Here is a 72,089-nt window from a genome sequence, read left to right on the forward strand (position 1 = left end):
AAAGCAAACTTACAGCTTTCCCAAAAGCTAGGCACTCTCATGTTCTGTATGCATTTAGAGAACAAGCCAATGCATCAATCATGTGAATTCATCTACGTGAACAAGATGGCCCTGTAACATTTTGTACAGTTTTATTTCTGCTTAGTGTTTAAATACGATGCACACACACAGTTCTGTGTGTTTATACTGCATTTACATATTGTTGTGTGTGGTACCCTGTCTTGCCTCCTTCCCTAGGAGTCCTGTGTGCAGGGCACAGCAGGGGACAAGGATCAAGTGGAGTCATCTGGCATCCACTCAGTTCTCATGAGTGAGCAGCCTGCTTAGTTTAAGGGAGGGAGATATGCTATTGATACAAATCTGTTATTTTGAAAAAGAGAATTATTCCCATAATACCGCTAGTGCTGATACTTGCCCTCAAGGTTTTCTCAATGTTATATTTAAAAACCAGTTTATTCTGACAACCACTATTCACATATTCATTATTTAGAGTTGTAGTTGACAACTAGAATTATTTGTTTGGACCAGGGGATTAATTGATACTAAGTATTGGTAAGAATAATTATGCTTTAATTTCACAAGTTTGTGTGAATTGCAAAGAATTTCATTGGACTTACCCCCATGGTATTCCTTTTTCTCCCAAATGGCAAGCCTCAAGGAGACAGTTCACTTGCTTCAGCTTCCCTTGGGTCAGTATTATACTCCACACAGGAGAAATAGGCTTCTGATCCTAGTTTTATTTCTTTCTTTAGCAGTCATACTGCATTAACCATATCCTTTATTCTGATACTTTGACATCTGGGACCTCGCTGACCCTGAAAAGGCTGCTCCTATCAGCACTAACCAGTTCCTAGAGATAGTAAACAACTTGCCTGTGAATATGATTTTTAAATACAAGCAAACTCACCCAGAGTCCCCACACCAACCACCTCCTTTATTTGGCTCCCACACTCCTGGTCACTATCCACCTGCCCTAATCATCCCAGGGCCAGGTACCAGACAACAAGGGACATCACCTCTGTCCTAGTGCTCAGTGAAATTATTCAAACAGCCAATCCTCAGCCGGCTTACCCTGCCTTGCCCATTTATTCCGGTAGAAACCACAATAAGGTTCTCATCCACAGTTTGCCCCTCTCCCTCTGCCTCCTGACTGACCCTGTGGTTCCCCAAGGACTGGGATGTCTCCTGTCCTTGGGAACTCTGACAAACTATCATTTCAATAGCAATTGTTTCCTGATCTGTTGAGCTTACCAAACCTCAAACTTTCAGTTAATACAATGTACTATAGAACACATACCCATTGCCATAGTCGGCTTTTCCTGGCTTTCCAGCTACTTCAATTATTTTGCTGACATATGCATAATACTAACAACTCTAACCTCTTTGGCATTCACAGTCATACATAAGTGTACAGTTGTCCTAAAGTGACCATTATGTCCCACTGGGCTTCATTCATCAACAAGTTACAGATAGGCCAGGGGTTTGAATCTAAAACTCCAAGGGAAAAAAAAATCATCTTTAATTTTGGTCAGATTTTTTTTTTTTCAGGACCAGAACTTCTGATGGATCCTGTCGGGGCGGAAACCAATTCTAAGTTGGTTATTGTAGGTAACTGAGAGCATCTAGCCTGGGTGGAAAGTGTGAGTAGTAAGGCAGGAGGTATACACACAGCTCTGGCAGGTGGAATCCAAGCTGATGGCCATGCAGTCCAGGTGGTGGAGGACAGGATGCTGGGAGGGGAGGGGAGGGGAGAAGGAAGGAGAAGAAGGAAGCATTCAATCCCACATGACCAGCAAGTAGAAAGGCCAATATTTGAATAGAGATCCTTGGAACACACATCTCATGTTCTTTCCACTCTATCACATGGCCCAAGAAAGTAAGTCAAACGGAAGATATACTTCAAGGGAAGAAACAAGGGGAGATAGTGGTTACTCTCGGGAGATAAGGGAAGAAGAAGAATCAAATCAAACTTTCAGGAGTGGATGAGTTGCTGGAACAAGATGAGAAGGGTGGAGGATAAAGCACCAGGTGGGCCAAGTGCAACTTTGGCAGAACCTGAGATCAGGCACAAGAGTCTTTGTTCAGGGAGTTTCTCAATTCTAGTTCTAGAGGAAGAAGTCAATTGATGTAGGCTAGCGATGCCAGGAAAAAGAAGAGAGCAGTAGCTGTAGTGCTGCCAGGCCCCTGCTAGGAGGTAAAGCTGTTAGGTAAAGGGGGCAGATTGGCTCTCTTTCAGAGGGTTTGTAATCCCACCCCCCCACTGCCCCAGGAGACCTGGCTTCAGCAGCCTCCTCCCTCCCAGTCAGAGACCCCTCTACTCTCCTTTGTCCCTATCTTCCTTAATCTCTGTGTGTCCATTCCCTGTGCACCAGAGCCCCCTCCCTGCCCCTGTCCCCAGTATCTTGTATTTTGGGAAGCCAAGCTGGTCTACATGGGGTTGACTGAGGATACAGACCTCCCCTTACCTCCTCCACAAGGTTGCCACACTGTTTCTGGCCCATCCTTGTCACAATTTGAACAATGAAATTCACAGATGGGAGAGAAAAACAGTGTACTTTCCCTTAGAATGAAGGATGGAGCTGTTTCTCAGGCTAGAGATTCAGTTAGGGCATGTCATCTATGCATTTAAGAAGGGATTCTGGACCTCTGAATAACTGTTTAGTGGCTGAATCATTAAGTCATGATTTCTACAATCAAAAGACCTGGCTTCTTCCTCAATTGACCATCCCCTATAGCTCCTTCCAAGTCAATAAAACATCTTTGTGCCAAGCTCTTCTGCCTTCCTAACAACAGTGAACCCTGGACATGGATAGGGAAGACTCATCCTTGCCTAGATTCACAAATAAACTAAAACATATGGTATTGGGCACCTCTTGCATCTTGCCACATAGCCTCTGACCTATATTACCAGCCATGGCTTTGGCAACTGGCTTCCTGCAGTTGTAAATGAATAGTCCTTCATTCAGCTACACTGTGATTCAGGTTTCTGCTCTAAAATTCTCCAACTCCAATGGCTAATATAGGACTTTCAATCCAGATTCCTAAGTTCAATGACCATGATTATGACAGACACTTCTTGTCTGTGTACCCATCCCCGCTTCTGAGTGCTTTGTTGTAAATGGCTTTCAACTGCATCCTTTTTAAGAAGACTATCCTTGTGCTACTAGAGCCCTTCATGAAAGAGCTGGAGTTGGAAAGTCCTAGAAGTTTACCACCCTCTGCTAAACTCTCATCCCACAGTGGCTTTTTTTTTAAAGTTTTTTTTTTAAGATTTTATTTATTTATTCCTGAGAGAGAGAGAGAGAGAAGCAGAGACATAGGCAGAGGGAGAAACAGGCTCCATGCAGGGAGCCTGATGTGGAACTCGATCCCTGCTCTCCAGGATCATGCCTTGGGCCAAAGGTAGGCTCTAAACCACTGAGCCACCCAGGGATCCCCCCACAGTGGCTTATAGCTTCCATTCTTCCAGGGAGAACAAATTCTGAGTTATAGTTCTGCAGGATCAGACTGAAGCTGGGGTTTCACCTGAAATCATATTTGCTTGGCTTTTTCTCCTTTTCTATCCTGCTTTCTCTATTTCCTTCTCAAGTATCTCTTGGGAGCACTTTTTTTAAAACACGTGCACACAAATCCTCTGCTTAGGGTCTACTTCTGTGGTACCTCACCTAAAAGGGCAGTCATTTTGCTGAGAGCTAAGGATATGGATTCTCATTGTCTGGCAGGGCATAAGTAATTATAACAAAGTCTAGTACACAATAGGATGGAAGTACACCCAGACTGTAAGAGCCCCCAGAGCATTCAGCCTGTCTCAGTGTAGCCCCAAATACCAGATCAGAATGATGTGGAATAAAAAAGGCCTGTGTTTGAATTCTGACTTGGCCTCTTACAAGTGGGATACTCTTAGGCAAAATTGGCATTTCTGATCTTCAGTTTCTTCATCTGTAAAATGGATATAATTCCAAAGTCACTGAATTGTTATGAAGATGATCTCTTTTATGGGATAATAAATATAAAGTTTTGGGGCTAGAACCAAGCATATAATGAGTATTCAATAACAGAAACTGGTTTTAGTGGCTATTGTAGACTTTCAACATGATTTGAATGTATCAATATATAGTATTGTCCTATGACCTGTAGCTTTGCTTTCCTGGGTTTCAGTTACCCACAGTCAACCACAACCTGAAGGCAGATGATCTTTCTTCTGAGTATCATCAGAAGGTCAGTAATAACCTAACATTAAATCACAGTGCTTGTGTCATTCACCTCACTTCATCTCATCATGTAGGCATTTTATCATCTCACATCATCACAAGAAGAAGGATGAGTATACTACAGTAAGATATTTGGAAGAGAGAGAGACCACATTCACATAACTTTTATTATAATATATTATGATGAATGTTCTATCTTAGTATTAGTTATTGTTGTGAATCTCTTACTATACCTAATTTATAATTAAACTTTATCATAAGTATACATGTATAGAAAAAAACAGTATACACACACACACAGACTGCATATACATATATATGCAGGCTGTTATATAAACTATATATATATAGGGGGGGTTGATACTATCTGCAGTTTTAGGCATCCACTGGGGGGTCTTGGAACATATCCTCCATAGGCAAAGGGGACTGCTAATGTCACATAGGTCACTGATATGTTCCTACAGACCCCCCCCCACACACACACACACGTAGGCTTTCAGGCACAGTATTATTCCATCATTTTTCACAACTATGAAACTATCGGGAATGGCCACAATAAAGGGGTCTTTCCCCCACATCCATTTACCCTAGGTTAACCTCTAGGCTCTGCTCTTTCATTTTCTTGACCTAATAGAGTTTTCTTCTTTGGTAGAAATTTTTCTTTGTGAAAGAAAAACATTCTGGAGCTCCCCCATATCTTTGCTGCCCCAGGCTCATGAAAAGCTAAATCCGGTCTTGGCTCTCCAAAAGAGAATAAATTCCAGCCTGCCCCCAAAGAAGTTGCTGTCATAATTACATCTCCTTTTGGAAGTAATTTGATTTAATCTCATTAAAACTAGATTGCGCCATTTCCTTGGCCAAAGTTGATTCCAAATTGGCTTTGCTACTTCCCTCCTGGTCCATAGATTCCTCTCTCTCTCTCTCTCTCTCTCTTTTTTTTTTTTTTTTTATGACTGTTTGCAAGGAAAATATGAGGCCTTTCCAAAGGAAGATCCAATGGAATGCCACAGGGTGGCACTGATACCTTCTGCTAGAGAAGCAGGGTGCCAGAGTGAGCTCTTACCTGCTGATCCCCATTGGAGCTGTCTTCTGGCAGCACCAAGGGCTCCTGGAATGACAGGGTTGACCTTGGCTAAGGTTTCTCTACTAATAGTACAAGAAACATCTAGGTTGATATTTCAGGTTGCATTTCTCCTCTCTCCTTCTAGCTTCTCTGCTCCCCACATCGTCTAAACTACACCACTAGAGAATCAGTGTGATTGATCAGTTAGCCATAGGTGGCATTTTTTTTAGTGAGCCTTTTGTGTTGCACAGTTGTTTCTCAGTGCTAAGCACCATGCTAGGCAAAATATAGAATATAACAAGAGGAAAATGTGGCCTCCATCAGTTAATGAGAATAAGTTATCTGTGCTGTAGAGACTTATGATAAAGAAGAATATGAGCTAAGATAGTGAGGACAGCTCCTCAGAGAAGATGGGCTAACTTCCGGCTGGACCTGAAAGAAGTGCGAAAAGAGGAGCAAAGGCGTTCAAGTGATGGGCAGTAACCCAAGGGAAGAAATGGAGACATCCTTGTATTGTCATCCTTTCCTATGAGAGAAATGGGATCTGAGTTTAGGTAAGACAATGGCATTAGATTACAGCAGGCTTTGAATGCCAAGGGGAGGACAGATTCTGATTATGACTTGAAGTCCACTTGGGAAGAAATCCAGGGTTTTAGTAATCAGGAGTTTTGTTTCCAGATCACTTTTTTTCTGGATTCTCACACCTCATTGCTAGTGGGATGGAAAAGCTAGTAGAGCTTAGAGCCTGGATAGTAAGATAGCAACTCATATGAAGGAGAGGCTAGGACTTCCCTTCATAACCACTGGGGATTTTTGAGGAGGGAGTAACCAGATAAAGTGTCTAAACTGGCAGAACACGTAGAACAAGGGAGATTTTTTATTATTTCTGGCTCACATGCTCTGAAATGTCCCAACAGGTCTTATTATGTCTGAAACCCTCCATGAGTGTGTAGAACCAGTCCCCTTCTGGGTCCCTCTGCTACATATTTTTATACAGGTCTTCCCACCCTTGCTAAGCAAAAGTACCAACAAGGCAGGGCCTGTACTATCATCCTTTTCTCCTTCCTCATCTCCTGCTATGGGATCTGATCCAGAGAGCAACAGACAACCCCCACCAAGCAAAATCCTTTTTCACTTCTACCTTTAATTAATTCACTCATTAATAGAGATTTATTGAAAGCTCACAGTGTGTAGGGCAGTCTTCCCCTGTCCTGTATTTTTTAGGCTACAGAATAGCAGCTCATTCCTCTGGACAGAGAATATCCCCATCACCACCAATGACTGTGGAGTCCAGCCCTGCCCTGGGAGGAAAGCCTGAGATGGAATTGCCCAGGTGGGGACTGCACGAGTTTGAAGTGGTTATTAATGGAGGACAGAGCGGTGCTCTTGTGGAAGAGGAGCTAAATGTGCTGAGACTGCCAAAATGGAAAATGCCTGTTAATAGCACAAGTGACACATCATAGATCACTCACTGACAGACTGAACCTTGTGCTGTCTTGAAGAGCGCAGGCTGCATGCTAATGATGCCCAGGAGGACTAATGCATGGCCCTGTGGAGCCCCCTCTCCTGGCTGCTGGCTTGTGCGATTCTGTAAAGATAATGGCCCTGCATTTCTCATCCATCCCACTGGTGTAGAACATGGGATTTGGAGAAAAAGGAACCTATATTTGCATCCCCTTCCTTCCACTTTCTATTGGTAAGACCGGGGATGATGAGCATGTGAGAAGGCATAAAAGAGTTTTGCAAATCTCCAAGAGCTCAGAAGCAGGGAATAGAGCAAAATTGCTGTGAAAATACTCACCTGCCTCACATCACAAAGAAATCAACTTTAGACACAGTGAGAAAGGTGAAGTATGGACCTGGGGGCAAATGGAGCGTCCTAGGCTTCCCTGCTTTGATATCTCTTGGTTTTCTTTTTAAGACTTCTGGGTCGGGGGAGAAGGGAGGAGGTTTTGAATGCATTTCAGCTTTGCAGGGGATAAAAATCCTTTTAGATCTCTTGGGACTAAGGGAAAACTAGGCCCTTAGAAAAATGTGGTCTTAACTTTTGATTGCCTTTGTTTTTCAAATTTCTCTGCCTATTGCTAAAGACTCTTACCTACTGACCTGACAGAGGGCCCTCATTCTCTTAGCATATAGTCATCCTACAAAGGATCAAGGAGTGTCAGAGTATGTGTGCTCCCAGAAAGATCAAAGTCTGAACCTGAAGACTGAGTCTTAAAAAGAAAGTCCAACCCAGGAAAATATTGAGGAGGTGTGGGAGCCTTGCTGGTTCCCCCGGGAAACCTTGTAGGTGGCCTCTATCGTCCCTGTGGAGGCCCATCAACTTCCGTAACTTCCTAATGACAGACAGTAACCACAATGATAATAGCCACAGGTCGCCCGGGCACTTCATGGTTTAAAATTAGGAAATGAGGGCAGCCCCGGTGGCGCAGCGGTTTAGCGCCGCCTGCAGCCCAGGGCGTGATCCTGGAGACCCGGGATCGAGTCCCGCGTCGGGCTCCCTGCGGGGAGCCTGCTTCTCCCTCTGCCTGTGTCTCTGCCTCTCTCTCTCTGTGTCTCTCATGAATAAATAAATAAAATCTTTAAAAAAAATAAAATAAAATTAGGAAATGAGAGAGGCTCAAGAAAACTTCCAAGATCGGCCAGAGCTCAGCAGGCATCCAAGCTGGGGTTCCAGTCTGACGCAGCCTGTCTGTTCCCGCCAAGCCCCGGCTGCCCCCGCCCTAACCTCTGACACCGCACTGGAAGGTCTGCTGCTGCCTTGTTGGCTCGGTCTCTGCCAAGGCCAAGGCGGGAGAAGAGCCACAGGGGGCAATGAGCAAGATGCTGATTTGGAGTAAGCTACAAGCAGGGTTCTCAGTTGCCCAGAGACAAGACTGGAGTAAGATTCAGCTGTATCTCTCTCCCTGCAGTCTCCCATGCTTTTCAGGCTTTATTCGAGAAAACTCTGTCTCTTGATGAATGGGATTTCTGGGTTTCTAAAGAGATGGGTGCTAAGGACTGACTCTGGATCAGGAGTTTTGTGGATGCAAAGGGATGGGGCTCAGATCCAAGGACAGTCTACAAGTGGACAAGGCAGATGCCCTGTGAGGGGATTTTGTGAGCAACTGCGTAAAGAGATGAAGGAAGCAATTACAGACTTTCTGTTAGTTGTGGCTGCAATGCTATGTGCTTGATACACTTCATCTCTTTTCATCCTGATAACCATGGTGGGAAGCTGGGACTATCATGGCCATTTCTCGAAGGAGGAAACAAAGATCCAAAGAGTTTAGGTGATATGCTAGAGGTGGCCAGCAGATTAACAGCAGAACCCTTCCAGAAATGAAGACTCCTCCTTACTCTCCTGTGCTCTTTCCACTCTAACATGATTTTAGAGAGATCTTCCTGATTCCTGCTCCCCAAGATCTAGTGCATTCTATATACAGATTAGCACCTTAGATTTATTCCCTATTATGGTGTAAGCAGCCTTGTGAGAGGTAGCTGCAAAAGTTGTAGGTTAGAATAAAAGACTTCATCATATGCATTCCGGAGTGTAGTTTTGGCAGAAGGAGGAGAGAGCATGGAGGCTTTATGGGGTCAATATGTAAGGTTTTGCCAAGTTAGAATGTATTGAGACAAGAGAAGCTGGGACCCTACAGGCTAACTTTGGGGCGCCTCAGCCCAGCACTTCTGTGTTCTGCCTTCTGTGGCAAGTTGGAGGGGAGAAATCTCTCTCCCTCACTCAAGCTTTTGTTTCTATTCAGATGGAATCATCTTTGTGGGGCTGGGGTGAGTATGGTTCTTCCAGGGGTGAGACATCCCTTAAAGGCAGGACGGCATGGTGATGAACTCCTCAAACCAGTGGCCCTGCAAGACTGGGTCTCTCCCTGATAATCCCTGGCCCTCATAGTGTTCCCTGCCTAAATCATGTATGAATAAATGTAGGTCAGGTAACAGAAACTACTCTACACTCAGCTCCTGGGGAACATCTCAGTGGCTAGGAGCAATTCCACTGCTCAGGATCTTTTTTTTTTTTTTTTTTTTTATGATAGCCACAGAGAGAGAGAGAGAGAGAGAGAGAGAGAGGGAGGCAGAGACACAGGCAGAGGGAGAAGCAGGCTCCATGCACCGGGAGCCCGACGTGGGATTCGATCCCGGGTCTCCAGGATCACGCCCTGGGCCAAAGGCAGGCGCCAAACCGCTGCACCACCCAGGGATCCCCACTGCTCAGGGTCTTAAATGGACTGGTCTCCCAGGGGCCAGTGTTGACTGGATCACAAGGAAGGGCTAATGCACAGAACCAATCTCACCTTCCCTTCCAAGATGCAGCTAAGCACAGGAGGAGAGAGTCAGCTCTTCAGATCAGAGATGATGCTGACACTTTTGAGCAGATTAAAAATCTGCACCCAGGCATTAGAGGCAAGCAGCAGCATGCCTCTGGGGAAAGTGGCCCTTCCTAGGCTGGGCAGATGCCTTGTTACAACTCTTAATTCTTTCTTTAAAAAAAAAAAAAGCAACACTTGCTAGTCAAGAGAAGGTCATGTTCCTCATTCTGCATTTGGCTAGAGGATTGCTACTTTTTAATGATAAGGCAAGAATCAAATGAGATGAAAGGAGAGTCATTTCAGTGAGGTAGGCTTTCCAGCTCCACACGTTTGGGGAGATGCAGAAACAGGGTATGATGGTCCCTCTGCCGTGGCACACAGAGCCTAAGAGGTCCTTGGAGAATGCAGGCACCTTTGTCCAATCACAGCCATGCAGACTGTCCAGGATGCACCATGAATCCTAATGGACATCTAGCTTGGGGAGAACCCTGGACTAGAGCCTGAGTTCTCTCCCTGACTCCACCTGTGGCGTCTTCGTGGGGGGGGGGGGGGGGGGCGGCGGGCAGGCCTTGAGCAGGCCCTTTGTCTAAGCCAGTTTCCTCCTCTATAATATAGAAGCAGGGAGTCATGTCCAACTCTCTCCCTGGCTGTTTGGAGGTTCTACCGGAAGTTGGAAATGTGTCTGTAACATCAAGTCTGAAGACCCAGGCTGTCTGCTCCACAGCTAGCTGGGAGCCTTTAACTGACTCTTCACACTAAGTGCTTTCCTGAGCACTTGCCCTACAGGGCTCACTACCCTCACTTGATCTTCATGTCCCCATAAAAATGAAGATCTTGCCTGCCTTCTTGGTGGAAGTCAGATTGTTCCCATTCCCCCTGCTTTATTTATCTTTCACCTGAATTGTTACCTGCCTTCATATCTGTCCTCCAATTTCCTGTTCCCCTCAAACCAGTCTGCAAGGCATTCCTCAGGGACTGTGCCCCAGTGACCAGTCTTGTTACCTCAGCCCAGGGGAGCCTTGCTATCTGCAGAGATGAGTGCAAACCACACAGCATGGCCACACAAGGAGCCACTGGCCACCCTGAATATTCCCATTCGGGCCAAAAGGTACTGCTCCCCACCGCTCCGCTCCACTCCAGGCACTTATGTCCTCACATTTGCCTGAAGGGGCCCTGTCCTCCTCCCTCCACCTTGCAGACCACGTCTTCCCTTCGATCTTTGCTGCAGCTCAGGTCTTACCTCAAATATAATCACCACCCTGACACTTTTCCTTCTCAGCTTCCACCAGCATGTGATCTCTTCATTCTACCAACTTTGTTTCCACTGCTCGAATCTCTGGTAAATCTGTGCTAGTCTTCATAGAGTCCTAGGAATTCAATGAGGATCACATCCAGTAGTGGGCGGTCTGTTCCCAGGGCTTAGTGAGGTGCTTGGCCTCTGGGGTTGCCCAGTTAGTTTTGCAGAATGAGTGAATAAACGGGGTGAGGTGGGAGGGGGGCAATAGGTGTTGTGTGGCTGAAGCTTACATAAATGTGGTGCCTTCTTCAAGGAAAGGAATGCAAAATTATGGATAGAGAGCTAGATGCAGGGCACAGGAAGGCCTTGCCCAAATGAGAGGCGCTGAAAGGTAAGTTTCCTTAGGGTCACTTGCCCCCTGAGGGCTGGGGGCACAGGGGGTGGTCCCTGGCTGATGGTGCTTTCCAAGGCCAGTCACCCCCTCCACCAGCCTGCTGCACCCCACAGCATAGAGGCAGCATGGCGGGGTGTCCTCCAAGATCAGTAATGGGATGGACGGAGAATGGAGAGAAAGTAGCAAGGTGAAACAGAGGAAGAACACAGAGGCCAGATCCCCTCACCCTTTCTATTGAGGGCTTTATCTCTGCCCCCAGAGTGTTTGGACTAAGTGTCTTTATCAAAGCTTCTAAATTCCACCCTCCATTTGGCAAGTCTTCCCACCCCACCCCCTGCTCAACAACCCCTTTCCCCGCTTCCCCTCCTCCTTCCCTCACTGCCTCCAAAATCAATTTTCAGCAAGAGCAGCAGGTTCTGCGCCATCTGGGGCTGCTGGCAGCCTCGGCAGGCTGTAAGCAGCTCAGTCTGTTTCCCTTAAACCAGCCCCCAAATTTCTCTGCCATCCCCAGCCTGGTCTTCCCCCTCTTCTCCCCTGCAAGGAGGAGGGGGAGAGTTGGTTCCGGACCCACGTGCTCCTCTCCGGAGGGGTCCCCTTACCCCTGTAGCTCACCCCTGGGTGGGGTTTCAGGGTCGGAGCTGTGCTGGCCCCGGCAGCCAGACAGCAGTCACGGGCCATTTCCCCACCTGTGGGGAAGGACGGATGCGTTAATTGGCAGGAAGAGCACAGAGTGGAGGAAGCTGGAGCCATGCCAGCATCGCGGAGGCACGCTTTTCCTCACCTGAGCCACAGTGGAAGCTGTGTGACTCCGTCTTGGAGAAAGCACCATCAGGGGCGCGGTGCCACTTTCTCTTTGGTTAGGAGTGAGGAGGGGGAAAGAGAACCTCCTTTATCTTCTCTATGCTTTATGCTTCTCTATCCTTTTCAGTCCAAAGCCCCAGGAAGGCATATTCTGCAGAGCAGAGAGTAGTGCTGGAATATGTGGAGATAGGGACCAGCCCAGTTACTTGCTTAAGTTGAGGCTTCAAGCCACACCTCACGCTTATCCCCAACACCAGCTCAGATATGTTTTTAACTTCCACCAGCTTTCCCAAGCATTTCATAGCCCTTGGTCAGAAAAGAACATTTTAGGTGATTTCTGCTTGAATGAAGATCTCGCCAGAAGTCTCTCACACTGTCCCCCAATGTCCTATGCTTCCCTTGCCTTCAGTCAACCCACCGGGCTCTTTCCTCTTTCCTTCTTTCCTCCAGCCCATCAGCTTACCCAGAAAACACTCACAAGTGTAATATGATGCCAGGAAAACAGAGGTAAAGCATTATTAGGTATACAGTATTGCTTCTGGAACTTTCTCTGAATGACTGGAAGACCTAAGACCTGACCCCAGATCTTCCGATGAAAGACTGATGCTCTTCCCCTTCTGCCAGCAAGGACAGACTCCCAAAGAAGCTGGGTAGAGCAGCAGTGTCATGACCAAGCACCGAAATGGGAGGTGGGTGATGCGGGTGCTGGGTCTGGCTCTGCCACTCTCTCTGTGATCTTGGGAAATTCACAGCCCTTCGAGGTTTGGCAGCCTCCCCTGTACAATAAAGGGTTGGCCTTGACAGTCAAAGTATCTATTTCCTCAGCATCCAGCAGAATACCAACCCTAACCTAGGTAATTGATAAATGTCTGAATGAGATTCTCCTGGTCTGAGGCTCTAAGAAGGTAGTGACTCCCCCACCACAGTGCCTACCATGGGGCAGGAAGTCAATAAATATGATTTTCTGCAAGTTAAATTTAATGTGGTTATAGAAAATACGTGGGGTATGTTCTGAAGTAGTGATATATTTTATAAATCTTGATCAGCTACTTTGGGTGGTATAGGGGGATGGATTCCAGGAACAGAAGATCAAAAGTAGCCCCAGAGTAAGAATACCAAGTCCTCTTGGAGAGGGATGAACATACTATTTCTCCTTCTACTAATCCTCTGCCCTCCACTCTCCACCCTTGTGTAAATCGCTATTATAGACACTGAGCAGAGGATACAGATTTTCACAACATGGCCCCGGGCACCAGGACTCTCAGAGCCTAGTGTGAGATGGGAGTTCCCTTTTATGGTAATAGTCATCACTCTCTGAGCAACATTGCAGAGGAACAGCTGAGTGTCCTCTGGATGCCCCCGTAGCTTGCCAGGATAGTTCAGACATTCCCGGAGTGTAAGGTGGGCTGGTTTAAGGAATCCAATCACAGTTACAGCCAAATTCCTAGGGTAACTGAAAGAACATTCATAGAGGTCAGTCCAGGAAAATTCAATGGTCTTTTGAGAAAATCTTTGAGGGAGGCAGCACTGCCCTGAGGGAAGGGATGGAAGTAGTGGGCCACATGGTCCAGGCTCAGGCTCGGTGAGAGCGGTTGAACTCACTGCCTTCCTCTTCCTCCATGAAGGCCAGATTGCTTCTGTGCCCTATAACTTCCAAGGGAATCATTAATCAAGTTGCTATTCCATTGTTTTCCCCACAGATGATCACCACATTTGCGCTTTTACCACATGTTTTGAAGGTGCTTTTCCAATGTTTGCTGTCTTCTAATTTTCCCCAAAGCTTGTGGCCAATGTAGTCACCACACTGTGGACCAAGCTGTAATGCTGTAATACTGGGGACTTGGACCACAGGGAGGGAAGAGAGATCTCAGGATGGCAAGCTATGGAGAGTGAACGGTAAAACACAGATAATCAAAAGTATATTACTTTAGTCCTAACATAGGACATTTCAGTGTCCAGAGCCTCATTTGGGTTCAAATAATTACTATCCCTTATAATTGTATAGCACTTTACGTTTCCAGAGCATTTTGACCTACCAAATGGTATTTGCCCTCAGCAAAAACTTTTCTGTGCAATCGACAAGGGAGGAACTGTTATCCCTATTTAAGTAGATAAGGGAATTGAGAAAGACAGAGGTTGCAGGACCAGTCCAAGGCTAGCTAGCCGGCTAGGCAGTGCAGAAGCAAAGATAGGGCTACAGCCTTGTCTTTCAGCTTTGAAACTTTCTTGACTATTGCTGGGTAACCTAGCCTCCTATGCTACTGTTTCTTACACACAAACACACACATACACACTTAGTTGATTCACTTTAGGAAACTGCTAGGCCAGGAATTGTCTTTGTAACTTTTTGATCTGCTTGGATCATATTTATCTCTATACATGGCATAGGATAAAAGTGATAATAACCAGCCAGCATTTTTGAGTGCCTACAAACATTGTAACAAGCACTCATAGTCCTCCAATGGAGACAAGCTCACAGAAACTGTCTGATGTTAAAACAACCAGTCCAAGATTGTGCAATGTGTATGTGGACCAGCAGGAGTTCATGGCCAGCTTTTTCTCACACCAAATGCTACACGGCGTGGCCTCTGGAACTTGACTGGTGCAGTACACCCGTAGCACCTGTTATTTGGGGGTTCACAAAGCCTCAGCATCATGAGGCTACTGAATTCTCATCATCTATTCTGTTCCTTCATCCTAGGTTCCAACCTGGACTATGGGCCTGGAGCCTTCCTTCACTTTTATTCCATCTTGCCTCTCCTAAGGACCAGGTGGCTTTGGTAAGTGTGTTCAGAGAGCATAAAATTGCATCAGCTCAGCTCTCTCTCTGCCTTAGCAGACAGAATATTAGAATAGAAATTTGGGACTAACCCAGCATGTGGCCATTGCCTATCCAAGGGCCATCTCTGCCAGCCCAGGAATGCCATTATTAGACAGTCTTATGAGATGCTTTCTGACAATCAAGGTGGAGTGTGAGAAGAGCATCATTAGTGGGGTGCCTAGTAGATGTTCTAGCCTCAGGCAGCCCTATTCTCTGGGCTCCAGGACAACCTGCAAGTCTTCAAGGCCTGAGAACATGATCAATACACCTTCCCAAGGCAAGTTGGGTGACAAAGCACAGGTTCCTTCAGCAATCATTAGGTAAAATGTTTAATTCCCCCTTTAGAAATATTCTGCTAAGTAGGAAATAGGTCTACTTGATTAAGGAAAAACCAGGAAGCTAACCCAAGAAGTTATTTTCTATGGGGAAGCCTGCAACACTCATGAAAAATGCTACTAAAGACTATACTTTCTTGGTTTCCTTCTCACGGTATCCTTCCTGTCTCCACTAAAATAGGAAAGCCATCTTACCCACACGAGCTGAAGGAGTGACACAGGTGGTCACTGTGGGAATTTAGAACATGACCAGTCAGGGAGGGCTTAAACTTAAATCTACCATGTGGACTATACTTTTGAACCTCAAATAATGAGACCAGACTTGAATTCAGAGTCTAAGAAATTTTGGTCTTAGAGAGAATGCCTCCCATGTTCCCTTGAGCTGTTTTAAGGATTTTAATACATTAATTTTTATCTCCCTTGCTTGTTAGTAAGTTCCTTAACTGTCAGAGAATTATTCAAATTTCTTCTGTATCTCCCAGCTCCCTAGCAAAATGCAGGCCACATACACAGAAGCAGCTCACATGGAGACTTCTGAGGGTCAGAGGTGGAATAATAGCAATGACAGATATAGTCATGAGGAAGTCCCCTCGGTGCCTTCTCTGGGTCTTTGTTATCTCACTGCAAGATAGAAATCTCTTGAAGTTCCCTCAGGCTCTAGGCAGTTTGCCTCTATGAAGAAAAGACTGCATGGCATCGAAAAAGAGCACTGGACTTGGAGTCAGATGAGCCATTCTTGCAGCATCTCTCAGTAGTAAGCCTCTCTGCACCTCAGGCTCTCTGCCCATAAGAGAAGAATGACAATATCACTCTTTTTTTACTTCCTAGGGTTGTTGTGAAACACAATTCAGGCATCAACTATGAAAAAGCTGTAAATCGTAGAGCTAAACTTATAGCGAGGTAGCCACTGATAGGGGGAGGAAATAGTTGGATGGAGTCTATGTGCAGAGGATCCCAGTTAAAGAACTGCACTGAAAAAACAAAAAAGGTGGCAAGTTCTGATGGTATGGCGTGGGAACGGGCAAGAGAAGAGCAAGAAACATCTTCCATGTAAACAATGCAAGCTTTAGACTTCTTGGCTGTTAGTTACACGAAGAGACCAAGAGACTTGTAAACCCATCTGCTGCATCGTGGATGATTCCATATGGTTGAAATCTGATTCTAGATCTTGGAGAGTGGGTTAAGTGGATGCAGTCAGGCAGGAGCACTGTGAATAAAACAATGGGAAGGCGCATTTGTATCATTCTTTACCATTTTCAAAGCACTTATACATACATTACCCCATTTAATCCTTTTATACCCGTGTGAATTAGGTATTAGGTTCTTATTTTTCAAATGAAGAAACTGAGACTCAGGGACGTTCAGTAATTTGCTCAAAGTTGCACAATTAATCAACAAAGCACCTGAACTAAGTAAGGTTTTCTGATCCCAAATTCTTTGCTTCTTCCAAGTTTAAGGGAACTCTCATGTCATACACCTAACTGATTTACTCGGTGGGGGGAGGGGGTGGTTGGATAAAATCAAGCTGTCTTATTGGCAAAGAAAGACTTTGGTCTTCATATTGTACCAGTCCACTTTATTGCCTACACAAAACCTTTGAAAGTGTTTTGAATGTTAATGCAAGTAGATTGCAACACAGATTGTGAAGATGCCTAGAATTAACCCATGAATTTAAAGTCACAGAAGCATTATTGTGTACCACTAGGACCAGCCAGCCAAGGGATATGCATTTAGTTTGACCAAAATCATGGAGTTTTAGAGGAATCTTGGAAATTATGTGTAAATGCAGTATCTATCTATTCCTCAGTATTGACATGGTCCCATAGCAGGCCCTGATCCATTTGTTTAAGGTGTCTAACTAACCAGGACACTGCCTGCTGGCATAACATGTCTCTCAACTTTGGATGTGTTTGAAGACAGGCCTTGCCTATGCTAGAAGAAGGCCCTCTGTGTTCTGGGAAACATATGGAGAAGTTAATTGGTACTTGGCTGAATGTCAAATGCAAGTCGTGAGATCAAGCCCAACCTCAGGCCTCTGCTCTCATGTGCCTCAGCACACACTTTCATACCCTTCTGAGGCTAATTCTGGGAAGAGTTGCTCATGGGTTGTCCCTTTGAGCAAGAAGAATGGCCTGAAATAGTGTTGAGACTCTGTTATACCCGTTTCTCTTTAGATATAGGGAACCCAGTTGGCATCAAGATGGATTTAGACTCTCCCTTCTAGAAACTCCAATCATATGTTTCACTTAACTGTGCTCAGTGGATTTACCTACCACATAAAAAATCCCTGCTCTGTTCCCATGAATTTTTCTTTCCCAACTGGGGGGTTCTATCACTGGCTTATTCAGTGATGCCTGGGAAATCACTCAAGCACTTTGGTCTTGATCCCAAACTCTCTTGATTTGAAAATATCTAGAGAATGACAATCATCCCTACTCTTCACTGAGCTTCAGTGAGGACTAATAAAATATTGAACAACTATTTTGAATTGGTTGTTACAATTAATGGAAAAAAATTAGTAAAGTATATAATCCAAGAAAATGTCTCATCCAGAAACAAAGAAACAAGTCAACAAGGTGTATGTGCTTATAGCATTTTCAGTTTAAGACTAGACATAGTGTGGGGCACAAAAGATGTCTAAGACATTGTTTTTGTACCAAGGAATTGATAATCAAGCTATGGAGGTGTATTCAGTCAAGTGATATCTACAAAATAATAGGAGTAACGGTATTTCATTTACTTTTTTTTTTAATTTTTTTTAAATCTTTATTTATTTATGATAGTCACAGAGAGAGAGAGAGAGAGGCAGAGACACAGGCAGAGGGAGAAGCAGGCTCCATGCACCGGGAGCCCGATGTGGGATTCGATCCCGGGTCTCCAGGATCGCGCCCTGGGCCAAAGGCAGGCACCAGACTGCTGCGCCATCCAGGGATCCCTTCATTTACTTTTTTAACCAAAAACTTGTACATCTAAATTATATACTACCTTGAAATAACTGTCTTGTAAAGTTATTTACTTATTCCAATGGTGCTTCTGTAGCCCCAAACATCTCTGGCATCCTCTATGGTTTGCTGACGAACAAGTTTGAAAGGGAGAGTTGGCACCCACCTCCCAGTGGAAAGAATCTCCACCCAGAGTCTTCCACTACAAAGAACATGGACTGGGGGTTAGATTAGCAAGTCCAGGTTATCAGCTTCTGGCTTCTCAAAGAAACACCTGGTTGCTTAGAGGTATCAGGTGATCTAGGAGGGAAAATACAAAATGGAAAGGATTGGTTTCAGGAGACAATAGAAGCCCAGGATCAAAGGGTCTGGGAGGCACCAGCAGGCCTGAGAGCAGGCGAAACTCAACAACACACACCCGGTGTCATTTTCTAGCGGAGATTCCCGATTAGCGGAGGGAGTCGGAAAACAATTGGTAAATGGAGAGAGTGCTCTCTTTCCGTGCCACCTCATGACCCATAAGCCTTGCAATTTGTCATTCCAGAGGGTGTGGTGCCAGACTTCTTTGCAGAAAGACAGGTTCCTGGCTAAGATCTAAAAATGAGGTGGCTACCATTTATTTTTCTGTTGACTTGAACACCTCCTCCCTCCCTTTTATTTTTCCAAGAAAGGCTGCTCTTTAAAGATTTATCTGATCAAATTTCAAGAAAGTCTAGTCAACTCTTGATTGCCACTTTGGATAATAGCCTGATTAAATTTTAATGTTAAGCTAACTCCTGCCCTGTATTCAATTCAATGGCATATACATTTATTGAGCAACTACCCTGCAAAGGCACAGACATGCATACACCATGAAGGATGTCATCATGAATATGCAGGATTCACATTCTCAAAGATCTCATTCTCTAAACATGGAGGAAAAAACAGCTCTGCAATAATTATAATATGCAGTTGAATGTGTTAAATATAAATGGGAAGTTCAAAGAGCTATGGCATTTTTAACTGGGAGAGACCTTTTATACACAGGGACAGCAAGGAGCAGGAAGGCTACAAGGCAGGGTGACAATTTGAAAGACCTACAGAAATTTTCCAATCGGAGAGGGCAGGGCCTTGGTGACCTTTCAGGAGGTGGTGGGGAGGTATGGGATATGGGTGATGTGGGAAGTTTGAAAGTATGGGAAAAGAGATTAGAGAAGGATGGGCTTGGAAAGGTAAAATGGGTACAGATTTCAGAGGCTTTGAATGCCAGGTTAAAGTTTTCCATAAGGCAGGAGGGAATCTTGGAAAGCTTCTAGGCAAAGGAGTGATATGAGCAGTGCTGGTTTTGGGGAGTGTACTCAGGTAGAAATGAAGCTGACAATATCCTGGGGAGAGGGATCTGTTTGGGGAGGCCATATACTTAGGAAGAAAATGATGGTCATGGGGAGGGTATAGCAGAAACTTCCTCTGTATATATCTTAGTGCGATCCCTGGGCTTTAATGACTCCTGATATGGTGCTTTGTGGACCCAAATAGAATGAACTCTGGAACTGTCCTCTGTTTCTGGTTTTCTGCCTCAGTGACTAAGTTAATAAATATCGCCAAATGCCTGACTCCAGGAAGCCTTATGTTCTGGGGTCCTCTCAAATCAGACTCATCTGCTTTCTAAAGGGGATATATTGAAATCATGGGGGGGGGGTCTTGTCTTCTGAAATATCTATTGTGCCCCTTTCTCATGACCACAGGAATAGATAATAAGAAGGCTGTCAGAGGTTCAAGCTGAGAAACTAGAAGACTATAGGTAGAGGTGGAAGGAAGAGAGGGAGAGTTTTAGAAATGTAGAAAAGGATTTCTAGAAGAAAAAAAATGTCATTGGTTCAAAAAGATGTCTAAGTCCTTCAAAAACAGGTCCTGAGCTATTCAGAAGTATGGAAACCAAGGACCCATAAAAGCCACTATAACTGGGCATGCCAATCAGTCTTCTCTGTCATATAATCTCCTGGAGATAGGCACAAATTGCAAGATTATCCCACATGGGAAAAAGAGTGTGTGCCTGCATGCACCTACAAACCCGTGGGCTATTTTATATTGTTTCCAGAGTTTGTTGCTACTTAGTTTACCATTTCTGATAGCACAGAATTCCAGGGAGCCTGTTGGGATCTGTTCCAGGAAAGATTCCCTTTGTCTACTACTCCTGGAGATGTTACATTGTTTCAGTTCTGAGGCAGTGACAGAGGGGGCCTGTCCAAGGACTCATGTACTATAACCTTTCCTCTAACCTGCAGCTCAAGGGTTATTCTGAAACATGAATCATTAGATCAAGAAAAAGAGAGATTTATTGCAGTAGGCTTTTTTTTTCCTTGTTCTTTTTTTAAAAATTTTTTATTTATTTATGATAGTCACAGAGAGAGAGAGAGGCAGAGACATAGGCAGAGGGAGAAGCAGGCTCCATGCACCGGGAGCCTGATGTGGGACTCGATCCCGGGTCTCCAGGATCGTGCCCTGGGCCAAAGGCAGGCGCCAAACCACTGTGCCACCCAGGGGTCCCTTTCCTTGTTCTTTATAAAGTTTATGCCTACTGCTGGGGCTCTAAGGGGCTTACACTGTCACATCAGATAGCCCCGACATCAATAATATGGCATTACTAAAAACACTTATTTTTGAGGTGCCTGAATGGCTCAATTAAGTGCTTGACTTCTGATTTTGGCTGACATCATGATCTTGGGTTCATGGAATCAAGCCTTGTGTCAGGCTCTATGCTCAGCATGAAGTCTGCTTGTCCTTCTTCCTCTGCTCCTGTCCCATGCTTGTGTTCTCTCCATCTCTTAAAATAGATAAATAAATAAAAATCCTTAAAACACACATTTATTCCTTGTTTATGTAATAGTCTAAAAATTGGTGGGTCAAGGAGCTTCCCTATCTTCTAACTATACCTGATACATGTGGCATCTAAGGCCACCATAGAAGAGCTGGAAGATTCAAGAGCATATTTTTAAGGGCAGGCCTCAAGTGGCTTGTATCCATGCTCACATTTCATTATCCAAAACCCAACTGGCTGAGGTGTCAACTACTACTAGGGAGGTTGTGAAACATTGAGGAGCACATAGACCTTTGATGTTACTGAGCTGTTGTTCAAGGGCTCTGTCATGGTCAAAGGGCACTCACATGATCTTCAGGTCATACTCACTAGCACTATCCCTATGTTGGTTTTGCATTCATCCAGTATTCATTTTCTGTTGTGCTCAGGAGAACAAATGTGAGTCTTCTTAAAACCCTGGATGGAGGATCTATGTGAGTCCTGGACATGGGATCAAACTTAGAATTCTCACCATGGGGTCTGTGCTCCTAACCTTGGCTGTTGGGGGAAGGGGAGGTGGAGAGAGAGAAAGAAACAATGGGAGGTAAGGAATGCAGGGGCAGCTGAAACATTGCCTCATGGTGTCCCCAGATTCCAATACGGCATCACTGGCTTCCAGAACACCAGTGTGACCTCACTGGATTCCAGTCTCTATATTTGTTCACCACCAGTGCCTAGTACTGTAAATAATTGAAAGGAATATAATAGGGTGAGAATTATTGTTGCCTCCCCCCCTTTGCCTTTCATAAAATCTTTTTATATCAGAGGGGTCTGGCCCCAGCCACTCCCAGCTCTATAATTAGTTCTGGGAGTTGTGAGGACTGAGGTTCAGCTAATGACATTTCATGGTTCAATCTTGGTGTCCCTCAGGCCTTTCAATCTTCATTGGAGCAAAGGACTAGGGTTATAGGTGGCCCTGGGTAATTTACACTAATGAGATGTGGGTCTATCACTAGGTTCTTAAATGTTGCAAATAAGAAAGTAAGGCCAGCCTGGTATGCTGATTAGAGGGCCCTTCAAAGCCTCCTAACTCTCCAAATATATCAGAATGGTCTGAGTTTCATGGGTCACAACTGATAGGTTTTCACTGTCTTCATTCCATCATTTCTGCCTTGGCCATCACTCTGCCTTCCACATTTCTTGAAGCCAAATTGTCCCTGCTGGGGGCACCACCACAGTTCTTAAAGCAGTCTGGACTGCAGGGAAACTTCATGGCCCTCATGGTGGCTTTGAAACACCTGAGTCTGGGGCATGGGCACACAGCTAGACACATTGTGGGCAGTATCACCTAGTGAAAGAAGAGCAGGAGAGGCTCATAAGGATATTAACTTCAAAACGAGGGCCCAAAGACATTCAGATTCTTGCAAGTCTGCTCTTTGCTATCCATCTTCTTTGTACCCCTCCATACTATTCCCTCCCTCTCTGAGATTTACATCCTTTATCTTGGCTGCCAGGCTAGTGCATATCTCCCTGACTTTGCACTTGCTCTTCCCTTTGATGGAATGCCCTTCCCCATTTTGTCCTGCCAAATGTCTATTCATCCCTGAGAGCCAGTGCAATGATTTCTTCTCTTTGAAGTCTCCTTGACTTCTGTCTTTTCTAGAAAGAGTTAACTACTCCTTCCTTTGTAGTATTATAGCCTCTTATGCTTAGGTTAGGTACAGAGATCATCGCACTATGATACCACAATGTATTAAATGTCTTTGTCCACCAGGCTATGAGCTTGAGCAAATGAACTCTCTCTTCCTCCTTTAGTATCATCAGAGCCTAGGATGGTTTAGGTGCATGGTAGCTACTCAGTAAGTGTTTTATGAGTGAATAAATGCATTAAAAATGTTTACCCTTTCCCTAGAAACAAAGATAACCCTAAGATTGAGAAAGACAACAAATGCGGAATGCTTGGGATGCTTTAGGAAAAAAAAAGAGGGGGGCACTAATCAAATATTATTTTAAGACTTCAAGCCTCCATTTGTCCTTATCTCCCAGGAAAGATACCAAAGACAGACAATTGGTATTCCATGCAAGGCCCTTTCTCGTCTTCTAAGGTACATGCTGAATCAGAAGAGGGGCAAGAGTCTTCTTGCTGGGGTTGCTATAAAATAATACAGTCTCCATGGCTGAGAAGTCCTGTGGCCAGGGTAAACCACACTCCACCTTGTCATTAAGCTATTGTGCTTGTATATTAATAGCCTTGGGCAGTGTTGTCTGTGTGGGCAAGTGCTGCTTTTTCTGAGCTGCGTAAGCCCCCATCTCCCAGAGACAAAGTGCTCCACAAATAACCACAGCATGTTCTGAATTCCTCTGGGCAGGGAGCCGTGGGGATAATTAATGGGGCAAGGAGAAGCAAGAACTCTGGACCTGACACCCAACCCCAACAGCTCCTAGCAGCCCAGAGCCCAGAGTCGGGGGCTGGCTAGAGGATAGATGAGAAAGAGCCTGGGTAGGTGGAGAAGGTCAGCACTCCTGGATTTATATCCTGGCTCTAAAAGTCAGATCTCTGGCTGGAGATCGCAAACAAATCACTGAAATCTCCTGAAACTGGGTTTCTTCTTTAACTGGTTAAAAGTTCTGTGTATCTAATAGCATGACATAATGAGCAAATGATACTGTGATACTGTGAAAGGCATGTATCAACTGCAAAATAACATCGATGGAAAAGTGATGATGACAGGATGATGATGTGATGATAACAAGGCCTTGTTCAGGGGAGGGCATCCCAGAATAAAGGGGGTCATCTTCATGGTGACCATCTCTGGAAATCAGCCGCAAACTTGAGCCTTTCTCTAATGCTCTGACCAGGCCAAAATCTTAGACTTCCCTAGACACGGTGAGCCCACCCACACTGGGCAGAAGCTTTACTTTCTCTAGAGATCTTTTCCTTTACCGTCCCACACATAGCTTTATTTATTTATTTATTTATTTATTTATTTATTTATTTATTTATTTTTTATTTTTTATTTATTTTTTATTTATTTATTTGCAATCTCCTTCTTTTTCTCCAATGACTAGTTCAAATGAAACTTTTTGGAAAATATTTTTATTAAATGAATCACTCTGTGTTCCCTGCCATTCTCTCTGTGCCTACTGGTCCAGACTGACATTTTCCCCACTTTTGAGTTGTGTGACCTCTGTGAAGGGACTTCATCTCTTTGTGACTTGGTTTCGTCATCTGTGAGCTATCTGGGTAATCACAGCATTTCTATGGCAGTGAGAAGAGTACCTGGCTTGTGGTAAGAGTTTGATTAATGTTCACTCACAATGCATTGCTTCCTCCATCACCTGATTCAATAGATTCCCATGGTCTGTGAAGAGATCTGGCATTTCTTTTTGTACTGGAGTAACTGAGTGGCACAAACCTCTTGACTACTCAGGAGAATCAAAGAAACAAGAAAGAAATGGGCCCCCTGTCAACCTCTCATGACAAGAGTCTCCACTCCAGCCAAACGTAAAACATCAGGGACTCAGCTGCCCTTGGCTTGTCCTTGGTGTAGCCCATGTTCATCAGTTTTGACCCCAGGGGACAAGCCTCTAACAAGACATGCCAGTGACAAAAATACACGGGGTTCATGTGTCCCAGAAGCTTTAGGCATTGTGTTCATTTCCTGGGGCTGCCATAACACAGTACTGCAAACCACACAGCTCAAACAGCAGAAATTCATTGACTCTCAGTTCTGGAGGCTAGAAGTCCAAGATTAAGATGTGGCCAGGGTCATGCTTTCTCTGAAGATGCCAGGGAAGGATCTGTTCTAGGTCTCTCTCCTGAGTCCTAGGCATTCCTTGGCTTTTGCCCCCATAATGCCAATGTTCACATGCATTCTCCCTGTAACTATGCCTATGTCTGAATTTCCCCCTTTTTATAAGGACACCAGTCATGTTGGATTAGGATCCACCCTAAGGACCTCATTTGATTGATTACCTCTGTAAAGACCCTACTTCCAAGTGACATCACATTCTTAGGTCCTGTGGGTTAAGACTCTAGCATATCATTTTAAGAGGACACAATCCTATACCAGGAATTTTGTCACTGGGACCCTCACTCTGGCATGAAAGAACCTTACAAGAAAGGTTTACTGTCTCCGATTTTTTAGGCAAAGAAACTGAGCACAAAGAAGAGAATAAAAAAGAAAAGCAGCATGAAGTCTCAGATCTCCTGATTAGAATTTCCAGACAGAGAGACCCCCCGCCCCCCCCCCCCACTTCAGTAGTGGGCCTCTTATGTACTTCACAGAATAACTGCACCTGATCACCTGAGGAGCTGGATAAAATTTAGATTTCTCCTATTATACCGCAGTCCTAGTGAACCAGGAACACTGGGATGGGATTTAAATGCATGTTAAGCAGACTTGCCAGGTAACTTCCTGTTCACTAGAGTCTGAGAACTCTCCCTAGGTATACAACCAGTGGATCAGGGTGTATCTGTGGCACAGATTTGAAATCAAAGTGGAACTGGGAAGATTAGAGGCAGCTGTGACTCCCAGGGCAGCCTGATGGATTCCAGCATCTGGTTGCATGAGAAACTGAGTTCAGGCCTGTAGCAAAGCCCTGGATTTTTTCTACTGCCACATTTTCCTGGTGACTTAAGAATGACAACTGTGGGGATCCCTGGGTGGCGCAGCGGTTTGGCGCCTGCCTTTGGCCCAGGGCGCGATCCTGGAGACCCAGGATCGAATCCCACATCAGGCTCCCAGTGCATGGAGCCTGCTTCTCCCTCTGCCTGTGTCTCTGCCTCTCTCTCTCTCTCTCTCTCTCTCTGTGACTATCATAAATAAATAAAAATTAAAAAAAAAAAAAAAAGAATGACAACTGTGTGTGCTGATTGTGAACACAGACTTGAGCCGAAGTTGTGAGAGTGTGGGGTTTTTAGGACTAGACCCTTGGATATAATCTGTCAGCCATAGCTTTTGGGGTGCCCCAAGAGCTCCAGAGATTGTAAGGGTACTGGGGTATATCTCAAGAGCTTAGTGTTCCAATACTGGGATTTTACTCTGAAAATTACTCTTTAGATTACCACCTGTAAAATGGGCATGAAAAATTATTTACTATGTCTGCAGAAGAACTATTTAAATTAATCATTCTATAAAATATCGATAAGGATACCCACTCATGCTTACCTTTCTATGTTAGTAGAAATAAGCAATGAGGTTGGCTATTTGTGTCCAGACAAAACAAGACAATGACTAGCTCATACTGATTCTCTAGTATCCGTAACTCTAAAACAACAAAGCAGCTTTGTGGGAGTGGGGGGACTCCTCTGTCTGATGCCTCTTAGAATGAGGTTTCCTTATTTGGGGATCAAAGTAGAAGTGCAGTACAGGAGAGAATGGGCTGGTGCATTTAACAGTGCTATAGTTCTCTTCTGTCATGGTAGAAGCAAACTTTCAATTCCCTACAGGGAGGTCAGCTCCATTCCCCCAAGAAGCAATCTGTACAAGGCAAATAGCAGGAAATTCTCCACTGATAGAATCAGGTACTGATGTACTCAGAACTTTAGTATTTTAACAAGTTATTTCTCAATGTGGGTAATCCAAGGCAAAGAATAAACCAAAGATAAGTTGCATCAGCTTTGGGAAGCTATATCCTTTGCTTTTTAGTGTGGCTACTTGTTTTTTTGTAGTTTTTTTTGTTTTGGGTTTTTTGGGCTGCTTGTTTTTTTGGGGGGGAGCAGTGGATATTAAAAAAAAATTAACTTTAATAATGATGTACAGTTTTTCAATGAAGAATCAGCATAAAGAAATGAGGATGGGATTCAAAGCTTCTTCAGAGGAGCAACAGATGGATAACCCATGTGTGAGTGGTGAGGAGGAACTGACTGACCACATCCGTGCCATGCTAGGCTGTGGTGGGTACGGAGCAGTGCCAGCCTCTCCAGAGAAATGCCTCCTCATATCATGTCCGGATTTGACCGTTTCATGGTACCAGACATTTGCCATGTTTTCTGTTGTCAAGGGGGCAAAGGGTGACTTATTAATAACAATGGCTGCACGAGATTGCTTTTATGTTTGAAAGGGCCATGAGTTTTCTGACACACAGAGCCATAAGTGATTTCTTTAGAAATACCAAAAGAAAGCCTAAAATAATTTCTAATTTATATATACAGAGTAGCTTTCTCAAAGACCCATGTTGGGTTTCCCATATAATTACCACTTTAACAAAACAAAAGAGAAGATCATAGTTTAGGCAAAGTATTATCTCTATTTTATAGGCAAGAAAATCAAGGTCCCAATTTCTGCTGTTTAGGTCCATAGAAATGGAAACAAAACTGAATTCTCTAGCATCTGTGTCCACGCTTCTAGCTCCTAGGCTCCAGTTACAGAATCCACCATAACAAGAAGGAGGTAGGATGGTCACTTGGATACAATTTCCAAATATGAGCAATTGGGACCCAGATTAAAGGAAGGGTATTTTTGTTGTTGTTGCTTTCTCAAGTATGGTCACCAGAAGAGGGGCCACTCATGTCTCTAGGTTAGGTGAGGTAGGGGAGAGAGGTGGGTGGTGGGCGAGGGTGGGATTGGATGTCCTTAGCAATCCCTGAGACTCTGTTTCTCCACCATTCAGAATACAGAATCATCCAAAACTTAGTGACCACAGCCCCTGGAGCACTGAGCATTCATGTGATTAATCCGCACTAATGCCTGTGGTCTTGTTTAGAACAAGGCCAAGAAGAGTGATGAATTGTAATCATTATCAGTCTATTTGCAATTAGTAGTAATTGCACGCTAATCTTCAGAGATCTTTCGGAGGTAATTGAATCACACCACTTAAGAATTCAGTCCCTTCTGTTCTCTTCCCTCCTTCTTTTTTCCTCCATCCTCACCCTATGCCTGGAAAGAATGGAGAAGGCAATTAATATTAATCAGGTCATTATGTTTCATTGAGATTTATGAAATGAATTGTTCAACTCCATAGTCACATGTTATTTCTTTTGCATCCTCAATATTCAGTGTTGGGCACACGTTTAACTCTTAGAGTTCCAGAGCAATTTGGGGCATTAACTCCCTTCTTCTAGGATACACTAGACATTTAACTCAGGAACAATTAACTGGAAAGACCTACAGATATCTTATCCCGGAACGGTGAAGTGGAACTCCTCTAGGGTCATATGGTGTACATGGGGACAAACCAGATCTCAAATCCTGAACTCTGGGCTCCCCAGTCAATACTCTTCCTGGAAAACCTTATTCTTTTTCTCAAATAATTTTCAAAGTCATCCACAGCACGTCAGTACAATCCTTCAATCTGTCATTCTGTAACCAACATCCCAGATATTATATATACATATATATATTAAATCACCTGTGTTAATAACTCAAGTACCTTTCCTATCAGACATGGCCTACTTTGAGGAACAATATCTGCCTTACTAATCCACCATTAACGAGTGCTTATTAAACATCTTCTTTTAGCTTCAACCTGAAAACATGTTTGGCATGCCTATGAAACAGTAGGCATTATGGTAGATCCCGAGCTATGGAGATAAAAAGACACAGCTTTGGCTCATGTCAGAATCCAAGAAGGAAACCAAGACAAGCACATAGAGATGGACAAAGGCAAGTGCTATATGAGTTCATGGATGTGCCCGAATACGAGCTACCTTTAATAGGGTAACATTGGAAGCAACTAAAAGTCCAAGTGCACACAGTTCAATCCATTAGTGTCCCAAACATTTGTGAGTTCCACCTATGTCCCAGGTGCAGTGCTAATTACTAATATGACAGCAAAGATAGTCTTCATTCTTGCCTTCACATGTTACATTCTAGGACAGGAGACAGATCCAGTGGGAGAGTGAGGGAAGTTTCATTCACACAGACAACTACAATTCATTGAGTGCCTGTTCTGGTCCCTAATCCCAGGAAGTTTATAGTCTGGTAGGAGAGGTACATAAACAAAAGATGTAATAAGAGGATAAAATAACTATAATGTGTATTGAATGCAGGAGGAAAGCAAAAGAACGGTGTGATAAATATAAAGTTTACATAGTTTCGTTTAATTCTTTACTTAAATTCAATTTGGTTAACATATACTATGTTACTAGTTTTAGGGGTAGAATTTAGTGATTCATCAGTTGCCTATAATACATGCCCTCCTTAATGCCCACCCCCCAATAACCCCATCTCCCTACCAACCTCCCTTCCAGCATGCCTCAGGTGTTTCCTAGAGTTCAAACCCTCTTATGGTTTGCCTCCCTCTCTATTTTTAGCTTACTTTTTTAAAAAGTTTACATCAGTTTTTGTTTTCAAGAGACAGAGATAGAGAGATAAAGATAGAGACTGAGAAGGAACAGGGTACAGAGTGCAATGGTTCAAAGCCCCTGTAACTAGAGCCAGATTGCCTACATCTGAATCTGATCTCTACCACTTGCCAGCTGAGTGACTTTGAGCACATTACTAAATGTCTCTGTCCCTCAGTCACTGTCTCTATAAATAAGAATTAAGAACTAAGCGGGTTTCTTTAAGAACTAAGCGGGTTAATATTTGTGACAAGCTTAGAAGAGCACCTGTCTCAGAATAAACACTATTTAATACCAGAGTTGGTAATGCAAGGACCTGGTGAGTGAATATCTCTCCTGCCAAACTGACTCCTAAAATTTCACTTCCCTGACAAGAGATGTACCTACTTTGGGAGGCCCTGAGGTGCTGGAGTCAGCTGGCACTAGCACATGAGAGCTGGTCGTTAGCATCTTTTCCCCAAACTCTGCATTTGGTAACTTGAAATTCCTTCAGACTATGCATTCAGTGGTAGCTTGAGACTGGCCATGGTAGGAGCATTTACACCACCGAAATTGGTAAATGCTACAAATCAGGGCTTTCCCCCTGCCCCCCAAGAGTCAACTGTTAAACTTTATCAGCAGATCACTTGGCATCTACATTTAGTAGAGCATAATGGAGGGTCGGAGTTCTTCTCCATGGTCCCAAACCGATCTATGTCTAGTGTGATTATGCAAAATATGGATTTGTTAAGAAATTCTAAACATTTGGGCTGAATGGGCCCGTGATGCCAGACTTAAAGGAACCAAGCTCATTCACCTATTTACTGGCAATCCCATTAGAAGACAAGGTTTTGATGATTGCCATTAATATTGTGCCATAAAGGTAAGCTCTTCATCAGCTGAATATGCTCTCTTGACATCATGCTTGCAATTTAGATAATTGTCTAACTTGTTAGGGGGCTGCAGAAGCTAACCTCTTATAACTGATGGAAAACGAACACCACCTAATGACCCAATTACTTAAGCAGTAGCTATAAAAATAAAAACATAATGATAAACCTATTTGATAATCACTAAGCACTCAAATGTATTTTAAGTAAAGGTAAAACTATACCACATTTAAATAAATGTAAGTATCAGTGTGCAAGTTGTGTTTTTCCCACTTAATGTTATATATTGGTAACTGTTACTATTTATTAATATTATTGAATATTTATTAAGTGTCAAAGAATCCTGTGAGTGTTCTACTCCCAGGGTTAACTAATAGTAACTCATATTAACTAATATTAACTAATTTAACCCTGAAACAAACTAAAAAAGGAGTTATTGGTATTACCATTTTCAACAAGAAAACTGAGTTCCCCCAAGAGATTAAGATCCAGAGCCTTCAGCTAGTAAATGTCAGAACCAGGACACAACCCAAGATATCTGCCCCAGAGCCTTTATACCACACAGGACTACTTCTCAGATGCTTTTTCCAAAGTAGACCAGAGGTCAGATGTCATCTCTATTGTTGTGACACAACTGGTATTGGAGAAATTATATGTATGGGCAAGAGTGCTGTTTTTTTCTTCACTTATTTTTTACAGTTTTAGTGAGATGTAATTGACATGTAACACTCAATTAGTTTAAGATATACAATATAATGACTTGATATATGTATTTTACAAAATGATTACATGATTTTAGTTAACGTCCACCACATAGTTACAATTTTTTTCTTGTGATGAGAACTTTCAAAGTCTATTCTCTTAGAAACTTTCAAACATACAATAGAATGTTAACTAGAGTCACTATGCGGTATATTATATTCCCAGGACTTATTTCTATTATAACTGGAAGTTTGACCGTTTCACCATTTCACCATTTCTTTCACTCCCTGCCTCCCCACCTCTGGCAACTAATCAGCCTGTTCCCCTTATCTATGAGTTCAGTTGTTTGTAGACTCTACCTACAAATGAGATCATACAGTATACAGCTTTTTCTGTCTGACTTAGTTTATCTAGCATAATGCCCTCAAGTTCCATCCTTGCTGTTGCATATGGCAGCATGTTCTTCTCCCTCATGGCTGAATAACATTCCATTATTATTCCATATTATTCCACCCCCCCACACACACAGGATATCCTTCTTATCCATTCATCCATTGATGGACACTTTGTTTATTCTTGACTCCTTTATTGTATATTAATTGGCCATATATGCATGAGTTTATTTCTGGGATATCTTTTCTATTGCTTTTAGATGTGTGCCTCTTTTACGTTGATACCATACTACGATTACTATGGCTTTGCAGTATAGTTTGAAATCAGTAAATGTGATGCCTCTGGTTATGTTCTTCTTTCTCAAGATTGCTTTGGCTATTTGCAGTCTTTTGTGGTTCCAAATAAATCTTAGGACTTTTTTCTATCTCTGTGAAAAATGTCATTGGACAGATTGTCCTTAATCATGCCCAAGAAAGAGCCTCTCTGCCCAAAAAGCCTCTCTTCCTTCTCTGCACATCAGTATTAGCATCTCCTAGCCCTAGAGTTTATTTCCTTCATCTTAGTTCCAACAGCAATTCTGCAACACTCCTTCCTGTAGACCCAAACACAGAGCTATTATGTGGTCTTCTCACCCTAGGTCTTCACAATGTTTATATGGTTTCTGTAACTTTTTCTCAGTATTCCTCATTTGCCAGCCCTGTAAAGATGTCCCCTGTATGGTGAATTTGTGATAAATGAAGTAAGGACCCCTAAATGCTCAAATAGCTTTAGGAATAGGAGCCATTGACACAATGCTGGATCATATGACTTCAAATTCCACAATCCTGTCACTTAAAGAGACTGACCTTCTTCTGAATCCAAAATCTCCTTATGCCAGTTAGGAAGGAATTTTTTTTTAAAAGGAATTCTTTTTTTTTAAAGATTTTTTATTTATTTATTCATGAGAGACACAGAAAGAGAGGCAGAGACACAGGCAGAGGGAGAAGCAGGCTCCATGCAGGGAGCCCAACGTGGGACTCGATCCTGGGTCTCCAGGATCAAGCCCGGGCTGAAGGCAGTGCTAAACCGCTGAGCTACCTGAGTTGCCCTAGAAAGGAATTCTTAAGACCCACTGGGGCTTTTCTGCTTGAAAGGAGATGGTAACTGCTGCATCTCCACTGTGAAGCCAGGATCTTCCTCTTTTGCTTGGCTGGCACTTCAAAAGGAACTGAGTGAGGCACTGGTTTCTGGAAGAGCATAGCCACACAGATATGTGGAAGACACAAATGAGTATCTTCCTGGGCATATGGAATATGTATGGAAAATAAGAGATGTGGGGAGTTGGTGCCAGGCAAAGAGGAGAGATCCAGCAAGTCCATGCCAGCAAAGCCAGGGAGGAGTAATAGGGAATGAGATGTCTGAAATAATTTTTCCCACTACCAATGTGCCCTGGGCTTTTCTTAGGTCAGAAAAGGATCAAACACTGCAGGAGAATGTGTATAAGAGGTGGAAAAGGCCATGGTGCCATCCGTGGGCAGTTTTTGTTCTTTTTTTTTTTTTTTTTAAGATTTTGTTTGTTTATTCATGAGAGACACACAGAGAGAGACACACAGAGACACAGGCAGAGGGAGAAGGAGGTTCCATGCAGGGAGCCCAATGTGGGACTCCAGGATCACGCCCTGGGCTGAAGGTGGCGCTAAACCGCTAAGCCACCCGGGCTACCCAGAAATTCTTGTTCTTGAATGCTATTGGAAAAGAACACCAATGCTACACAAATGTCAAAGTGACACAGGAGAATAGAATCATAGAAACCATGGTAATTAGTTGTGTGGCCTCAAGTAAGCCACCTTCCCACTCTGATCCTCAATTTCTTCTTCATCAATACAAGTACAGATGCTAATGAAGCAGAATATAAATGATCTTCAGGCTTCCCCATAACTAAAATTTGAAGATCCCTGAACATAGATAGATATTCTCTAATGCACCTTTTAACTCCAAAATCCTATAATTCTATGACTATTCTTTTCAAAAGGGCCTTAAAATAAGTCTGTGGGTCTGCAGAGACAGCCACTTCTGGAGGTTTGTATAGTCCTAGGGCACAAACAAAATGCTCTGCTTATCTGTCCACCATCACATCTGTATTAGGGATCCATATGGGACAGTGTATATGGGTGAAGCATTATCTGCTCCCATCCATAGCAAACTATTTTCCTGCTACTACAACTTCCTCCCTTAATTGCTCCTTTCTTCCATTACTTGGCAGTCTTTAATGAATGCCTACCATGTGCAGGACACATGGGAACAGGGAACCATGGAGCAAAGAGGAATGTAGACAATAGATAAGGAAGCCAATGTGGAGAACAGCTGCTTCTCCCTACCCTACTATTGCCCCTTGTCTTCCAAACATGAGCATTCCTCAGAAAGCCAACCCTGTCCTCCATCCTGCAAACATCCACTGAACATGTATTATGTGCTGGCATATTATGTTGGGCACTAGGAACTCAAAGATGAGTAAGAAATCATCTTTCTCTCAATTAATCAACACTCTGTAAAGAAGGGCTTATTAAGAGCCTGTGGGGAAGACAGACAATGAAAGAAGACAGGCATGCAATCATACTTGTCAGAGTGGAATAGGAGCTCCAACGGAGGGCTGGGTAGGTATGCAGAAGGGAAAGAGGTGATGCAGAGATGAGGCAAAGGGCTCTGCTCTGCGTGGCTTAAGGAAAGTTGTTTCGAAGGGTGGGTGACATGTGAGATTGGGATGGAGAAATGTGTAGGGCCTAGCCCCATGGAGATGCTTGGCAGGGATGCTAGGAAATTGGGACTTAGCTTGCAAGCAGTGGGGAGGCTTACACAGGAACAAGCAGGTGAAATTTATGTCTTACCTCAGCATGTGTATCACTTTCCTAGGGCTACCATAGCAAATTACCACAACAAAGTGACCTAAAATAGCAGAAATTTGTTCTCTTACAGTTCTGGAGGCCAGAAATTTGAAATCAAGATGTGTGCAGTTCTTTTGGAGGTTTGAGAGAGAATCTGTTCTTTGTCTCTCTCCTAGACTTTGACTCTTCTCGACCTTGATGAGCATCCTGGGTGTTCCTAGCCCAGGGGAGAATAGCTAAGAAAAAGGGAAGGATGTTGACAATGGGACCTGGGAAAGCCAAAGACATAAGGACACATTATAGATGGACAAAACAAGAGATTCCTGTCTATTGCTCTCACCGAGAAAGAATAAAAAAAAATAACAGGACTTTTTAAGATTCAGTTTGATGCACTATACCTCCTAGAGAATCCTTACTTGAGGGGCCCAAGGATTTAGAGTGTTCCCAGCATGAGAAAGCCTAACTCCACTGCTCTTCCTCTATCCTAATGATCTGCTGGACCTCTCCGTTCCCAGATCCATCCCCCTACCCCATTTCCATTATTCTTTGAGAATACTGCTACATGATGCAGGCTTCAGCAGAATCTTTGGTAGGGCAGAGATATAAGTGGGTGTCCCGCACCCTGAGCCACCTTCCCTTCCCTCTATCACCACTCTTCAACCTCTGACCAATGGGCCATGTCATAAAGCAGCCATGGGGCCTCAGTGTGAATCATAAAGGAAACTACTCCCTCCTTTGTCCTCCTCCAAGCACAGTTGGCAAAATGAGGAAAACCAGCAGATTTTCCTGAGGCAGTAATGCTTTAAGGCGACTTCTGCATGCCCTTGCCTTTACATTTTAATGGCACTCTAATGTTGAATTAAAATGGAATTCCTATGGAAATGTACAATGTCTAAATCAATACTTGCTGATTAGTGTCATGAGGATGAATATCAAAAGATATAATAGCAATGGTGGGACCCACACCAGGGTGAATAAAGCTGCCTATGTCCATTAACTGAAGCCTGACTAATGCTAAATTACAATAAAATATCTAGGAAATTCTGGCCAGAGCCACATTAAAGCCCACAAAATATAGCCTAATTAGCACTATGATGACAAATGCAGGAAGAATTCATTATACCCAAACACTCCTCATAAAGACCAATTTCTTCCTTTTTACCAACACAATGCCTACAAGGCCACTAGTGGCTTAAGTACCATTGTGCTGCTCCTTATCATGTGCTGAACCAAGTTGGGCTTCGTGTGAGTATCAGGGAATGAGTTACAAACCTCCCGCCTCCTTCTAATACTCAGCATTAATTTTTTACTCTTCCCTTTAGCATATCTATTGTATCTCTGCATCTGGCTGGCTGGCATCTACGCATTCTAGTGTCATGATTATAAGTGCAGACTTTTTTTAAAGATAGATCAATTGATTGATTGATTTGAGAGAGAGCATGTGCGCACACAAGTGGGGGAAGGGCCAGAGGGAGAGAGAGAATCTACAAGCAGACTCCCTGCTGAATGCAGAACCTGACCTGAGACTCCATGTGGGGCTCTATCCCACGACCCTGAGATCATGACCTGAGCCAAAATTAAGAACCAGATGTTCAACTGACTAAGCCACCCAGGCACCTCTGAGTGCAGGCTCTTATATCACATCTTCTGAAGGTGCTACCTCTTCCTACACACATGACTTTGGGAAGGTTACTCTGTACCTTAGTTTCCCCACATACAAAATGGGATAATAATAATAATACCCACTCATTGAGCAGGTGTATCAAATAAGTCATTACTTTTTTTTTTTTTTTTTAGAGAGTGAGGGAGGGGCAGAGGGAAAAGGAGAGAAAGACTCTCATTCAGGCTCCATGCCCTGTGTGGAGCCCAACACGGGGCTCAATACCATAACCCTGAAATCATGACATGAGCTGAAACCAAGAGTCAGATACCTAACCTATTGAGCCACCCAGGTGCCCCAATGAGTCATTACTTTTAAAGGCCATTCAACAGTGCCTGTGCCAAGTAACACGCAGCATAAGCTATCATTATTTTTCTTCTTCTTCTTTTTAAGTCTATTCCAAAGGCAGTAGAATGAAAAGAAGACATTTGGACAACTCTGTCCTATCAACACCGCTCAGAAGATCACAAAAGCATGAGGTATTACAGGGGAGAGAAACCTTTAACAGACAAAATTTAACTCAACTCATTTACAGATGAAGAAACTGGAGCCCACGCAAGGAAGGTGATATCCTAAGGTCAACCAGGTCATCCTGTTCCATTCAAACATTCATTAAGTGCCTACCGTGTCTAGATTGTGTGTTATTTCAAGGCTCCAATGATGAATTTGTTCCTGTCCTTATGGAATCTATGACATTGTAGGGAGCAAACACATCCATTAGACATGTAGATAAAATCTGGCAGGTTAGGGGATGAGAGAGAGAGATGCAGGTACCAAATGCCATGGGAGCAGGGGAGGGACATGGAGTTCAACCTACAGATTTGAAGGAGGCTTCTTAGAGGAGCTAATGCTTGACTTTGGTTCTAAAAGGGAATGAGTTACTCAGGCAGTGAAAGGAAAGAAGAAAATTCTGTGTATGAGCATAGGTGTTCAAGAAAAAGAGGAGTGTGAGGGAACCACTAGCAGTTGGTCAGTATGGAAACAGAGCACAAGAAAATGGAGTGACAGAAAATGAGATTAGATGGGCCTTTTACAACCTGGGAAAGAGATTGGAGTTATTTCTGCAGATAATGGGGAATGTTTAAAGGATTAAGCATGGTAATAACATGTTTACATTTAGATAGAATATTCTTTCCTCATATGGAGAGTGAATTTTAAGAGACTAATATGGAAGGAAGACTTTCAAAGTGGGTATGATTTCAATAAGCTGAGTAAGAGCTGATAAGGAGCTGAGCTAAGGGCAGCAGAAGTACAGAGAGGAAAGAAATTTGAAAAGTAGTTAAGAGGGAAAGTCAGCTAGACTTGGTGACTGGTCAGATATGGGGATGAGGGAGAAAAAGGAGTATAGGATGATTTCATGTTCCTCACATGGGTGATAAGGTGGATGATAGAATTATAGATAGAGAAAGTGAGAGTATGGAGAGAAGGAGAAATAGGATGAGAAAGAATATTTGGTCATAACTGGGAGGCAGTGGGAGAGCAAGTGTGACTCTCAGAGAAGAGATTAAGGCTGGATATAGGGATATGTTGTCCTTAACAGTGAGTATATAAAACAATGAGTTACTAAGACCATTTACAGGAAAAAATGGTAGTGGATCAAGGCCTTATTCCTGAGGATAGCATATTTAAGGAGGAAGCTGAAGTGTCTCCTGTGAGGCAGGCAAAGCAAGATCCCTGAAGAGGTGCAAGCTGAAACAAAAGAAATGAGCAAATACCCCAGATGCTAAGAGAGTAAGGAGTTCATGGTCACAATGTTAAATACAGAGGAAATGTCTGATAACATAAGGACTGAAAGGCACCCGGTGGATATGATATAATGCACTTAGCTGCACAGTGACCTTGGGCAGAGCAGGGAAGTGGAACAGTGTGGGAGAAAAGTCTGAAATGGGTTGAGAAGTGATTATATTATAATATAGTAGATACAATGAGTATAGACATATATTTTAGGAGCATACAATTTTCCAGAAGAATAAAGGACATGTTGGTGGTTGGAAAAATACTGAGAGTCAAGAGAGGGAATTTATAAGGAGAGGCAAGACTTAGGCATATTTACCAACAAAGGTTAAAGAGCCAAGAAAGAATAGAGGTTGCAGATGTATCAAGGAATAAGGCAGTAGTTGCAACACAGTCCTAAGGATGCAGAAGGGGATGGCATCAAGAACTACGAGTATCAGATGACTGGAAGCTGGACAGTGACACTTAGAGGAAAGAAGCCTGACCCATGAAAGAGCTGAAATTTTGAGGTTGTGTTGTTGGAGAAGGTTGGAAACTGAAGTGCTTCATTCTTGATGGTCTTATTTTTTGAGGAAGTAGAATCAAGATTGTGGTGCTGGGAGTGTGGGGTGGGGTTAAGTGATGGATTTAAGAAGAGAACATCCTGGATATAAAGGGATCATCAAGCAATACAAATAGTTCAGCTGAGGTTGGTGGCCTGGCTGGGATTCAAGCCCAAGTCTACAGATTCTTGGGACATGACAGCTCCATTGGAGCATTTATCTTCAGTCTTGGTGATGTTTTCATACCATTGGTTTCTAGTTCATATATTTCTCATCAGATTCCAAAACAAGTCATTCTGTAACTGTAAACTTAGGACAGATTCCCAGAATTACTGCTGCTTTTCTCCTTATTTGGACTTTGGTGTATGTCAAGTAAGGATATTTATAATTTTGCTAATAATATAGATATTGAGTCTGAGAGGTGGGAGACTTCTTTTGCCTCTGTGTCCAAAGCCAAAATAATCAGGTCATCCAACATGACTGCTGCTCTTAACCCCATAAAAATTCCAAACTTCTTCAAATCTCCCTTCTTTTCTTCCCTTGACGTGGAATGAACACCTCTATGGAAAATCTAGGCCTGTTTGGTTTTCAATGATCTGGAAAAGCAGTTCACTTCAGGGACTAATATTTAACAGCTGATATCTTAGAAGTAACTGCAGAGGGCAAGGACAACCCAAAATTCATCTGGAAGCAGAGAATTATCTGCATAATTGGTGACCTTTCTTAAAGCTAAGACATACTGGTGGTCTGATTCCTTCCTATAGGCTGTGATCCTGGGGATCCTGATAGTTCCCACAACACACTGTAAGCAGAAGCAAGCATCTGGATAGAGGATGATGATTAAGTCTGGTTTGGGGGTAATGGGTGAAAGCGGACGGGGGGTAGGGGAGAGTAAACATGATTTGACATTTTCCTATTGGAAGCTAGAGGAGGGTTCTAAACCTGGAAGTCTGTGGTGATACCTCCTATGCCTGTCTAAGTCTACTGTCAGCTCTAGGTCTTAGGTCATTGCATTAGTGGGATCAGAAGTGTCCCATAGTGCCACTGTGCTTTCCTGGCCTTTATGCAACTGTTTTAACAATGAAATGGCCTAGAATCTGCTAAGAAGTTGAAATTGTGGGGTGTTTCTTAAGAATATTTAGGGAGAAAATGAAAAGTAGGCAGCACAAAATAGAAGAAAAATCACACTGTAAGAATGGGGTATGTTTCCATTTTTTCTTGTTTGTGTAACAAACTATCCCAAAACATAGTGGCTTAAAATAACACCCATTTAATTTGTTCATGATTTTGTGGATTCATGATTGGGGCAAGTCTCAGCAGGGATGGCTTAACTCTGTCCCACCTGGTACTGACTAGGTATTGCTGGGATTAGAGGATCCAAGATGTCTTTAGGCACATATGTGAGCATTTGATGCTGGAAGTCAGCTGAGGCACCTTAGTACTCCTCCATTCAGCCTCTTTTTCCAGCTAGTTAGCCTGGACTTTCTCATACTGTGGTTTAGGGCCCCGACAGCACCAACATGAAAGCTGCCAGACCTCATAAGTTCTAAGTACAGAAGTCACACAGAATAATTTCCACCACATTCTATGACTCAAGACAATATATAAGGTCAGCTCAGATTCAGGAAAAGGGGACATAGACCTCACTTCCTGATGAAAGCTGTGGCATGTGCTTAGAGTTTTCAAAATAGATGGCCTTATGATCTCTTATGCTTATATCTCTTATGCTCTTGTGCTCATCTTATGAGCAGATACAGATGTAGATGAGAGTCCTGGAGACCTGTGAACTAGGAGGAAAGGTTATCTGCCCTCCACACTCACACGATGCCAGGATAAGGCAGGGATATTCCATTTAAAAATAGAAATATTGGGAAGTACTCAGTAATCACTGGTCCAGAGCAATTTTGATATCCAGGCAAATGTTTTCAGTTCTCCTGACCTCATTGTCAAGGATGTTTCCTTGATCAGAGTTCATGTCTGCTTTCCAGAAGTCATTCCCCAATTTATGGTTTTCCTCAGTTTTTGGCTTTGCTCTCTGGTCTTTGGCCCTTTAACCCATCTTTCATTTTCCATAAGAAATGAATTGCATTTTCACCTGAATAGATTTCTCAGTCTGTTCTCTGACCAAAGAAGATTGGAACCCAGAGGCCTGCTTATTTTTAATAATCTCTGTCCTAAAACTCAAGGTCATGATACTTTCTTTACTATACTAATCTCAAAAACTTTATAGGTTTTTAATGAACCTTGTTGGAGTTTTTTCTGTGATAGTAAGGTAATCTTTCACTTCCATGTACATTTTTGAAATGCTACTTTGATACGTTTTCCATAAAGTTTTGGAGTATATTCCCCTTCTCATTGAACCCAGACTGGACTTTTGACTTGCTTTGGCAAATATAAGGAGGAAGTGACACTGTCACTTCTAGACCTAGGCCTTGAGAGATCTAGCAGTTTCTGCTTTTGCATGCTTAGAGCCTGGCTCCACTGTAGAACAAAGATCAGACTCTCCTGTTGGAGAAAAAGGCCAAGTGGAGGAGCACTGAGATGCCTCAGCTTCCTGGCAGCAACAAAGCCCCGGGCATAAATGAAGCCACAGGAGTGACTCCAGTGATAACATGTGTCCACATTAAGCCGGGCCAGAATAGAATTTTTGATCTATACAGTTGTGAGCAATGAAGTAGCTATCGTTTTAAGCCACTAAGTTTTGGAGTGGTTTGTTTTATAGCAATTAGATAACCAAAGAGGACAGGTTGTCTTCTAAAATGTTTCACAAGTATGCTTTAGTCTTGTAAAATTCATTAAGTTTTTCAGGCTCAAAAACTCGGTCTTGTAGAGATCCCAACATATATCATAGATAATGACTTAACACTAACCTAGCTCCCAGAGACTGACAGATAAATTACCATGTCAGTTCACTTATATAAAAAAAAAGTATGACTGTCAGGTAGTCAAGATGTCATTTACATCTTTCACCAGTGAAGTCTCTCCCTAAGGGAAAGTTATCTGGGACAACGATTGATAGTCTGAAGGTTGCTCAATGAAATGAGAGAAAACAGAATACCCAAGAGGATCCAACTTTGGTCATGCCTTCTAGAGAGATTATGACTTAATGCTTGAAGGGACTGTGAGGTACCCTGGCAAGTGTTTGGATGGGCATTTCTCAAGTTTACCCCCCTTTCTCTTTCTTCCCAAAAGTCTGTACATTTAATTAAGTTAGAATCAACACTTATAAATCCTAAAGTCCTTCTTTCTGATTTTGTGTTTCTCTCTTCTAGTGTTTCTCATCACTGGGAGGTTTTTCCCCCAAAGACTTTTGGTATTATCTAGAGATATTTTTTGTTGTCACAAATAAAGGTTGGGATGGAATAGTACTACTGTGTATTAGAGGGTAGAGGCCAGGAATGACACTCAACATCCTACAATAAGCCCCAACAACAACAACAAAAAATCTGACCCCAATGTCAATAGTGCTAAAATTGAGAAACCTGTTTTATTCTGACTCATCTGCTATATTTTTAAAAAAGATTTTATTTATTTATTCATAAGAGACCCAGAGGGAGAGAATGGCAGAGACATAGGCAGAGGGAGAAGGAGGCTCCATGCCTGATGTGGGATTCAATCCGGGGACGCCAGGATCACGCCCTAGGCAGGAGGCAGGCGCTAAACCGCTGAGCCACCCAGGTGTCTCCTGACTCATCTGCTATTGATTAATGATTGAACTCCTCGAGCACACTCTTATTTTTGATGATTTCTTTTTTAAATATTTTATTTATTTATTCATGATAGACATAGAGAGAGAGAGAGAGAGGCAGAGACACAGGCAGAGGGAGAAGCAGGCTCCACGCAGGGAGCCCGACATGGGACTCGATCCCTGGTCTCCAGGATCACGCCCTGAGTCAAAGGCAGCGCTAAACTGCTGAGCCCCACGGGCTGCCCTATATTTGATGATTTCAAGGGGTAAAGGTATCACTGCCACTATGTACTACTATTTGTAAGAAATATTTTGCTCATTGTTGGTCATTTGTGTTTCCTGAATCTTCATGATTTTTATATCACTTTTATTATTTAATCCTTTATCTTAGTATACAATAATACATTGCTTGCCCTAAATTTACATTTAAATGTTTCTTTAGCAAAATCTAAGAATTGTGTCATGCCTTTCTAAGTCCTAAACACATAGCATCCGTTTGTGCCAAATTGTGAAAATGATATCTACAATACCTGCCTTCACATAAAATAGGTTTTGGATGCCAAAATGTGTTTGTTTGTATGTTTTTTTTTAATTTTTATTTATTTATGATAGTCACAGAGAGAGAGAGAGAGAGAGAGAGAGAGAGGCAGAGACATAGGCAGAGGGAGAAGCAGGCTCCATGCACCGGGAGCCCGACGTGGGATTCGATCCCGGGTCTCCAGGATCGCGCCCTGGGCCAAAGGCAGGCGCTAAACCGCTGCGCCACCCAGGGATCCCCTGTTTGTATGTTTTTAATGTAACTGTCTACTTCCACGTGAAGTACCACAGCAGCTAAGAGGTTTGTCAGACCCTTATGGTGAGCATGCCTACATTACTCCATGGTGATGGCCCATTTCTCAGGGGCCTTCATGAGATGTTGACATGAACATTCTATGTCTTTGGGAGGTAGCCTCAAAAGGTCAGGCAGCCAGGTTCCTTGATGGCAAATGACATCAGGAGGTGACTGGACATGGGTGAAAGGTGATGCCCTAGAAATTCTAAAGACAGACTACATTAGATGAGAATCTGAAACCCCATCTTACCTCTTTTCCCTTCTATCTAGGCAAGATACTAGTATAGCCATTCAAGAGACATGAATCACTGCCACTATATAAACTTTCCAAAGCACAAAACAGCACTCCTTGGCAACCAGTCCAGGCATTCAAATTTTCATTCACTTTTCATTCTCAACTCTTTCAAAACAATAAGCAGGCATTTCCTATCAGCTCCCGTTTTATCTCTGCTACTGAAAAGAAAGACTGGTACACATAATCCCAAAGAGCTAACAATCCAAAAATTATTTCTACTTGCCTCAGGAATGCACCCATGCTAGAGGGAAAGGGGCTTTTCAGAGCCAGATGACTTAGGGCTAAGCCATGGTTAGTCACCGAGCCAGCATATAACCATTGGAAAACCATTTAAATTTCTCTGGATTTAGTTTCTTCATTTGTAAAATGAGAATAATAATGTTTTGTCTCTGGGATTTCCATGGCTCAAATGAGATAACATACGAAGGTTCTTTATAAGCTATAAAACACTATTCAAATATATGAGGCTATTTTACTATCGCAAAGGTCGTGTTCAAGCACTGGACCATCTGGCAGGAGCAGAACTGAACACCTGACCTGAGGAGCCTGGGAAAACAGTGGAGCTCTTCAGTCATAGCCCCCTGATGAGCTCCTAGACCAGCCCCACCAGACAAAAAACAGAACCTGCCCCCTCGACCCTTGTCATTAACTCACTCAGGCTGGTTCATACTTCAAAACTATGTCTTAGAGGAGGTTGGGGTGTTCTAATTACGTGTTTTGGTGGAAAAGGGGGGACTTTCCTTCTCTTGCTCCCCTCTCTGGGCCACAAGCTACGGCTTAGAAGAAGAGTAAACAAGTAAATGATTGCTGCTCCCCAGCATACTGGAAAGTAAGATCTCCAGGAGATAACCTGTAAAAGTGAGTAATGAAAGGCCCACTGTTTTTTCCTTGGAAACAAGGGGATCACTTTGCTTTGTGCACTAGGTTGAGAAAGACCCAATCTGAGCCTTCTGGAGTTGCATCATGTAAAAATATTATATTATATTATATTATTATATCATATCATATCATATCATATCATATCATATCATATCATAATTACTTTTCCTAGCAACCTATTCAGCTTATACAGTTCAGCTTTCAATGACTCATAGTCAACTAGAGATTCTAGGAAACTATGTATGCTCCTTGAGATCCTGAAGAAAGCACAGCAAGCCCCCTTGCCACCACTCCCTCCAGCCAGCCTCACATTACAACAAAATGTCCTAGGCAGCCACATTTAACGAGCAGAGATGACAAAGGAGGAGAAATGTCTTTGCCATCCCAGTTCTAGGAGAATCCAGTTATTATAGAGCTTTCTCTGGCTCCATCAGGCCTTTCACAAAGCATAAGGAAGCCTCATAAACAATTGGGTCTAAATGTGAGATGTGTGTCACCAGATGTCCAAACAGTCCAGAATGAGAAGTGGACAAGGTCAGGTTCCAGAAATGCCAATAGGACTCATCAGATCTGGGCTACAATGCCAGAAACAGAGCTGTGGACAGATGTGCCATCAGAGCTAACCAGACAAGATACCCTCTGGGAGGCTTAGCCCAGGGGTGGGCTAATGCTCTCTGCTAGGCTTAGGTGAGTTCTTTGAACACCATCTTGTTGTGCTGGCTGAGGACTGACCCTGTGGATACTCTGCAGCTGACCTGGAAGGTAGGTTCTCTGAGAAGTGGGCAAGGACTTCTCACTTGTCTTTATATCCTGAGTCCAGCCAATGGCTGGATATGGGGATTTTACTTTGGCAATGTTGAATGATTAAATGAGAGGCAATAGGAGACTTGGCTCTGCTCCTCAGCTCTCCTTTGTTTTTCTTCAAAATAGTTATTTCTCCCCAAATCTTAACACAAAGAAGCAATAATGAAACATATTGTATAATATATATAATAATCAAATAGTGAAAGTGTTTAAAGAATACTTATTTTACCTTAATCAAGTGAACATTATACCAGCATTAGAGAAAAATTCCTCCAGGGAAGAATGATATTCTCTTTCTTGTCTTCCTTTGGTATTTTTATATAACCATAAGTAAAACATTGTTCATATTTAATCATACTTAAAAATAAATATATCATCCCTGTCAGCATATGAACTATGCAATGATGGAAGCCATAGAAGCCATGACTTATCTACCTTGGTACCTCAGAACTTAACGGTGCCCCTCACATGGTCAATGGCAGTAAGTGTATGCAGGCACATGGTCCCAGCAGTCAATCATGGTACACCCAGCCCTCCTTCCAGTCCACTGCTCTGACAGTGTGAGGCTGGAGTACAGGGACAAGTCTATGGGCTCTGTGGGGGTCCTGACCCAAAAGCTCTAATCATCCACAAGCTTCTCCTGTGTTTCATTTCCATCCACAGGATTACCATCAAGAATCACATGACTTTGGCCTGGGCCCTTCTCTGTCAGGAAGCACTCATGTACTTTTAGAGAACTGAAAGTCTTCAGTCATCCCTCAGTCAACACAGAATCACAAACTGTAACTCTCAGAGCTAGAAAAAAACACGCTGCCTTTGGGAAAGCAGTTTACTCCTCTAGGTATTGCCATGTTACAAAATCCACAAATTCACACTCTTCCATAGACACCATATGTACTCTCACACATCTTAAATGTGTATGTGTGCAGGCATGTGTGTGTGCGTGCGTGTGTGTGTGTATGAGCTTGTAGGCACACAAGCAAATGTGTGTCTGGGCTACAGCTTTCCCAACTAATGTAAAGAGAGAACATATTTTTGGAAAGCCTAATCAGATGACTGAACCTGACTATTAAGATGACCTTGATGAGACTTTTACAGTTAAATCAGTATAGACACATGCCAACTGGCCCCTATTTCATGATGGATAAAAGCCAGTCAAAGCAATGGATTTGCTAATGACAACAAAATGCAGCGTGTTATCAGACAACTATACTGAATGTTTCTCAGATCTCTGCTTCTCCTTTCAAAGTGGATAAAGGCCCCCTTATATGGGGATTAGCTGAAGGGACAGATGAAGTAGAAACAGACAGGATTGGGTTCCTAGAAATACACTCTGCCATCAGGTATCTGAGTTACCTCAGGCAAGCTACTTGCCCTCTGTGGGCTTCAGTAAAATTAGGGCATAGAGCTGAATGACAGCAAAAATCTTCCTATCTTCCTCTATATGGGTCTCTTTTGCTTCACTGAAGACCACAGAAATTCTTGGAGCGTCCACCCAAACACAATGCATGCTTTGACGTAGCTCCTCCTTCAAAAGGTTAGTCCTTTATTTACTGACTCTCTCAGCTTTTCTGCCCCCTCCTCACTAACTCAAATCCTTCTTGGTTCTCAAGTCTTGAAGGATAGCAGTGGTGATCTACAGGCATAGAGTTGAACCAGGCCAGTAGAATTTCTCTGTGGCTGATGGAAGAATCTACTTTCAAGTTATTCTTTTAAGAGACTGTCAGAAATGTTTATAGTATGCAGACCTAAGAGACGAAAGAACACCAGTGGATTTTATTATTTTAGTTATAATAACAAATAGCAATGCAACTTAATATGTCAAGTAAATTGACTAAATATTATGTTCATTGATCAGATGATAGAAATACAACAATGAGATCTGTCAACCACAGAGAACTTTGAGACTTCTTAATACAACCTCCTGTCTTATGGAGAAGGGAATTTCAACTCAGAGGAAGAGAAATGATTTTCAGAGGCTGCTGAATTAAATTGGATTAGAACCCAGTGATAAGTCACAATAGGAGTTGTAAGTGTGTCTGAGAAGTTGGGTGGTAGTAAATGTTTGCTCTCCTTTCTAGATGTACTACACAGACATAGAGCTTCATAGGGAGTTTGATCAAAGGAAAAAGTAATAGTCTTGGCCTCTTGGTGCTTTTTACTCTTCTCTATGTTCTAGATGACAGAAAGCTATTGACCACTCTATCACAAATCAGAAACTGAAATGCAAAAAGACAGAAGGACAAATGCAAGGTTGGGGCAATAATATCTTCTAGTTAATATGACTATTTACAAAATTCATGAATGATCTTCCTAACCACCCTGAGGAATAAGTAGTATGGTTTTAAGTTTGCATGTGGAGAAAATCAAGATTTAGGATTTGAGGCAATATAAGCAGGTGGTTCTGTATTACACATCTGGTAAGTGGCAAGATACAGAAAAAAGTCCAGTTCTTCTGCATGCATGAAAAGGTATTTACCCACAGAAATAGACCTAGTTCGGGTGAGCTCACCAATTGGTGAGGCCAACCACAAGACCTGGTATAAACTAGACTCTCAGTAGTTGAGGAACAAATGAAAAAAGCAGAGGGGCAGCTGGCTCAGTAGTCTTGCATATGAGGCATGTCATGTACATCTGTCTAGAGCACGGATTAATGTGGCCTTAAGTCACATAGTTGGCAACCAGTGAGTGGTGTTTACCCTACATGTTGACTGCTATTGCTTTAGTGGTTCTTGGTACCGTAAATTTCAGAATCTCTCAGGTATTCCTTTTGTCTTTTAAAAAAATTCATCTTGACACATGCCCACATGTTTTCTATGCTCAGTCTGAACATATGCCATTCATAAACCACGAGCTTGCACATATACTTGGACATCATGGTAGATAGTGCCTGACTTCCTAGCAATTGCAGGAGACAGGCCAGAGATGGTGGACTTTGCATTAAGTTGAAAACTTAATATACAAAATCAGATCATCTGGAGGTGCTTTTCATCCTGTTGAATGTTCATTCTCCTTTTTATTCTGTAACATTTTTCTGAATACTGAGGTTATTTAATATATGTCAAGCATATATTAAAGGGTCCCATTCCCCTCTTCCAAATAAATGCCTAAAGTTTTGCTTATATCTAGGTGCTTCTGTATCATAACTTAAAAAACATGTGACTCTAACATAAGAATCAGGGAATAGGCTTGGGAACTTCACAAATTCAAGGCAAACATAATAATGTTATGTCATGTCATATATTTAAAGTGCTATAGCATTTCAAAGCACTTTTATGTATTCCTGATAATAGCTAATGGTTTTTGAGAGCCTATATATCATGTTCTGATTTAAACATTATTATTTTTTTCACTTGATTCTCACAGGATCCCTATGAAGTATGTGCTATTATAGTCCCTGTTTTAAAATATGGAAACTGAGGGGTGCCTGGGTGGCTCAGTGGTTGAGTGTCTTCCTTTGGCTCGGGGCATGATCCTGGAGTCCTGGGATAGAATTCCTCATCAGGATCCCCGCATGGAGCCTGCTTCTCCCTCTGCCTATATCTCTGCCTCTTTCTGTGTCTCTCATAAAGAAATAAATAAAATCTTCTAAAAAATAAAATGTGGAAACTGAGGCATAGAGGCTATAAGTAACTTGTACAGGACCACACAGCTGGGAAATAACAAAGGCAGAATTCAAACCAAGGTCCCAGGGCATGAGTGGCATCTACAACAACTCTGGAAAATGTGCCACATTATTCCCATTCTGCAGAGAAGCAAAACAAGCTCAAGAAGGTAAAGTAACTTTACCAAGGCCACCCAGCCTGTTAGTGGTAGGACTGGAACGCAGGTGTGGCCACAAAGCAGAGTTCTTTCCATGAGGCAGGTCATGGAGGAGACACTGTGGGAGTGGCAGGTGTGACCTCTCCCTTTGTACAGGGGGTAAAAGTCTGCCAGCAGCAATGGAGTCTCCAGGAGGATTGTCCCCTCAGTCTATGGCACTGGCCTCAGGCCTTTGTTCGAGGTAGACAAAGTAGGAAACAAAAAGCAACAATGGGGAAAATCAGGCTGCCTTTTGTCTCCAGCAGGCAGCTGGCAAAGCGCTGACCTTTAAGACTTCAAAGGAGGCGTTTGCCCAGGCACACACAGACTCTGCCTTTCCAAGCCTGGAAAATGTTGATTGCCCTGATCCTGTGTGAATGAATGCAAACCACAACCACTCATTCACTGAGTCCAGTTGTGTGCCCCTGTGCTAGTCCCCATGTGATTCTGAGCCCTCACACGCTCCTTTGAAGTAGGTAGCACTTACTAATAATATCTCCCCTTTGCTGCTGAAGGGATGGAGACTCAGAGGGACCATGACTTGCCCAGGGTCATTGAGCCCGGAAGTAGCAGAGCCAGAATCTTCTCATTGCACCATGTTGCTGTTCAGAAATCAAGCACAGGATGGACCATCTGTTCTGCCTCCCCTAACAGTGCTCTCACAGCCTTACTAACTCGCCGATGGCAGCTGCTCAGGATAAAAACCTGGGAATCACCTTAAACCCTCTCTGTCGCATGCTCCGCATCTAATCGGACAGGAAATTCCATTGGCTCAGGCTTCAAAATAGGGGCACACTGTGACATGCCTCACTTCTTCACTGCTACCACCCTGACCAAAACTGCCATCATCTCCAGAAAACCTGAAAACGTTTTTAACTAGTCTTCTTGCTTCTACCATTACCCCCCAATCATCTATTCCCAGCACAGCTCCCAAAGTGATGCTGGTAAATCAGAAATCAGCCCCAGAGGCCACCTCCAATGACTCCTCACTTCTCTGGAGGGAAAGCCAAAGTCCTTACAGTGGTCCACACAGCCCAAGAGAGTGTGTGTCCCCCAAGACCTCTCTTGCCCCGAACCACTCCACTCTGTCCCACCAATCTTCTGACGTTCCCCAAACATGTCAGGACACTTCCCACTGGGGGGACTTGGCTCCAGCTGTCCACTCTGACCCCAGATTCTTATATAGGTCACTTCCTTACTTTCTTCAAAGTTTTTTCTTTGTATGTCACCTTTTTGGTAAGGCATACCGTGAATGCTTAATACAGCTACAATCCTCATCCCTGAGACCCTTGGTCTCCCATGTCATTAGGCACTTACCATCATGTAGTATACATTTCATTTTTTTTAAAAGATTTTATTTATTTATTCATAAGAGGCACACACAGAGAGAGAGGCAGAGACACAGGCAGAGGGAGAAGCAGGCTCCATGCCAGGGACCCCAACGTGGGACTCGATCCCGGGTCTTCCAGGATCACACCCCAGGCTGAAGGTGGCGCTAAACCGCTGAGCCACCGGGGCTGTCCCCTACATATCATTATTTATTTTATTTATGTATGACACTTTTGTAGACATCATATACTCCACAGAAGACTCATCAGTGGAATGTAAACCCCACAGAGGGAGAAGTTTTCATCTGTTTGATTCACTATAGTATTCCCAAAATCCAGAACAATTTCCTGTAATTTAGAGGTACTCAGGAAATAGCTACAATGAATAGTGAATGAATGGATGTACATTGAATGAATGAATGGGAAAAGATCCTTTTTATGCCCTAGGCAATGAAGGAATGAAGAAGAAGCAGAACCCAAATGTAGGCAGGTGTTCTTAGGTAGGGCTGTCCCTAACAGTGAACACACAGGCCCTGCTCCATTCATGGCACAGACTCAGCTCTGCCTTCTCAACCAACCTCTAGATCTGGGAAGCCTAAGGCAGATGAAAGCATGCTGAAGGCTCTGTGGTTTCTACATCTCAAACATGTGAAGGAATCAGGATGAGCTCACACATTGCCAAGAGAGGCCAGGTCCTGCCTTAGCTGTGAATCTTAAAACCCTTCCTTTGTCACCTGGTGGCAAGTCCAAGGGAGGGACCACTGTATAAGACAGCATAGCACTTATTCCAGAGAAAGTAGGAAAAAACATTGTGTCCCTAGGATCAGAACTTTCCTTAAGAATCTTAAATTGGGGGCAGCCTGGGTGGCTCAGCGGTTTAGCGCTGCCTTCAGCCCAGGGCGTGATCCTAGAGTCCCAGGATCGAGTCCCACATCGGTTCCCTGCATGGAGCCTGCTTCTCCCCCCTCTGCCTCTTTCTGTGTCTCTCATGAATAAATAAATAAATAATCTTTAAAAAAAAAAAAAAAAAAGATTGGGGTTAGAAAATGTTGACTAAAAAAAAAAAAAAAAGAAAGAAAATGTTGACTAAAATGGAAATATTTATAAAAAAAAAAAAAAAAAAAGGAATCTTAAATTGGAATGCCCCCAAAGGGTGGAAGCCAGGCCAGCCTGCCTACCTTAGCACAAATTAAGCACCTCCCAGTTACAAATTAGGATTTTAAAAATAATTTTTAAAGTTACTTTACGTTCATTCCATTACTTCTCATTTATTAATTTATTATTATATTCTAGTTATATTTTATTATATTAATTTATAATTTAATATATTGAATTGTACTAATTTATTAACATATTAAAAAACAGGGATATTTATATCGCCCCCAAAAGTATATAGAAGATTCCATATTTCGCTTTATGGTATAGCCTTCTATAAAGCTATGAGTCACCTCACTCTTCTAAGTAGATCCCAGAATTTCAGGTATGGCTTGGATGATAGCTTTTCCTTTGCTCCAAGCTATTCAGATGTTACTAAGACCCTTGGCATTTTCACTGGGGCCTCAAAAATTCCTGCCAAGAACTCTTCTTGAAGTCTCTTCTATGGAATCTGCAAATGAATTAAGAGCTGAAACTATCCAGCTCCAATCACTGTACTCCTGAGAAAACAGGAGACATCTTACTCACATAGGCAGGCTGTGGTAAGAAGGGCACATCTTACTGATGTATTCTGAGACTCCTGCCAAGAAAGGCAGCTATAGAAGAACAGAAAGAGCCTTGGACCTGGAGCCAAGAGACCTGCATCCATGTGTGAATCTGCATCTCATTTGCTGTGTGTTCTATGGTAAGTCCCATCTCCTCTCTGAGTCTGTGTTCCCTGCTCTAAGGAAGGAGGCTCAGGATACATGTCCTTTTCATGATGCCTCATTAGATGGCCCAGAAGTTCTTTGTAAGCTATAAAGTTCTGTTCAAGCACTAGGGATTCTCATGTTTCTGATAAAATATCCTGCTCCCTAGGTTATTGTGAGAGTAACATGTGGTGTTTCAGAGGTGAAGGAAGAGGAGGTAAGCCTCACCAGGCTTTCACCAAGGCCCAGCACAGGGAGGGCTGCTTGGCAGCACCTCCTCCCCTCTGGCTCTGGTATTGGCACTAGGGTGTCATGCAGCCAGTGGAGGTGGTTATGATCTCCAGTTTCTTCCATCGTAAAGGTCACAAAATGGATTCACCCCTTAACAATTCATCTGGAGTCACCCAGGCACAGCCCAAGGCATAGCTTGCTTTGTCTGGGTGGCGTCTCTCATTTATTCATCAGCTTCCCCAGGAAAAGAGAGCTGGTGTTGTTTGGTGCTGACAAGGAGAACAATGCAGCGAGTATTTATCACTCTGCCCTCACACCTGCAGGGGCTTAGCTTGGCACTGAGCATGGGCAGGAACAAGAGCTGGGGTTTTCCATCCTCTGCACACTGCAACAAGGAAGGTGCATTCGCTTCAATTTTACACAAAGGGTGTATAGGGAACTCTGGGTAGAGCAGGCTGCTGGGCCAACAGGAGGCAGGGCTAGCTTGGGGGTGGGAGGCAGGGGCCAAGCACTGTCCTGCCCTCAAAGAGTGAAAAAGGGGGAAAGGAGCTCACATAATCTTGGTCCAGATTATGACTTTGGCATTTGTTAGTCACATGACCTTTGGCAAGCCTTTGAAACTCCATGTCTCCCCTGAACAATTATAATAATAGTAATGCCTAACCACAAGGGCTTCTATGAGTTTTAAATATGAAAACTATGTGATAGCACCTGGCATGCAGCAAGGAGCTACACAGTCAGTGCTCGTTGATGAGTCTTGCTGGAGCAACTAGACAGCCACATGGGAGACAGTCAATATGCTACCAGGCAGCCTGTGACATGGTGCTGAATTCAGTATCAGCAGGTGCTGGCCTGGACAGCACTGAGTCGTCCTCTGCCCCTAGCAGTGTTGTAGAGCACTGACAGTGGACATTAGGGCATCTGTCTGATGCCATGGGACAGGCGGAGGGCCACCTCACCCACCGTGGAGTCATTCCACCTGGATGATGGAAAAGTCCATCTCCTCTGGTACCTGTCCGTTTCCACATCCTCCTGGCTGATTCAGAAGTTGGAGGACTATTTACCTACTATTCAAGTTTATTAAGTCCTTAGGATGTAGGCCTGCAGTAGGCTTATAGTAGAGGATATAAAAGAGGTAAAACACAAGACTGCCCTCAAAAGCAATAGGAAGACAGTATGGGCATGTAGATATAAACTCTCTCTCTCTGTGTGTATATATATATATATATATATATATATATATATATATGTATATATTTACACACATATATATGCATATATTTACACACACATACGCATGCACGCACATACATATATATATATATATACACAGAGAGAGGGAGAGAGATATTTTACATATAGATATATATGTAAAATAAGTCTTATTAACCTGATATAAACAAAATGTTATTGGTGCATTAAAGCCATAAGAAATTTGGGAAATCAGGAAGTCTGCATGGTTAAGAGAACATTCACAAGTGGTTTCAGAAGTACCTCTGGCTTGCATGTGGGGCAGATGCAGGTTCACTCTCTGGCTGGAAGATGCAGGCTCCTCAGCTTTTCCTACAGCATGCCCAAACACAAAAAAGGAGATGCTCATTGGGAAAAAGAAAGAAAGAATTATGTCTTGTGACAAAAGTGAATTCTGGAAATCAGTTTCCAGCATAAGAAGAGGGGGAAAAAAAAAAGGAAATGTGTGAGAATAACAGAAAGCAGACCAGAAGAGAGTGACTTTGGAGGCCGGTTGGACTCGTGTTGGGGCAGGTTATTCTGGGGAATCAGGGGTAGGAAAGGCAGGTCTGGAAAGCGCTGGACATGCACAGTCAGCAGAGGCCCACTGTGGTTGAAGTGCAGGCTGGGGGAATGGTGGCAGCCATTCTGAAAGGAGGGGACAAGATCCTGAAAGGAAGTTAGGCCCAAGCATGGATAGATGAGGCACTGGGCTGAGTTTCATCTTTGACCGTGGGAGTACTAGGATCAGAAAACTGCTTGGAGCAGACCTGGAAAGAGCAAGGTGTGATGAGAAATTGAAACAGAAAAGCCTGTAGGTTGTTCTCAAAACCAGACAAAGGTGATGGCCCCTGGAATAGAGAAGAGGGGACAATGAAACAGTGTTTTAAGCTAGACTCAACCTCATCAACAAGGGTTTGGATGTGCAGTAGCAAACACACATCACGGCTCTGGCCTCAGGGCCCTCTTACCAGCCCCCCTCCACCCTGTCCTGGCAAATTCCCCGGTGAATGGGCCGCACCTGCCACCTCTGCTTCCTCCCCGCCCACTTTCTTCTTCACATCCGGCAGTGTCCCCACCCCCTCGTCTGCTCAAGAATGGTTCTCTTGAAGGTCACCAAGGCCCTCCCCAAGGCCAAATCCAAAGGCTTCTTCTTCAGTCCCATCTTCTGCACAGAATTTGATATTGTTGACCTTTTACTCTTTGGAATTCTTCCTTTTGGGCTTTGGAAGCAAGACACTGCTGGTTCACACCTACTTTCTGGCCCTTTCTCCTCCTCAGTCTCTGTGCCCTAATTTTCTTCCTTTAGTTCCCCCAGCAGAGCATTTCTCCACAGCATCTGTTTTCTCCTTCTTTATACTCTTATACTAATAACTCCAGTCTCTGACCACAACTTCAACTATTGCATTTCCCCAGACTGTGTTAAATCTACATCCTCAGCACTGGACCCACATTTCAGAAGGCCTGTGGGACTCTGTAATTGTATGTCCTGGATGCCTTCAAACCCAATATGGCTTTCCTTCAAGGTCACCTCCTCCTCCTTACTTCCCTGTTTCTGTTAATAGACCATCAGTCCCCTATGCACCTACACTCAAAATTCCAGGACATTTCAATTGCTTCTCTTCTCTTGTTGCTTTTAGCCACCATCATCATCTTTGGTCATTCTATCCTGGAATCTCACATCCACTTTTTTTTTAAGTTTTATTTATTTGGGGGGAGGGCAGGGTAGAGGAAGAGAGAATCTCAAGCAGATTCTCAGTTGAGCATGGAGCTCAATGCAAGGCTTGATCCCATGACCCTGAGATCATGACCTGAGCCAAAATCAAGAGTTGGATGCTCAACCTACTGAGCCATCCAGGCACCCCACCACAGTTTCAGCCCTACCTAAATCATTATAGGACATGGAAGTTTGTCTCTGGGTACTCTCTATTCAGTTTTTCATTATGAGTTGTCTTGCATGTGACCACCAAATCAATCTTCCCAAATATTTTTATTGTTCATGTCATACAAACTCCTCAACACATATCAAGTCCCTGTTGCTAAAATAAATTATGGGGAAAGAAAAATTAAGGTATCCATGTACTAATTTAACAGATCTAAAATCTAATAACCGCCAAAAGGCAATGAAAGACAATAATACAAATATGAACACCTGCTGTTAGAGCATAAAGGAAGGAATTATTTACTCTGGAGATAAAGTAGAAAAAAGCTGACATTGAAACTGGTTCTTTATGACCAATAGGGATTAAAAGATAAAAGGTGGGGAAAAGTTGCACTTAAAAGAGAGGTAACTGCAAGTCTAAAGACAAAGAAGCATGGAAGTCCATGGCTACCAGGAGGAATGGCAGCTGATCAGGTGACAGTGAGATGCCTGCTATAGCTGGAGATATGCTGGAGAGGTAAATGTGACCTTGCATATTGTATTGAGAAGAAGGCTTTCTCTTACCTGCAAAAGGTATCAGGAGATTTCTCAATACAGGAAACTATGGTCATTTAGCCATGAATGAAAGGAGACCAGAAATGGACTGTGGGTTGGGTCTAGAAGAACAGCAAGATGAAGATAAAGGTGAATGCCAAATCCTATTACAAAGTTAAATGACACCAAATGTCAAAGCAAAGACAGTCAATGAGTCACTCCAGAAGGTGCCAGGTATCTTTCAGCACAGTCCTGACATAGAGACCAGGAGAAGAGATAACACCAAGAACCAAAGGCGGTAAGCATGGGTATGGAGAGGAGAAGGTGCTAATGAAATGCAGGGGAGGGGGAACTAATTTAACTCCAGCACACACTGTTTCCTCAGCAGCAGGGCTGTTTCTGAGAGACTCATGACGTCTCAAAAGTACCAGTGTATAGTAGATTGCTCTCAGGCCCATTACTCTAGTGACAGGATAGACAAGAACATGGTGGCAGGAAAAGCCAGGAGGCTTGTTACTCAGGTTATAACAGGGACAATGGGGCCACATGGACAGAAGTGAAGAGTCTTCAGCAATCCACAAAACTTAGTGCTTTCTAGCGTTTGGGGTCAAAGAGAGGAAGGATCCAAGTCAACCATTATTAGCACTTTGATTATGTCATTTATTTGCTTAGAGCACTCTTAAAAATACTCATTTTCTAGAAATATTACCAAAATGTGTGACACATTTTTAGATAGCATAAGAAAATAGCACTGAATTAACATCAATTTCAACAATTTATTGATTCAACTATCCTTTTATCTTTCTGATAAAATTAAGGATAGACTGTTGAATTCTAGTATGTATGTAGCATCTCTTTAACCCTGGATAGCATCCTTTTCTATCAACAATACAGCAAGCTCATAACTTTCAAAATGCCATGGTATCTACCCGCAATTTAATTTAATTTTATGATGACTAATTATAAATGTATAATTTATAGAAACTAATTTAGACACTAAATGTCTAAAATATCTTTTAAATGTCTTGGACTTGTTCTTTTTACCTGTTAGAGAAGTTTTTGAAATGTTCCCTTTAAAGTTAGGAAGATGATAAGATATTTGTAGTTATGCATCTTTCAGTCAGCAGAGTTCAAACAGTCCTGGCCAACAGATAAGTGACAAGAAAAAGAAATGAGGCATAAGAATTAGAAAGAAAGAGAAAAATAATAATACATAAAATGACCATTTACACAATCCAAGAAAATCAGAAAGCTACTATAATAATACTCAAGCAAAAAAGTCTTTGAGGAGAATTATAGACCAATATCCCTGATGAACACAGATGCAAAAATTCTCAACAAGATACTAGCCAATAGGATCCAACAGTACATTAAGAAAATTATTCACCATGACCAAGTAGGATTTATCCCCGAGACACAAGGCTGGTTCAACACTCGTAAAACAATCAATGTGATTCATCATATCAGCAAGAGAAAAACCAAGAACCATATGATCCTCTCATTAGATGCAGAGAAAGCATTTGACAAAATACAGCATCCATTCCTGATCAAAACTCTTCAGAGTGTCAGGATAGAGGGAACATTCCTCAACATCTTAAAAGCCATCTACGAAAGGCCCACAGCAAATATCATTCTCAATGGGGAAGCACTGGGAGCCTTTCCCCTAAGATCAGGAACAAGACAGGGATGTCCACTCTCACCACTGCTATTCAACATAGTACTGGAAGTCCTAGCCTCAGCAATCAGACAACAAAAAGGCATTAAAGGCATTCAAAAAAATAAAAAAATAAAAAAAATAAAGGCATTCAAATTGGCAAAGAAGAAGTCAAACTCTCCCTCTTCGCAGGTGACATGATACTCTACTTAGAAAACCCAAAAACCTCCACCCCAAGATTGCTAGAACTCATACAGCAATTTGGTAGCGTGGCAAGATACAAAATCAATGCCCAGAAGTCAGTGGCATTTCTATACACTAACAATGAGACTGAAGAAAGAGAAATTAAGGAGTCAATCCCATTTACACCGGGATTGCACCGAAAAGCGTAAGATACCTAGGAATAAACCTAATCAAAGAGGTAAAGGATCTATACCCTAAAAACTATGGAACACTTCTGAAAGAAATTGAGGAAGACACAAAGAGATGGAAAAATATTCCATGCTCATGGATTGGCAGAATTAATATTGTGAAAATGTCAATGTTACCCAGGGCAATTTACACGTTTAATGCAATCCCTATCAAAATACCATGGACTTTCTTCAAAGAGTTCGAACAAATTATTTTAAGATTTGTGTAGAATCAGAAAAGACCCTGAATAGCCAGGGGAATTTTAAAAAAGAAAACCATAGCTGGGGGCATCACAATGCCAGATTTCAGGTTGTACTACAAAGCTGTGGTCATCAGGACAGTGTGGTACTGGCACAAAGACAGACACATAGATCAATGGAACAGAATAGAGAATCCAGAAGTGGACTCTCAACTTTATGGTCAACTAATATTCGATAAAGGAGGAAAGACTATCCATTGGAAGAAAGACAGTCTCTTCAATAAATGGTGCTGGGAAAATAGGACATCCACATGCAGAAGAATGAAACTAGACCACTCTCTTGCACCATACACAAAGATAAACTCAAAATGGATGAAAGATCTAAATGTGAGACAAGATTCCATCAAAATCCTAGAGAAGAACACAGGCAACACCCTTTTTGAACTCAGCCACAGTAACTTCTTGCAAGATACATCCACGAAGGCAAAAGAAACAAAAGCAAAAATGAACTATTGGGACTTCATCAAGATAAGAAGCTTCTGCACAGCAAAAGATACAGTCAACAAAACTAAAAGACAGCCTACAGAATGGGAGAAGATATTTGCAAATGACGTACCAGATAAAGGGCTAGTTTCCAAGATCTATAAAGAACTTATTAAACTCAACAACAAAGAAACAAACAATCCAATCATGAAATGGACAAAAGACATGAAGAGAAATCTCACAGAGGAAGACATAGACATGGCCAACACGCACATGAGAAAATGCTCTGCATCACTTGCCATCAGGGAAATACAAATCAAAACCACAATGAGAGACCACCTCACACCAGTGAGAATGGGGAAAATTAACAAGGCAGGAAACCACAAATGTTGGAGAGGATGTGGAGAAAAGGGAACCCTCTTGCACTGTTGGTGGGAATGTGAACTGGTGCAGCCACTCTGGAAAACTGTGTGGAGGTTCCTCAAAGAGTTAAAAATAGACCTGCCCTACGACCCAGCAATTGCACTGTTGGGGATTTGCCCCAAAGATACAGATGTAATGAAACACCGGGACATCTGCACCCTGATGTTTCTAGCAGCAATGTCCACAATAGCCAAACTGTGGAAGGAGCCTTGGTGTCCATCGGAAGATGAATGGATAAAGAAGTTGTGGTCTATGTATACAATGGAATATTACTCAGCCATTAGAAATGACAAATACCCACTATTTGCTTCAACGTGGATGGAACTGGAGGGTATTATGCTGAGTAAAATAAGTTAATCGGAGAAAGACAAACATTATATGTTCTCATTCATTTGGGGAATATAAATATTAGTGAAAGGGAATAGAAGGGAAGGGAGAAGAAATGTGTGGGAAATATCAGAAAGGGAGACAGAACATGAAGACTCCTAACTCTAGGAAACGAACTAGGGGTGGTGGAAGGGGAGGAGGATGGGGTGGGGGTGAATGGGTGACCAGCACTGAGGGGGGCACTTGATGGGATGAGCACTGAGTCTTATTCTGTATGTTGGCAAATTGAACACCAATAAAAAATAAATTTATTATTAAAAAAAGTCTTTGAAAATTAAGTCATATTTATAACAAGATAATAAACCCACAAAGAATCTACAAATGAAAATACTATTTAAAATAAGAATTAAAAGTTCATAAGTAACAAGAAATTAGCAAAAATGTGTAAGATCTACATGGAAAGAAATTATAAAATAACTGACAGGGCATTAAAAAAAAAAAAAAACTCAGTATACTGAGAACAATCCTATGGTCATGAATGAGAAAACACATAAAAATTCCAATTCTCTCCTTAAGTAGTATATAAAATTTACATAATTTCAGTGTAAATTCTATCAGGATAAGATAAAATAATACTAGAAATTTATTTGGAATAATAAAGGTCTATGAAGGACTTATTTTTTAAAAAAAGAACAAAAATAGGAAGCTCTTTACCTACTATATATTAAAACTTGCTACAAAGAAAAATTAATTAAAACTAGCATGATAAAGAGATACACCAATGAAATGGAACAGAGGATTCAGAAAGAGAACTCATGCATGTAGGGGAACTTTGTTTACCACAGAAGAGACATACAAACCAATAGTGAAAGGATTAATTATTCGGTAGAATGTGATGGAGAAATTGAAAAACACGGAGAAAAGTCAAATTCAAATTCAAAGTACTTGGAAAATAAATTGCTGCCAGATTAAAGGTTGAAATGTGACAGGTGAAATTATAAAACTATTAGAAGAAAATTTGGAAACTATCTCTGTGCTCTTCTATTGAACAAAGATTTGCTAACCAAGATGCAAAAGCATCTAGCATAAGGGGAAAAACTTTGGATTTGACCACATAAAAATGAAATATTTTGTTCTGAGAAAAACTCTCCACACAGTTGCCAGACAGGGAGAATATGTTGCAAAACACATGACTTATTATAATCCAGAATATATAAGAAACTTATGTAAATCTGCAAGAAACAGTCAGGAAACCCAAGAAAATATATAGACAGTTTATAGAAGGTGAAAGCTGATAAAATATTGCATATGCAAATAGGTGGTCAACTTGATTACTAATCAGTACAATACGAAACCAAGTATAATGTGAAACACCACTTTATACCTATGAAATTGGTAGAAATAGGAAAATAAAGCAAATATTGGTATAATACGAAGTACTGGGGAAAAGGAAACATTGCTTTGCATGTTAGGGTGTAAACCAGAGCAGCCATTTTAATACAAAATGTACAAGATTTGGTCAAATATGCACACACCCAATGCCCAGAAATTTTACTTCTGACAACTTTACCCAAAGAGAGATAAAACGAGACATATACATACAAAATCTTATAGCAAAGAGTTGGGAACAACCTTTGGAAACCAGACTAGACATTTAATCTGAAAATTCAACCTGGTACAAAATGGGGAAATAATAAAACTACTTTCTAAGGACTGAGCACAAATAGCTCCCTGATTACTTTAATGACTTATTTACTAAGTTAAATTTACTAAGCTATTTACTTTATTTACTAAGTTAAATCCTCTCAACGTCTTGTGTCTCAAATGAGTAATGGTAAATTGATTTTTAAGTGGTTTTAAAACTAAGCTCCTCAAAGTGGGTGAAGAGGAGTGGGAGATACAAGCTTCTAGTTATGGAATGAATAAGTCATGGGAATAAAAGGCACAACATAAGGAATATAGTCAATGATATTGTAATGGTGTTGCATGGTGACAGATGGTAGCTACACTTGTGGTGAGCAGAGCATAATGTATAAACGTGTTGAATCACTATATTGTACACCTGAAACTAACGTACCATTGTGTGTCAACTATACTCAAAAAAATTTAAAAAACAAAACAAAGCAACAAGACTAAGCCTCTCATTTCCATGCCTATTTTGTTCCAAAAACTCTGTTTGAAAAGTATTATGGACTAAATTGCATCTCCCAAAATTCATAGGTTGAAGTCCTAATCCCCAATGTGATTTTTTTTGGACCTACTGCTTTTCAGGAGGTGATTAAGTTTAAATTAGGTCATTGGGTGGAGCCCTAATCCAGTAGAACTGGCATCCTTACTAAGAAGAGGAAGAAATACCAGGAGTGAGCATACTCAGAGGAAAGCCATGTGAGGACACAGGGAGAACACAGCCATCTGCAAGCTAAGGAAAGAGGTCTCAACAGAAACCAACCCTGCTGTCCCCTTGATCTTGGGCTTCCAGCCTGCAGAACTGTAAGAAAATAAATTTCTGTTGTTTAAACCACTGTGGTGTTTTGCTATGGCAGCCCATGCAGATTAATAAAAAGAGCATCTGTAATTGACAGGAGATTACCAACGATAGTCCCAACCAATTGTTTAATTTTTGATTCATTCTAGTGAAGACCACCATGCCAAATATATGCAGAAACAATGCAAATTAGTATTTTCATCCAAATACCCAGTGCTTTGCTGTGCCCTCCTTCACACCCTTGTAAAAAAAAACAGGCCTAAAACAAGCTTTCTTTCTTACAACATATTATTGTTTGTAATTAGTCACTTTAACAGCACTCCATATAAGTGCTTATGGGTCACTGACTCTTTCTATGTGATCTTAGGTAAGACACTTTGCTTCTTTTAATGTAAAGCCTTTGACAAAGCAGTGTTTGGGGGCAAGATACAAGATGGGATTCCAAAGTACTATATGTTGGTCACTTTCCTCAAGAACTTGACAAATTAGGGTGGCAGAAAGAAGCACACACACGTGCAGACTAAGATTTTGACAAAGACTTTTTACAGAGTTGTGTAGCCTTATCTGTCCCTCCCCTTCCCACCCTCCCACTCCCTAATAGAATACAAAGATGAAGACTTGGTTGGATATATTAATATCCATACAGAAAGCTTGGATAGAAAGGTACAATTTAAAGCTCATTTAGTGTTATGAAGAGTGTATTTTTCTTCAGCATGTAAAAGGATTAACATTTTGCCCTAAAGCCAATGATTTGAATGCCTTCACCTGAGACCTTAGAAAATCAGTCACAGGAAAGAATATGTGACAGCGTGACCTGAGAGAGAGCACCGACAATTTATTGATGTGAAAATGATGTCCACAGAAGAGAAGTGTTTAAGGTCACTGTGACCACACATGGGAAATCTGGCATCCACCACAGATCAGTGCATACCACCACACCAGGACAGTGTTCCTCAGTGAAGGACATCAAGTACTTGCTGGTACTAAGGAGAAATTTTTCTGGAGAATCACAAACTCTCATTTTTGCCTCCTCCTACTACATGAAATATTACTGCTTAGGGGTACCTGGGTGGCTCATTGGTTAAGCATCTGCCTTCAGCTCTGGTCATGATCTTGGGGTCCTGGGATGGAGCCCCATGTCTGGCTTCCCTGCTCAGTGGGAAGCCTGCTTCTCTCTTTCCCTCTGCCCCTCCTCACCCCCACTTGTACTCTCTCTCTCTCTAAAATAAATAAAATCTAAAAAATATATATAGTACTGATTAACATATATGTAATGACTTCCAAATCTGTGAAAACCAGACAGTGAGGTGAGGAGGAGCAGAGATCAGATACAAAGCTGATTGGTGTGGTTCTTGCCCTCTGAGGAACACTCAGACTAGTCCGGAAGACAGATAGATTTGCAGATAGTACAAGGGAGTATGTAAAAGAAGAGCTAGGGGGGAAAATGAATGTAGACAGAAGTGAAATTTCTGAGTTGGTGCCTTGGTGATAGTGTAGATGAGAAGCTTCAAAAGTCCCATACCATCAGTTTGTTAATTGGTAGTTTAGAATCCCCCTAGATCATCTCCAGATTACACATATAATGGCTGATCACCCACCATCAGTAAGTATACTGTATGTTTAGATGGGGAGAGGGGTTTAATGTGAGAGAAGAGCAAAGGTGATTTACTGAGTCAGAAACTGCCACTTGTTTTCAGAATGGGTAGAGTTGATACAGGACAGCTTCCTGGAGAAAGTTGACCATTTACTGAAATTTCTAAAAGAGGGATGAAGCTATTCTGTTAGCAGACATAAAGGGTACACTGTTAATTTTGTGGCTTCCAGGACTCTGACCCAGAGCCAGTGTTAAGTCGAATATGCCTCTGTATTTTTTCCTGCTCTCAAGAAAAGCTATGGACCAGGTGCAGGAGGAGCAGCCTATGTTAAGGTGGAAAATAATGACATGTTCTTCTTTCTGTGCCTGCTTCCAAGCTGTCTGGGTTTAGCTATGTTTATGGGGTGTGGAAGACAAGTAGAAGGAGACAACCCAGCCCAGGAAGGCAGGTTGGATTATAAGTCATTAGGTACAGAAGTAAGCAGTATTTGTATAAACCAGTCTGACCCATTCCTGCCAAGAGGGATTTTAAGTAATACAAATAGAAAACATTTTTTGAGGAAGGTTCCAGAGGGAGACTGAAAGGTAGGACTTGGCTGACTGGAGTTATAAAATCCTCCAACAATAGTTAGGACATGAATATAAGTCCTCTGATGGGCTGTGTGGGAGGAGGCATGTTGAGGTAAAGGACAAAGTCAGAAGGAGAAAAGGTGGTGGCTAGAAGTAAAAGGTATCCTTTTTATATTTTTTAAATCATAACCAAGATACTTTTGGATCAGAGACTTCAGATTTCAGTTTCTTTAAAACAAAACAAAACAAAAAACTTCCTTAGATGATATTTTAGGCCATGTTCTCCATAAAACAGGTTCTAAGATAGAGATTTTTGTATAGGAGATCAATGGAAAAGCCAGAGGACCAGGGTTGGGCAGAGGCAGAGGTTGAACTGCAGGCCCCAGCCAACCCTGCAGGGTACTCAGGAGTTGAGGTGAGAATTCAGGGGTGTCCTGAAGGAGGCAAGGGGGCCAGACCTCTGTGCTTCTACATCGGTCTGTCACTAAATACAGGCTGCCCCTGAGAAGCAAGCATAATTAGGGGCAATGCAGCTTTAGGAATTACTCCCTTTGGCCAAGGCCAATCCCCAGAGAAGGATCCAGCTATGAGTCTTCAGTAGCCAGCACAACACCTGGGGAATGAGTGCCTCAATCCCAAAGGAAGCGTCTGGGATTCGGGAGATCCAGGATGGAGTCTTAATTGCCACTTAATGACCATATGGCTCTATAGGAGTCACTTCCCCTCTGAGGGCCTATTACTTTCTCATCTGTAAATGAGAGTTAGACAAGGTCATGTTCAGGGTCTCCTCCAACTTTGAGGCTCTGGGATTCTAATGACAGCAGAGTATATATTGGCAGCAACAGTCATCTTTCCACTATTTCTATGTTCTTCTTCCACCATCCAAATTTCTATAAAATTTTGTCTGAAACCTTTCATGACTTCTTCATCTATCCTTTACCCACAAATTTACTTATGTGTAAGTGGAAAGCAAGGTGCTAAATATTGTGAAGTACAAATATATATATATATATATTTATAATTTACTTGTGTATATATATATGTATATATATAGTAAGTATATATATATATCAAATTCATGGACTGTGTTCTCCAGAAACATATGCTTTCCCACGAGGGGACAAATAGAATTGCCCAAAATAATTGGTAGATGCAGGATTGGAGTTTGGGTGACAAAAATTTGGAAGTCATTTGCACAAAAACAAGAATTGAAGCCAAGGAAAAGTATGAAGTCATTGAAGAAGGAGTTTTCAGAAAGAAGGTAATTAAAATCCGAATTCTGGGGCACATACTCTTTGGTGTAGGAAAACCCTAACATTTTGGGGGCCCATGACAGGAGTACCTCTAGAGGCCCACATAATGTCTAATTATCTAAAAGTTATAAGTTAGGCTAGCAAATAGTCAAATACAATAAGTTCTATTCTCCTGCTTTAGCAAATATATCTTTGTAATGCAAAATAGAAAAATATGGTCACCCATCGTTTTTCTATGACCAAAACACCAATGACTAAATCTATTTATTCTTGAACATTTCTGAATGTTCTAATGGTGAACTGATAGTATTTAGATGAGCTATAAAATAAATAGGATAATTCACACATAAGAAAATGCATTATCATTCATATTTTTAAAATATTGTGATTCATAAGTAATTATGCTTTTGTGTTATAACATTTATTTTAAAATTTGTATTGCCTTTATTTCAGCAAAATTATTAATTATATTCTTATAATCAAAATGTGCACATATTTTTATTTCATTTATAGTACAATATTTCTTGTTATTTTAGTTATAAATAGCTTCTTTAAAAAAAGATTTTTAAAAATTTATTTGACAGAGCACTAGCAGGGGGAGCAGTAGGTAGAGGGAGATGGAAAGGGAGACGGAGTGAGAGAAGCAGGCTCCCCGCTGAGCAGGGAGCCCAAGGTGGGGCTCCATCCCAGGACTCTGGGATCATGACCTGAGCTGAAGGCTTCACCACTGAACCACCCAGGTGCCCCATTAGTTGTAAATAGCTTCTTAGGAATTCAAATTTGGAGAAACTTTGTTTTACAGAGGGACTATCACTTAAAATTTTAATAATATTCTTCAAATGGTACTTACATTTGGAAATCAACTATGAACTTTACATATCATCTTCAATATTGTAATGGGATAGCACATAATAAACTATTAAAAATATTATAAAATATTTAAAGTTTATCATTTGACTTATAGTTTCATCATCCCTATGTAGATATATACAGTAATATTAAGAATTAATGTCACATTTCACATATGTTATATCTAGGCTTACCAATACACAAACTAAAGGGTAATATGAAGGACTTGGTATTGCAGAATATCTTCAGTTGCCATGGACAATTGCTGAGTTGTGAGTATCCTGAGAACCAAGAACTGAAATACAGAGATAAGAATGTGAGTTCTTTCATTACTGGCATATAAGCACCTGTTATGCAAAAATCTACCATGTTGATGCTGAGAGGAAGGATAGATTAATCAATTTGTCTTTTTTTTTATCCAAGAGCTTCTCCAGTCAAATCCTTCCCACTCCTAAATCAATGTTGATCTCTAACATGAACACAACCCGTGTATTTTACTCTAATCAGATATACTTGCCTTTCAGCCACAGATAGGTAAAAGTATTTTCCTGAAGCCTACACAGAATTAATTCCAGTAGAAAATGTTGGTGCAACCTCTCATGGTGAGCTGGTGCTCAAACCAAGTGACAGAGGTACCCAAGTGCTCTGTGTTTTTCTTGTGTTTATGATCCAAATTCTTCTCTCTGTTGTCATTAGAGTAAAAGTAATAGTTGGTAAAAAAAAAAAAAAAAAAAGGAGCTGGATGTCACAGTGATTTAAAACCTAGTGATACCTCCCTGTTATTTTGAGAAGTCCCAAACCCTTATTGTAGCCTATAAGGCAATCCATGCCCCAGTCCCTAGCTAACTTTCTAGCTTCACTTCCTAACTTCCTCTGGTCACCACTTTATGATCCAAGCATCATACTATATTTCTTTCTCCTTTTTGGCTGTTCAGTGTGTGCTCTCAGTTCTGGCTTCTAACATACAAATGATCCTTTAGCCTGGCACATTCCTCTCCCTACCCATCAGTCAATTCTCAGGATTTCTTATCCTTTGGGGCTCTTTCTTATACCCCCTCTCTCATATATATGCTCCTATAATGTTGTATTTCTTCTTTGAAAGCTTCTACCCACTTGGTTATTTATTTGTCTGTCCTCCCTATTATACTATAAGCTCTGTGAGGTCATAGAGTCACTAAAATGTCCTCAGTACTTGGTACAGGCAGATACTTAATAATGAGCCACTGAATTAATTCATTCACTGAATGAATAAGATTGGAAGTCACTGATACCTGAGAAAATTCGGTCAGAGCTCTGAGCCCCTAATCAACAGGACCCTGAGTGAAAGTTAATGCATGTTAGTCTCAAAGGTAAAGGGTTCGGTGTCTGTGTTCAAGCTCACATTAGAAAGATTCTTTGACCTTTTGAGAGTATAAGAAGACTGCAGACCTAGATACACAAGACCTGCATTGAAGTCTCAATTTGGCCAAGACATAGCCGTGTAACTCTGGTCTGAAGCTCTCTAAGTTCCCATTTTTCATCTGTGAAAAAGAATAATTAATGTTCTACTTAACTTGCAGGATTGTGGCATCAAGTAAAGAAATTTATTTATATAAAAACCTATTGTCATTTGTAAAAGATAAATAAAATTCAGATATTATTAGACCTTTTTTATTGAATTTCAATTTGCCAACATATACTATAACACCCAGTGCTCATCCTATCAAGTGTTATTAGATTCTATCTACTTAAGAGTGATAGCATGGGCATACTTAACAGGAAGTTGAAGGTATCTGTGACTTTTAACCCATTGATCTCTAGTGATCGGTAAATTTTAGCTGCTAAGTACCTAATAGACAGGAGGTGGCTTTGAGTCATTGTTTTGTGTTAAACTCCAATTGCTAAAATGTATTTTAATCATTAGCTCATGATAATAATTAAAGCACTATACAACAATATTATATAGTATAGACAAAGCACCTTCTCCATTGTGAATTCCAAACACAAAGCATCTGTGGCCGAGGCTAGTGCCTAAATAAATCTCCAATAAGATGTCACCATAGATTATTGTTAGCAGCCACAAACTTTCCTCCACACAGGGTTGTCTTTTGGTGCTCACTGTCAGGTTGCAAAAGCTTTGATAATGCGTCTTCACATTCCTAACCCTATCTTTGCATGGACAGAAGGAGTCTGCTCTCTGGGTGGTCCTGTGGTTGGGTTCTCTTCAGGTTTAACTTTTCAGTCTATCAGACAAGAGGTTTGACTCACCCTCTAGGTTCTCTTCTAGTGCTGACATTCTATGACTATTGAAATATAATCTAAGAATGAGACATTGAATCACATTAGCTTGTATGTGGTTTCTTGTGCTTAGCTGCTTCTGAAATCCATATTACAGTCAGCACTCAGCAGGACAAAGATGCATAGCCATAGCAGAAACAGAGGAACTCAATGAAAATGCTAAGTGTGTTGTGGGATGTAGCTCTGACATGCTGCTCAGAAAAAACCTTACAGACCTGTGCTTGATCTGACCCTGTGGGAGTCACCCAGCTTATGGACCACAACTGAGGTTTCCAGAGTCAATAGGAAGAACAGAATTTTGGATTAAGATTGCCCTCATCTGCAGTCCAGTTCTACCACCTCCTGGCAATGTGAATTTGGACAAACTACTTAATCTTTCTGAGCATCAGTTTTCTTATCAATTTACATATCTTCTAAAAGCTATCTTGTAGGGTTATGATAAGGTAACATTTATACAAACAAAGTACATCCATGTCAGAATGAGAAACAAACAGATAATCAAAAAACCATACTAAGACAGCAGTAGATGCAGTCTTAATATATCGCTGGACAGCTGGGTTGGATTGGAGGGTGACACAGAATAATACAATATAGAAATCAGTCAGTCAAATTGTAGGAAATAAATGCCTTTGAGTAGAGAGAACCTCAGGAATTGTTCAGACTTCCACTAAAGTTGGAAGCTTATGCAACTCTTTCCTACCCGGTCAAGGAAAAAAGAAAGCATTCCAGATGACAAAAGTAGAGTTTCTCTAGTTGAAGGGGCTTTTCAAAATTTTGGATCATTCGGTGTGCTCTCAATTAGGAACCAATGTAGCCAAAACTAGACATATAATTGTTGAAGACTGTGTATTCAAAAATCTAATATTGGAATATGCAGAACAACAGGGGCTGAGTGTTCCTTGTGAAGTAGTTTTAAACAAGGAAGGAACCACGTTGAACAGCCCTAATATGGACTAATGTGAGATGTAGAAGGAGATTAAAGAAAGCTCAGAACTAAGCACCCAGAGAAGAAGTCATGACTGGAATCAGAATATCAACAATTGATCTAACCACACTGAAGAAGCAAATTTGATATGCATTGCCATAATTTTACTATATTTTAACCTGTACATAACTATATATAAGTATATACTCCCTTTTAAAAGTACCTTGCAAAGAAGCACATAAAATAAAAATCAGATAAATGTTTCTATCTTCTTATTTCTTTCTTTCTTGGATTAAAATTAGAAGAGGTGATAAAAAGTTCCTTTGAGGTAAAAACCAACCACTGAAGTAAGAACCGATTCAGTGATTGGCTTCAAGTTCATGACCTAGTAGTCAGTGTGTCAGTTTTTTCTCTGTAGAAATGAAGCTTGAAAGATGTGTTTAGAAAGTTCTGTGTATCTTCAAAAACCAGGGTCTGACAAATGAGTGAGCTTGAAGAATGGCTTTTATACAGAATGACTTTGCTTTGTTCTCCTTCCATGTTTTTTGTCTAATTCATCAGCCGTAACAAGGCATGCAAATGCAGACTGATGTGAACGCTAACTTATTTGCCATCATGCAGGCATGAAATGTGACTTTGAGAGTGGTTCTAAGGGAATACTACCTAGCCACTACCTCCTCAGGAAGAGATGCAGGCCATCAACACTTGCTGGGGGTCTGAGAAATGCCACACATCTCAGGCATGAGATTCCCATGTGAACTGGGAAATGTGCTTCTACAACAACAGGCTTACAAATACCAGTTTAATTTGTTATGAATTATCCCAAAGTTAATTTGTCTAACTTTGATCTGGTTTTGTTTCCCTTGTTCCACAAATTAAATTGTGGGGAAAGCTGTTTGTCAACATCACCAGAGGCTCTGTTGTAGTCAATTAATTGCTTTTTTCCATTCCAGTGTTCCAGTGTCTATAGTAAAAACCACAGTAACAACAATGACAACGATAATAGTAATATCAGCTGCAGAAACCCACAATCAGCTTGAGCCATAAACCAAGTGCCATAATTTCAGATGAAGAGAAGTAAATGATAAAGGAATGTCTGTTATAAACCAGGAACTTTCACATTTATTCTTTTCATGAATATCCCCCAAACCCAATGAAGTAGCTATCATCATTCTCATTTTATAGCAGAAGAAACAATGAAAAAGGTTAAATAAAGTGCTGAAGCCACCACAACACATAAGTGGCATACCCAAGACTCAAACCCAATCCATCACTGTTAGTCTTTTAACCTGTGTACCACTTGCTACCTTGTTCATCTGCCTCATACTTTAGCTGCCATCTACACTCAAGCTATATCTTGCATCCTCTGTCATTCCAGGAAACAGAGACATTTAGGAGTCACAAATCGAGGGCTAGGGTCTTATTTGTTGTCAGTCTCCCTCTAATGCCACTGCCAGTACTGGTTGACTTGGACATCTGAGTATCACCCACAAGAGTCTCTCTGAGTACTTTACCTATATGTAGAGATGTGGACTACTATGTCTTGTGATTTGTCAGCTACCTACTGGACTAGATTACAGTCATACTGACATATAATTGAGACTTTGGGATGTGTCTACCAATAACTTATTCTTTAAATTTTGCCTTAAACAAAAAAGTATGCATAATTCTGTTCTCTGTAATACTTTATGCAAGACTAATATCAGTTGGTAGGCACTGGCATGTACAACAGTATACAGATGTCATTTAAAGCCATAAAGCTAGATGATCCCATTCACTAGGGGAATGAAAACAGTGAATTTAGATTTTGTTGGCCTATAACTGAAGGCCCACTATGAACAAATAATGTGCAGAAATACCAAGAGGGACATAAGAAAAGGATAAAAATGTTAGGTTGAGATATTTATGCAGTGTCTCTTGGAAGAGAGTTTAGAGATAGAATGGTCAATGCCTGGGTAGGCCACCTAAAAGGTCAAAGAGAGGTGCTTAGTAGGATGAGTTCAAAGAATGAAACATGCTAGCCAAACACAGGTTCAATTTCCAATTGTTTCTCATCATAGTCCAGGTGAATGAGCTCCAGCTCTCACTTGTCAGAGCACACATGTTTTGGATAAGACTTCAGAGGCAGGGAAAATACTCTGTCTCTTATGAGACAGTCTGGGTTGCAGGTACTTTAACTGGAATGAGATTATGAAAGGAAATCCTGGAGTAGATAAAGCATGAGTGAAAACCTAGGTTCTCCTCACATAAGTATTTACCTGATAAAGTAAATGGAAATTGTTTGATCCTGAAAGTATCTTAGTATGTTTATTGACTTCAGCAATCTGTGTTTTGATTCCACTATGACTTTTGCTTATCTAAATGGAAGAATTTTCCAGTCTGAACTTTAGAGAAAGTAGAAATGGTTAAGAAGACTATAAATAAGATTTCTGTTTCCTATTAAGACATAGAAAGTGAAAAGAGATCTTATTCTAACAACGAGAACAAGTTTGATCAGCTAAAAAAAAAAATGGCTTAAAAAAAGATTTTATTTATTTATTCATGAGAGACACAGAGAGAAAGAGAGAGACAGAGACACACGCAGAGGGAGAAGCAGGCTCCATGCAGGGAGCCCGACGTGGGACTCAGTCCCAGGTCTCCAGAATCAGGCCCTGGGCTGAAGGCAGCGCTAAACCACTGAGCCGCCACCAGGGCTGCCCAAAAAACATGGCTTTTTTAAAACAAATCTATAAGACAGCTTAGATGAAAAAATATATATATATCTAAAAGAACTAAATTCCAGAGGGACGCCTGGGTGGCTCAGTGGTTGAGCACCTACCTTTGGCTCAGGTCATGAACCCAGGGTCCTGGGATCGAGTCCTACATCAGGCTCCCACAGACAGCTTGCTTCTCCCTCTACCTATATCTCTGCCTCTCTCTCTGTGTCTCTCATGAATAAATAAATAAAATCTTAAAAAAAAAAAAAAAGAACAGAATTCCAGAAAGTGATGAACACTTCCCAGGAAACATGAGACCCATGGCTCATTTCACCCCTGGCAGAGCAACAGAAAGAGGAGAAATGTACCATTGATGGAATAAGGAGAAACAGTTAAACTTTTAATGAACTTTCAATGGTCATAAGTGGGCTAGATTGAGGGATTAAAATGTCAAGGAGCCCCAGCACAAAATAAGTCTGTTTCTACCAAACAACTCTTTCCTATATAGCCTTCATCATATGCTTTGGGGTAGTTCTCTAAAAGGCTATGGTTAAGGCAGAAGAGTTGAGATAGATCCCTCTAAGATATTCCAGACCTTCAGCAAGTACACTGCAGAGGCTTCCAAAGCCTGAGGATGGGGCATAAGAACTGAGGACCATC

General features: G+C 41.9%; 3 long non-coding RNA genes across 3 annotated transcripts; 1 reads left to right on the plus strand and 2 right to left on the minus strand.

The window, feature by feature from the left end:
- Positions 1–15,496: 15,496 nt before the first annotated feature.
- LOC102151373 lies at positions 15,497–21,531 on the minus strand. Its single transcript, XR_005379626.1, has 3 exons — positions 21,278–21,531; positions 18,278–18,411; positions 15,497–16,376 (listed from the first exon to the last, which is right to left on the minus strand). It is a non-coding gene; the product is annotated as an uncharacterized LOC102151373 (long non-coding RNA).
- A 5,599-nt stretch (positions 21,532–27,130) lies between these two features.
- On the minus strand, positions 27,131–34,635 carry LOC102151325. Its single transcript, XR_005379627.1, has 3 exons — positions 34,398–34,635; positions 34,089–34,268; positions 27,131–27,768 (listed from the first exon to the last, which is right to left on the minus strand). It is a non-coding gene; the product is annotated as an uncharacterized LOC102151325 (long non-coding RNA).
- Positions 33,552–36,280, plus strand: LOC111092811. Its single transcript, XR_005379628.1, has 2 exons — positions 33,552–33,771; positions 36,053–36,280. It is a non-coding gene; the product is annotated as an uncharacterized LOC111092811 (long non-coding RNA).
- The last annotated feature ends 35,809 nt before the right edge of the window (positions 36,281–72,089 follow it).

The sequence above is a fragment of the Canis lupus genome, chromosome 27, assembly GCF_011100685.1.
Source record: "Canis lupus familiaris isolate Mischka breed German Shepherd chromosome 27, alternate assembly UU_Cfam_GSD_1.0, whole genome shotgun sequence".
NCBI lineage: Eukaryota > Metazoa > Chordata > Mammalia > Carnivora > Canidae > Canis > Canis lupus.